The sequence below is a fragment of the Bufo bufo genome, chromosome 6 (assembly GCF_905171765.1).
Source record: "Bufo bufo chromosome 6, aBufBuf1.1, whole genome shotgun sequence".
NCBI lineage: Eukaryota > Metazoa > Chordata > Amphibia > Anura > Bufonidae > Bufo > Bufo bufo.
This window is the reverse complement of record NC_053394.1, coordinates 216,670,040-216,742,128: the sequence shown is the minus strand read 5'-3', so window position 1 is coordinate 216,742,128 and position 72,089 is coordinate 216,670,040.

The following is a 72,089-nucleotide window of genomic DNA, read 5'->3' as shown; positions in this document are numbered from 1 at the left end:
GAGCCCTGAATCTCTCAGCACTCTCTCCAGAAACTTCTAACTAACTTCCTAGGCTAGGCCCTAGCCTATTTATACTGAACTGGGGGCTCCCTCTGCTGGCTGGAATAAAGATTGCCTGCAACAGGTCTAACTGGCTTAAAGGGAAATACACCTTACAATCTAGCAGTGTCGGGTAACCTACCCGTATGCTGCACACCCCCAGACTTTAACGTGAGTAAGGCCTCGTACTCACACACACCTTCCTGAACCGGCATAACATGGTACATAACATAAGCATTCTATTATAAATATAATAAATAATTATTTCACACAGAAAACATAACATTGGTAACTTCATGAACAAATGACGTAAGGAAAAGGGGCGTCTTCTTGCTTCTTAGGCACGGCCGCTGACCTGGCACAGCGGACTTAGGGTGAACCAGGTTAGTCCATTTTCTTTGGTGGCAGTATAATAACGGAACTACCCAGGGGTTTCCTGTGGGTGTATCACAGGCAAGGGCTCACGTGGGGGAGTCCATTCTTGCGCACAAATGTCAAGCAAGGTATTACCAGTAGCAACTGCTCGGGAGGAGACACCACCAGTATAGTCAAAGTCTCCTAAACGGACTGGCGGATGTCCCCTGGTCATCCGGGTGGACCTTCTCAACACAGGGGTCTCCTCCTCCCTTAGCAACGAGGTAGAAGAGAGAGGAGCAACAGGAGGGTCTCCATCAGTGAGACCTTGGTCAGGAACAACAGGAACAACAGGAACAACAGGAACAACTAGATCCACTAGACGGGAAACTGGATCCGGGGCATCTTGAACCGGCTCTTCTGGAGGTGAAGATACAGTAGGTGCCAGAGCAGGCACCAGCAAGTTCAACCATGGTGTCAGAAGCCAATGCATGGGATCAGCATCATACCTTAGATTACTGACAGCCTGCATAGGATCCTCGGGCTGTATTGATGACTCTGACACAGGGGATTCAGATCTAGAACTCTCGGCACTGGGTTCTGGTGTCAGGCAGAGTTTTAACCGGTTTCTGTGTACAATTTGGGATCCCTTGCCTTCCCGGGTGATCTCATAAGTATGAGTCCCAACATTTGGGATTGCAGTGACAACATAGGGACTTTGCTCCCATTTACTGTCCAGTTTACTTGTACGACGGTTATTTTTTAACCATACCACAGCCCCTATTGTCAAGGGTTCTGCATGGGCTGCCTGATCATAGTCTCTCTGCTGTCGGTCTCTAACATTGTCCATCCGTTCCTGAACAATGGCTTTGGCTGCATTCAATCGCCTTTGGTGCTCAGCAACCCAGTCGGTATTAGGTAATGGGTTAATGCAATCAGGTACAAGTATGTACAAGGAGTGATCAGCAGGCAATGTCCCTTGGCGCCCAAACATCAAATAAAAAGGGGTATACCCAGTGGAACAATGGATGGTATGATTGTACGTGAACATGAGCTGTGGCAACAGATTAGGCCAATCTCCTCTGGTTTCAGGAGGTACGGCCCTCAGCATCTCTATCAAGGTCTGATTCATTTTTTCACATAATCCATTACCTTGAGGATGGTAGGCCGTTGTCCGGATCTTCTTACAGTTGTGTAAGCGGCACAGTTCATGGAACAGATGGGACTCAAAAGCAGGTCCTTGATCGGTGAGGATCTTTTCTGGACATCCGTAGGGCAGGAGGAAATGCTTCCAGAACAGTTCGGCTGTAGTCTTGGCTGTCTGGTCTCTCACAGGCACCGCTACAACAAACTTAGTGAAATGGTCAATAATAGTCATGGCATAAGCATACCCTGAGCGACTAGGCTCCAGTTTCACATGGTCGATGGCGACAAGTTCAAGAGGACGGGTACTTACAATGGGTCTCAGTGGTGCCCTCTGATCATGGTGCTCACTTCGTTTTAAGGCACAGGCTACACATTCCCGACACCACTTCTCAATGTCTTCTCTCATGCCCACCCAGTAAAACCGCTGGCGGATATTAGCCTCAGTCTTTTGGACCCCAAAGTGACCGGATTGATTGTGGTACATCTCCAACACCATACCTGCATCTCGTCGGGGTATGAGAATCTGGTGTACTCTTTCGTTGGACACTGGGTCTAGGCTTCTCCGTAGCAATAGGCCCTTTTGTATGAAGAGTTGATGGCGCTGTCTCCACAGTTTGATGAGCTCAGGATCTGCACTCTTACGCCGAATCCTCTCAGGGGCTCTGCCACTAGTAATGAAGTCCAACAACTCACCCAGCACTCTACTTTCAGACTGTAGTTTCACCCACCTTTCTTCTTTAGGTTCAGGCCTACTGGAGGGTGAAGGAACTGCAGCTCTGTCATTGGTAGCTCGAGCCTGATCCTGTTGAGCAAATTTGTTATAGAAGGCCGGCATCTCTACATCTTCCCAAGCATCTCGCACATCATCAGGAGCTGTCTCTGTGGGAAGCCTGGATAAAGCATCAGCATTATCATTAGTACGTCCAGCACAATATTTTACAGATAAATCATAGTTGGCGAGGCGAGAGGCCCATCTCTGCTCCAAGGCCCCTAATTTAGCTGTATTTAGATGTGCCAGAGGGTTATTGTCAGTGAATGCAATGAACGGGGTGGCGGCTAGATAATCTTTGAATTTTTCCGTCACTGCCCACACTAATGCCAGGAACTCCATTTTGAAGGAACTATAATTCTGGTCATTTTTCTCAGCTCCTTTCAGGGAGCGGCTTGCATATGCTATCACTCTCTCTTTTCCCTCTTGGATTTGGGCTAACACAGCTCCCAGGCCTCGCTTGCTAGCATCGGTATAAAGATGGAAAGGCTTGCTATAATCTGGATAACCTAACACAGGAGGCTCGGTCAGTTTCTTTTTTAGCAATTGGAACGCTATCTCTCTTTCCTCATTCCACTCAATGGGCACAGGAGTTCTAGGACTTTTCTTGGGTTGCCCCCTCAGGAGTTCCTGGATAGGATCAGCTATTTGAGCAAAATGGGGGATAAAACGTCTATAGTAGCCTGCAAAACCAAGGAAACCCCTCACTTCCTTGACGGTAGTAGGAACCGGCCAATTACGGACAGCCGCTAGCTTATCAGGGTCAGGTTGCACGCCCTCTCCGCTTACCACATGCCCCAGGTATTTTACCGCAGGTTTGAGCAAGTGACACTTGGATGGCTTTACCTTCAAGCCATATTTGATAAGGATTTCAAATACTTCTGCTAAATGTTTCAGATGGTCCTCATATGTTTTTGAGTACACAATGACGTCATCTAGATACAGCAGCACTGTTTCGAAGTTTTTGTGACCCAAACACCGCTCCATTAGTCTCTGGAAAGTTCCTGGGGCATTACATAACCCGAACGGCATACAATTGAATTCGAACAGGCCCATGGGAGTGGTGAAAGCAGTCTTTTCCCTATCTGCAGGGGCCATGGGTACTTGCCAGTAGCCACTGGTCAAGTCCAATGTGGAGAAATAGGCAGAGGAGCCCAGAGCAGTTAGTGACTCCTCAATGCGGGGCAGTGGGTATGCATCTTTGTGGGTTATTTGATTAATTTTTCTATAATCCACACAGAAACGGATACCACCATCCTTCTTCTTTACAAGGACCAGGGGTGCCGCCCACGGGCTACGACTGTCCCGGATTACATTAGAGTCTTTCATCTCTTGGATCATCTCTTTTACAGTCTGATATGAAGTAGGCGGTAAAGGTCTGTATCTCTCCTTGATAGGAGGATGAGAGCCAGTAGGTATGGTGTGTTGTATGGCACTAACCTCTCCATAATCAGTAGCATGCTTACTGAAGGCCTGGTGGTGCTCTTTGACAAGCTGTATAATCCCTTCTTGTTGTTGTTGGGGGGTAGTCTCGTCCCCGACATGGAGCTCTTCCCACCAGGGCACTTGTGGCTGGGTCACCGGCGAACATCCACTGACTGCAGCTGGCGGCTTTTCTGTCACTGGAAGACGAATGATGTCTTGGAAGGACACCTGGGACAGCTGAGCAACAGGGTAATGCTTAGTAAGCGCAACAGGATGATCACTCAGGTTAATCAGACGGACAGGTACTTTACCTTGGGAGACGTTCACCAGGCACTTGGCAGCTCTCACATAAGGATAGTTCTCCAACTGGATTGGTTCCACCAGGGCTGGATAATCTCGGCCTTGGACTCCCAGGACAGCACGACACCATAAAAGAGTTTGAGAATTAGGAGGCAAAGTCACAGGCTTAATATCACGGATCCTGGCAGTACAAATTTCTCCTTTCCCATTAGCAAACCTCTGCTGGGCACTTAACACAGTAATAGTCTTTTGAATCACCCTCTTGGATGCAGAGGAAGCAGTGGGCAAAGTCTTGTGTAATACGGCAAGTATTTCTGAATAACAGTTTTTGAAGACATTGGTGCCTAGAATGACAGGATGTCCTCCTCTGTCGCCGGCCTGTACTACTATCACCCCCTGTTGCGGTAAGGTTACTTCTCCCACCTGCAGGGTGGGTTCCCAGTATCCATGAATCTTTACTGGTTTGCCATTGCTGGCGATAATCTCTACCCAGGATTCAGGCGGCTGGATCAATTGGTCGGTGTCCCAGAACTTTTCAAATGCAGGCAGCTGAATGGTAGTGACCTGGGACCCAGTATCTAATAGTGCTTCAAAGGGGACCCCATTGATCTCTATATTGATTTTAGGATGGGATCCTACATACCGTGGCATCCAATTTGGATCTTTTGGACCTATTGTTCTACCTCCCAAGGGGTGGTCCTCAGCCTCAGGGGTTTCCCGTTTAACTGCCAGCACGTGGATTCTGTGTGTCTGTGACCTTTTTGCAGTATGTACACACGGGCCGCTTGCGATTTCTATTACGCCTCCCAGGATCCCTGGGGTGAGTCTCTTTGTATGGAGGTGGGAACGGCCTAGGAGGTGACAGGAACTCTTCTTCTGACATTATGGGTTTTTCCCATTCCTCTATTTTTCTGCACACTCTCTCTAGACTTTTAGTGAGGTGATTTACTTGCTCTGTCAGCATGGCGATAGTATCGGTAGCTGAAGCTTGAACAGCTTGACCGGCCTGAGCTTGGTTAGTGATAAGCGGTTTTGGCCTGCAGGCTGATGACTCAGGTGGGGTGCTCAACTCCGTAGATACTGCTGACCCCAGAATTTTTATAGCCAGTTCTTTAAAGTCCAGAAAGGCACTGTTAGGGTGCTGGGCGGACAGCATCTTTAATTGGGTCCTTATTTGCTCACTAGACACCCCGGTGATAAATTGTTCCCTTAGGGTCTGGTCCTGATTATCAGCCTCTTTGGGATCTATCTGGATTACAGCCCCTAAAGCCTCCTGAAGTGATAGGGCATAGTCACGGAGGGACTCACCGGGCTTCTGTTTCTTGCCAAAGAAGTGCATTTTTATCTCTGAGGCAGTCCTGGTTTCAAAAGTGGCCCTGAGGCGGGTGAATAGCTGCTCTAGAGTACTCCGCTCAGCAGCAGGCCAGGATAATACTTCTCTGCGGGCAGCTCCCTCCAGTTGTGCTAGCAGGATTTCCATTTGCTGGTCGGCATTTATGGGGTACAGTTTGAATAATGCCAGCAGCTTTTCTTTAAAGTCTCTTAGGGTATAGGTCTCTCCTTTATAGCGGGGAAACCATGGGGCCCCAAAATAGTAAGGCATGGTAAAGGGCATCATGCTGGGGGCTATAGGATGATTAGGAGCCGCAAGCTCTCCCGGGGCCGGCTGCTCGGGAACTCCCGGTTCTGACATGTTAGCTTATTACGATGTGGCCTCTGGCGACTAAAGGGGCCGGAACAATCCCCTTCCCTCCGGTTACAAGTCCTTACCGGTATCGCCGGGTTTGCGCAGTCCAAATCTCGAGAGACTCCGGACGTCCTGAGTACGCGGTGACGTAGAAGAAGCAGGGCCGCGGCGGTGCGATGATGAAGAGGGGCGGGATTCTCTGTGTCTTTGAAGGGATCCGCCCACGAAGGTCCTCAGCAGCGCGGGAAACTTTACTCCAGGCGGCCGGTGGCCATCTTGGTCACCATTCCCTGACAGCAAGCAGGGATGTTGACAAGTGAATAAATTGTAATCCACAACACGATTTTCTTTTCCTGGGGGTAGCGCAATACAGCCGAATCCTCCCAGGCACACTTGTAATGCACCGACTTGGGAATAAAGGGTACAGTCCTTGCAATACGGTGGTGGAATAGTTAAAGCACACAGTTCACACTTCTCTGCACTCCAGAAGCATGCGGATCCTGTTCGTGACGCCAAAAAGAGCGATGCAGTATCCCAGGGGGTCAATAGCCGCTTTGGGTATGCGGGGAGTCGTAGTGCAGGGCAACCCACTAACCTGGGATTCACTGTCGTCTTCAATCTGGGTAAATACTGGAACAGGCAGTTCATAAATGTCGTGACGCCAGTGCCAATTGAACGGTGACACACCGTGTAGTGATAGGTAGAATAATGGAGGAGTCCAGGTATTCATACAACAGGTCAACTTTACTGCATGGATTTTTAGTAGGCTGAACAGCCAGAGAATACAGTTCCAAAGTTATTCCACACTTTACCATACAGTTAACAGTAGTGGTTCAGGCTTTTACTTACAACAAGGTTAACTTCGAGGCAGGCCTCCTAGGTTCAGGGATTCCCTCTTATGCTACTTGCAGCAATATCCTCAAGGTCCGGACACCTAATTCCTGGTGATAACCCTTGAGCAAATAATTGGTAGAGGTCTTCTTCCCTCCTGATGGCAGGCTCTATCTCTTGAGTTCTTCAGGTATAACTAACCTGGGAAGCTGGGTGGGTATGACCCTCCACACCAGTAGTGCAATCTCTGCACTCTTGACTGAGCCCTGAATCTCTCAGCACTCTCTCCAGAAACTTCTAACTAACTTCCTAGGCTAGGCCCTAGCCTATTTATACTGAACTGGGGGCTCCCTCTGCTGGCTGGAATAAAGATTGCCTGCAACAGGCCTAACTGGTTTAAAGGGAAATACACCTTACAATCTAGCAGTGTCGGGTAACCTACCCGTATGCTGCACATACATATCATTTGGCCCCCACCCAGGCTACCTGCACACGTTGCAGATTATGTATGTTTTTTCCCCACAGATTCTCATGTTGAAAACCCGCAGCGTATTACAGTACCAGCAAAGCGTATAAGATGCTTCTGGGACTGTATGTTGGAGGGGCTGATGTTATTTACATGGGAATGTACGTTGGAGGGGCTGATGTTATTTACATAAGAATGTACGTTGGAGGGGCTGATTTTATTTACTTGGGACTGTATGTTGGAGGAGCTGACAGAAGGGAACTGAAAATATTATTTACATGGGACTGTATTGGAGGGGCTAATCTTAAAAGGGTTGTATCATCTCAGACAATGGGGGCATATCTCTAGGATATACCCCCATTGTCTGATAGGTGCAGGTCCCACCTCTGGGACCTGCACCTATCTTGTAAAAGGAGCCATGAAAGTCACGGAGGGCACACCGTGCATGCACAGCCGCCCTCCATTCATTTCCGTCAGCTCAATAGAAATTAATGGAGGGCGGCTGTGCATGCAAGGTGTGCCTTCCGCTGTGCATGCATGGTGTGCCCAGAGGTAGGACCTGCACCTATCAGACAATGGCGGCATATCCTAGAGATATGCCCCCATTGTCTGAGATGATACAACCCATTTAATTATATGGTACTGTATTTTTTTTTTTTTATAATGTCCATAGCCTTCTAAAAGGCTGCCATTATTATATTTCTATATATCTATATATCTGCTATGCAGTGTTGTGCAGTCTTCTGTTGCTGGCTGCCATGATGTGTTTCTCTTCACTTAAGGGGTTTCTGTCACCTGAAAAATGGGTATTAAGCTGGCTGACATTAGCGATGTGCTAATGTCAGCTGAACATAACTACCGTATATTAGTGCCATCTCACTGCCTGCCGCCGTTATTAAGAAAAACAAACTTTTATAATATGTTAATTAGCCTCTAGGAGCAGGGGGGGTGCAGGGTTCAGAAGGTAAAGACCACCTTTTGGCTTTTGCAGAGCAGATTTTGGTGGATAGGTTTACGGGCACCATGTTGCTATTGTACATCTTCTGGGTACCAGTACAGCCATTTTCTGAGAACCATTTGTTTATTTTTGTCACGATAGAGCTGTGTTAGGGCTTATTTTTTGTGGGATGAGTTGACATCATCATTGGTCCTATTTTGGGGTACATACGACTTTCTGATCACTTCTTATTTTGCTTTTTGGGAAACAGAATAAAGTGTTACGGACGCGGCAATGCTTAATAAACCTATTTTTCTTTTCCTTTTTTTTCCCTCTCTTTTTTACAATATTAAATGACTTGATTATAGGAAAGGGGTGCTTTTTTTACTTGAAACTTACATTTTTCACTTTTTTTTTACTTATTTTTGTTCAACTATAGGACTTCAACTTTTCAGAGTGTGATCCATGTTTCAATGCAGTAAAATACATGCTGTATTGTACTGCGTTGAGTCTGTCAGTATTATACTGACAGTGTGCCTATGAGGCCCAGCTCCCAGGCTGATACTCTGCAGAACCCATAAATGTGCAATCAGTGTTTCCAGTACACAATCTCATCCTCTTTGTCCTCAATAATTATGTTGCACCTTTCGGGAGCCAGGGAGAACTGTGGCCTACCACTACTACTATTACTACTACTACTAGTTGGATGGCAGGTACTGCTACATTATGATTTTTGGAATCGTTTTGCACTCTACTGTTTTCCAGACATCTTATTATGAGGCCTATGGAGTGCCTATAGAGTGCCATTTTATGCGGTTTGTCTGAAACAAAGCGCAAAATCTTCAGATTCATTTTGCGGACAAATTTTTCAGTTTGTTCATCCTTAATCTGTAGTTTTATAGACTTTTATTTACAAAAGAGTGTTGAGACTTTACCATATTTTGTCAAAGCTATGACATACAGAATCTCACTGGCCCACCAGAGTATCAGGGGATTTCCGGTTGGCCCAGGCACTGAAGGCATAGTGGGCCCCAAAGGTCCAAAAGAAAAATCCCATCTAGAGCTGCATTGGTAGCTAATCACTTGCTACTAAGATCTTTATCTATGATACAAAATCTGTTAGCCTTTATTAATGACTAGCATTTCATTTAATGTTTGTGTGTGTGGTTAAAAGATATCGACAGTATCCCCATAACAGTGACCTTTATAGCACCCCGCCCCTTTAACAGTGAACTCCACAGTCACCCACCCCTTAACACTGACCCCCCCCCACACAGTACCCCGCCATTTTAAAATAGGGACCTCCAGAGCAACCCATCCCCTTAACTTTGACCTTCACAGCAGCCATTCCCTTTAACAATTAGTTTCACAGCACCCCACTCCCTTGACAGTGACTTCCTCAGGGGCCCGCCCCTTTAAAAGTGACCTCCACAGTACCCTGCTGCCTTAACAGTGACCTCACAGTACCCTGCTGCCTTAACAGTGATCTGCACAGCATTTCCCCCTTTAATAGTGGCCCCTGCCCCTTAACAGTGACCTCCACAGTGCCCGACCTTTTAACAGTGACCACAGCAGCCTGCCCCCTTAAAAGTAACAACCACAGTAAACGCCTCTTTAACAGTGACCTCCACAATGCCTGCCCCTTTAACAGTGACCTTCACAGTACCCTGCCCCTTTAATGCTAGGGCTACACGACGACATGTGTCGCGTGGCATTTTGTCTACTGATAGGGTATGGTATCGCACTGCGACATGTGACATGCTGTGACTGCGACACGACAGTTGCAAAAAATCCATCTAAGATGGATTTTTCTGCGACTGTCACGTCGCAGTTGTAGCATGTCACATGTCGCAGTGCAATACCATATCCTATCAGTAGACAAAATGTCATGCGACATTGGTGCGACATCAATGTAGCGTGACACATGTAACAGTGTAGTTGTGCCCTATGTGTTGTGCGACTTATTGTCGCGTGACACATGTTGTCGTGTAGCCCTAGCCTAAAGCTGACCTATAGCAGTGAAGAAAAATGGCTGATTTGTTATGGAAACCTGGAGTAAAAATGTGTGTATGTGGAGACTAAGGGTCTGCAAGCTTCTATTGGCTGATAAGGGACATATGGCTGTGTGTATGGCAGTTGGGATATGACAAAAAAGACTTGCAGGCTTGTATTGGCTAATGCAGGTCATTTTTTGGGAATATCTCAGGAATGGTACGTCCTAGAGAGCTGAGACCCCACAAGATTTCTTTCCAGGTAGCAAGGGATGTGTATACCAAGTTTCGTTGAAATTGATGGTTGCGTTTTTGAGTGATCGCGGAACATACACACATATATACGTTCTTCTATATATATAGGTGAAACTCGAAAATTTTGAATATCATGCAAAGTTCATTTATTTCAGTAATGCAACTTAAAAGGTGAAATTAACAAATGAGATAGACTCATTACATGCAAAGCGAGATATTTCAAGGCTTTATTTGTTATAATTTGGATGATTATGGCTTACAGCTTATGAAACCCCAAAGTCACAATTTTGAGGTACCCTTTGCTCAGGGGCTATGGATTAATTAGCTAACTAGAGTGTGACACTTTGAGACTAGAATATTGAACCTTTTCACAAAATTCTAATTTTAAGCTGCATTAATGCAATTCCTTTTCATTTGCATTTCGGAAATAAATGGACTTTTGCACGATATTCAAATATATATATATACACATATAGGAATTGGTCCTCAAGAATAATTTCCTTTGGTGGACGCAAGGAACCCCAGTTCGACAGTGATGACATAATGACATATTAATGGCTTACAAAGGAGTGTTGAGACTCTACCATCTTTTGTCAGAGCTACAACATACAGGGTCTCACTAGCCCAGCAGTGTCTCTGAGGATTCTCCAGTTGGCCCAGTCGCTGAAGGCATAGTGGGACCCAAAGGTCCAAGAGTAGAGTTGAGCGAACACCTGGATGTTCGGGTTCGAGAAGTTCGGCCGAACTTCCCGGAAATGTTCGGGTTCGGGATCCGAACCCGAACCGAACTTCGTCCCGAACCCGAACCCCATTGAAGTCAATAGGGACCCGAACTTTTGGGCACTAAAAAGGCTGTAAAACAGCCCAGGAAAGAGCTAGAGGGCTGAAAAAGGCAGCAACATGTAGGTAAATCCCATGCAAACAAATGTGGATAGGGAAATGAATTAAGATAAAAATAAAAAAAATAAAAATGACCCAATATCAATTGGACAGAGGTCCTATAGCAGAGAATCTGGCTTCACGTCAGCAGAGAATCAGTCTCTTCATGCCATAGCAAAGAATCTGGCTTCATGTCAGCAGAGAATCAGTCTCTTCATGCCATAGCAGAGAATCTGGCTTCATGTCACCCACCACTGGAACAGGCCACTGTCACATATTTAGGCCCCGGCACCCAGACAGAGGAGAGAGGTCCCGTAACAGAGAATCTGGCCTTATGTCAGCACAGAATCTGTCTTCATGTCATAGCAGAGAATCAGGCTTCAAGTCACCCACCACTGGAACAGGCCACTGTCACACATTTAGGCCCAGGCACCCAGGCAGAGGAGAGAGGTCCCGTAACAGAGAATCTGGCCTTATGTCAGCACAGAATCTGTCTTCATGTCATAGCAGAGAATCAGGCTTCACGTCACCCACCACTGGAACAGGCCACTGTCACACATTTAGGCCCCGGCACCCAGGCAGAGGAGAGAGGTCCCGTAACAGAGAATCTGGCCTTATGTCAGCACAGAATCTGTCTTCATGTCATAGCAGAGAATCAGGCTTCACGTCACCCACCACTGGAACAGGCCACTGTCACACATTTAGGCCCCGGCACCCAGGCAGAGGAGAGAGGTCCCGTAACAGAGAATCTGGCCTTATGTCAGCACAGAATCTGTCTTCATGTCATAGCAGAGAATCAGGCTTCACGTCACCCACCACTGGAACAGGCCACTGTCACACATTTAGGCCCAGGCACCCAGGCAGAGGAGAGAGGTCCCGTAACAGAGAATCTGGCCTTATGTCAGCACAGAATCTGTCTTCATGTCATAGCAGAGAATCAGGCTTCACGTCACCCACCACTGGAACAGGCCACTGTCACACATTTAGGCCCAGGCACCCAGGCAGAGGAGAGAGGTCCCGTAACAGAGAATCTGGCCTTATGTCAGCACAGAATCTGTCTTGATGTCATAGCAGAGAATCAGGCTTCACGTCACCCACCACTGGAACAGGCCACTGTCACATATTTAGGCCCCGGCACCCAGGCAGAGGAGAGAGGTCCCGTAACAGAGAATCTGGCCTTATGTCAGCACAGAATCTGTCTTCATGTCATAGCAGAGAATCAGGCTTCACGTCACCCACCACTGGAACAGGCCACTGTCACACATTTAGGCCCCGGCACCCAGGCAGAGGAGAGAGGTCCCGTAACAGAGAATCTGGCCTTATGTCAGCACAGAATCTGTCTTCATGTCATAGCAGAGAATCAGGCTTCAAGTCACCCACCACTGGAACAGGCCACTGTCACACATTTAGGCCCAGGCACCCAGGCAGAGGAGAGAGGTCCCGTAACAGAGAATCTGGCCTTATGTCAGCACAGAATCTGTCTTCATGTCATAGCAGAGAATCAGGCTTCACGTCACCCACCACTGGAACAGGCCACTGTCACACATTTAGGCCCCGGCACCCAGGCAGAGGAGAGAGGTCCCGTAACAGAGAATCTGGCCTTATGTCAGCACAGATTCTGTCTTCATGTCATAGCAGAGAATCAGGCTTCACGTCACCCACCACTGGAACAGGCCACTGTCACACATTTAGGCCCCGGCACCCAGGCAGAGGAGAGAGGTCCCGTAACAGAGAATCTGGCCTTATGTCAGCACAGAATCTGTCTTCATGTCATAGCAGAGAATCAGGCTTCACGTCACCCACCACTGGAACAGGCCACTGTCACACATTTAGGCCCAGGCACCCAGGCAGAGGAGAGAGGTCCCGTAACAGAGAATCTGGCCTTATGTCAGCACAAAATCTGTCTTCATGTCATAGCAGAGAATCAGGCTTCACGTCACCCACCACTGGAACAGGCCACTGTCACATATTTAGGCCCAGGCACCCAGGCAGAGGAGAGAGGTCCCGTAACAGAGAATCTGGCCTTATGTCAGCACAGAATCTGTCTTCATGTCATAGCAGAGAATCAGGCTTCACGTCACCCACCACTGGAACAGGCCACTGTCACACATTTAGGCCCAGGCACCCAGGCAGAGGAGAGAGGTCCCGTAACAGAGAATCTGGCCTTATGTCAGCACAGAATCTGTCTTCATGTCATAGCAGAGAATCAGGCTTCACGTCACCCACCACTGGAACAGGCCACTGTCACACATTTAGGCCCCGGCACCCAGACAGAGGAGAGAGGTCCCGTAACAGAGAATCTGGCCTTATGTCAGCACAGAATCTGTCTTCATGTCATAGCAGAGAATCAGGCTTCACGTCACCCACCACTGGAACAGGCCACTGTCACACATTTAGGCCCCGGCACCCAGGCAGAGGAGAGAGAGGTTCCGTAACAGAGAATCTGGCCTTATGTCAGCACAGAATCTGTCTTCATGTCATAGCAGAGAATCAGGCTTCACGTCACCCACCACTGGAACAGGCCACTGTCACACATTTAGGCCCCGGCACCCAGGCAGAGGAGAGAGGTCCCGTAACAGAGAATCTGGCCTTATGTCAGCACAGAATCTGTCTTCATGTCATAGCAGAGAATCAGGCTTCACGTCACCCACCACTGGAACAGGCCACTGTCACATATTTAGGCCCCGGCACCCAGGCAGAGGAGAGAGGTCCCGTAACAGAGAATCTGGCCTTATGTCAGCACAGAATCTGTCTTCATGTCATAGCAGAGAATCAGGCTTCACGTCACCCACCACTGGAACAGGCCACTGTCACACATTTAGGCCCCGGCACCCAGACAGAGGAGAGGTTCATTCAACTTTGGGTTGCCCCGCAATATAATGGTAAAATGAAATTAAAAATAGTATTGAATGAGGAAGTGCCCTGGAGTAGAATAATATATTGTTAAGGGGAGGTAGTTAATATCTAATCTGCACAAGGGATAGACAGGTCCTGTGGGATCCATGCCTGGTTCATTTTTATGAACGTCAGCTTGTCCACATTGGCTGTAGACAGGCGGCTGCGTTTGTCTGTAATGACGCCCCCTGCCGTGCTGAATACACGTTTAGACAAAAGGCATAAAAGGCTAGCTCTGGCCACGTGGACAATTTGGAGACCCAGAAGTTGAATGGGGCCGAACCATCAGTCAGTACGTGGAGGGGTGTGCACAGGTACTGTTCCACCATGTTAGTGAAATGTTGCCTCCTGCTAACACGTTCCGTATCAGGTGGTGGTGCAGTTAGCTGTGGCGTGGTGACAAAACTTTTCCACATCTCTGCCATGCTAACCCTGCCCTCAGAGGAGCTGGCCGTGACACAGCTGCGTTGGCGACCTCTTGCTCCTCCTCTGCCTTCGCCTTGGGCTTCCACTGGTTCCCCTGTGACATTTGGGAATGCTCTCAGTAGCGCGTCTACCAACGTGCGCTTGTACTCGCGCATCTTCCTATCACGCTCCAGTGTAGGAAGTAAGGTGGGCACATTGTCTTTGTACCGGGGATCCAGCAGGGTGGCAACCCAGTAGTCCTCACACGTTAAAATGTGGGCAACTCTGCTGTCGTTGCGCAGGCACTGCAGCATGTAGTCGGTCATGTGTGCCAGGCTGCCCAGAGGTAAGGACAAGCTGTCCTCTGTGGGAGGCGTATCGTCATCGTCCTGTGTTTCCCCCCAGCCACGCACCAGTGATGGGCCCGAGCTGCTTTGGGTGCCACCCCGCTGTGAACATGCTTCATCCTCATCCTCCTCCACCTCCTCCTCATCCTCGTCCTCCTCGTCCTCCAGTAGTGGGCCCTGTCTGGCCACATTTGTACCTGGCCTCTGGTGTTGCAAAAAACCTCCCTCTGAGTCACTTCAAAGAGACTGGCCTGAAAGTGCTAAAAATGACCCCTCTTCCTCCTCTTCCTCCTGGGCCACCTCCTCTTCCATCATCGCCCTAAGTGTTTTCTCAAGGAGACATAGAAGTGGTATTGTAACGCTGATAACGGCGTCATCGCCACTGGCCATGTTGGTGGAGTACTCGAAACAACGCAACAGGGCACACAGGTCTCGCATGGAGGCCCAGTCATTGGTGGTGAAGTGTGTCTGATCCGCAGTGAGACTGACCCGTGCGTGCTGCAGCTGAAACTCCACTATGGCCTGCTGCTGCTCGCACAGTCTGTCCAGCATATGCAAGGTGGAGTTCCACTTGGTGGGTACGTCGCATATGAGTCGGTGAGCAGGAAGGCCGAAGTTACGCTGTAGCGCAGACAGGCGAGCAGCGGCAGGGTGTGAACGCCGGAAGCGCGAACAGACGGCCCGCACTTTATGCAGCAGCTCTGACATGTCGGGGTAGTTGCGAATGAACTTCTGCACCACCAAATTCAGCACATGCGCCAGGCAAGGGATGTGCGTCAAACCGGCTAGTCCCAGAGCTGCAACGAGATTTCGCCCATTATCAGACACCACCAGGCCGGGCTTGAGGCTCACCGGCAGCAACCACTCGTCGGTCTGTTGTTCTATACCCCGCCACAACTCCTGTGCGGTGTGGGGCCTGTCCCCCAAACATATGAGTTTCAGAATGGCCTGCTGACGTTTACCCCGGGCTGTGCTGAAGTTGGTGGTGAAGGTGTGTGGCTGACTGGATGAGCAGGTGGAAGAAGAGGAGGAGGAAGCTGAGTAGGAGGAGGAGGAGACAGGAGGCAAAGAATGTTACCCTGCGATCCTTGGCGGCGGAAGGACGTGCGCCAAACAGCTCTCAGCCTGGGGCCCAGCCGCCACTACATTTACCCAGTGTGCAGTTAGGGAGATATAGCGTCCCTGGCCGTGCTTACTGGTCCACGTATCTGTGGTTAGGTGGACCTTGCCACAGATGGCGTTGCGCAGTGCACACTTGATTTTATCGGACACTTGTTTGTGCAGGGAAGGCACGGCTCTCTTGGAGAAGTAGTGGCGGCTGGGAACAACATACTGTGGGACAGCAAGTGACATGAGCTGTTTGAAGCTGTGTGTGTCCACCAGCCTAAATGACAGCATTTCATAGGCCAGTAGTTTAGAAATGCTGGCATTCAGGGCCAGGGATCGAGGGTGGCTAGGTGGGAATTTACGCTTTCTCTCAAATGTTTGTGAGATGGAGAGCTGAACGCTGCCGTGTGACATGGTTGAGATGCTTGGTGACGCAGGTGGTGGTGTTGGTGGTACATCCCATGTTTGCTGGGCGGCAGGTGCCAACGTTCCTCCAGAGGCAGAGGAAGAGGCCGAGGCGGCGGCAGCAGCAGCAGCAGAAGAGGCCGAGGCGGCGGCAGCAGCAGAAGAGGCCGAGGCGGCAGCAGCAGAAGAGGTAGCAGTGGGAGCCTGAGTGACTTCCTTGTTTTTAAGGTGTTTACTCCACTGCAGTTCATGCTTTGCATGCAGGTGCCTGGTCATGCAGGTTGTGCTAAGGTTCAGAACGTTAATGCCTCGCTTCAGGCTCTGATGGCACAGCGTGCAAACCACTCGGGTCTTGTCGTCAGCACATTGTTTGAAGAAGTGCCATGCCAGGGAACTCCTTAAAGCTGCCTTTGGGGTGCTCGGTCCCAGATGGCGGAGGTCAGTAGCAGGTGGAGTCTCTTGGCGGCGGGTGTTCTGATTTTGCCCACTGCTCCCTCTTTTGCTACGCTGTTGGCTGGGTCTCACCACTGCCTCTTCCTCCGAACTCTGAAAGTCAGTGGCACGACCTTCATTCCATGTGGGGTCTAGGACCTCATCGTCCCCTGCATCGTCTTCCACCCAGTCTTGATCCCTGACCTCCTGTTCAGTCTGCACACTGCAGAAAGACGCAGCAGTTGGCACCTGTGTTTCGTCATCATCAGAGACGTGCTGAGGTGGTATTCCCATGTCCTCATCATCAGGAAACATAAGTGGTTGTGCGTTAGTGCATTCTATCTCTTCCACCCCTGGGGAAGGGCTAGGTGGATGCCCTTGGGAAACCCTGGCAGCAGAGTCTTAAAACAGCATAAGAGACTGCTGCATAACTTGAGGCTCAGACAGTTTCCCTGATATGCATGGGGGTGATGTGACAGACTGATGGGCTTGGTTTTCATGCGCCATCTGTGCGCTTTCTGCAGAAGACTGGGTGGGAGATATTGTGAACGTGCTGGATCCACTGTCGGCCACCCAATTGACTAATGCCTGTAAAATAGAATGAGAACCGGCACTCAAACAGTTTGGAATACACGTGGGATTCAAATAAAATTATTTATTAGACAATCAAAGTTGTGTCCTGTGTGCACCAGGATAAAATTCTAAAAATCACATAAAACGTATATATAGCATATATATAAGCCAGAGATAGGTATCTCTAATATATCAAGTTCTGACTGCTAGCCGCAGCAGGCTGCATCCGTGTCCCCTCCGTCAGGTAGGGCTATTGGATCGCAGTCGTCTGCGAGGCAAACAGAAACCGATATTTACTGTGCTGAAAATAAATCCAATAATAGTTATCTGGTACAAATGTATTCAACACTTTGAGGTGTTATATAGGCAAGAGATGGATATCTCTGATGTATCAAATTCTGACTGCTGACTAGAGATGGCCCGAACTATCCGACGGCGAACAGTTCCCGGCGAACATAGCTTGTTCGCGTTCGCCTCTGCCGGGCGAACACATGCGATGTTCGGTCCGCCCCCTATACATCATCATTGAGCAAACTTTGACCCTGTACCTCACAGTCAGCAGACACATTCCAGCCAATCAGCAGCATACCCTCCCTCCCAGACCCTCCCACCTCCTGCACAGCATCCATTTTAGATTCATTCTGAAGCTGCAGTCTTAGTGAGAGGAGGGAGACTGTAACTGCTGCTGATTTAATTGGGAAATCGATAGCTAGGCTAGTGAATTCAGTGTCCACTCCAGTCCTGAAAGACTCATCTGATCTCTGCTGTAAGGACAGCGTCCTGACAGCACCCCAAAAAGCCCTTTTTAGGGCTGCAACATTAGTCTGCTTTTTTTTTTTCCTTTATATACATATTGCAGTTGCCTGGCCTGCCTGTGTGTGAGGAGCTGCAGGCCCACAGACTGTAGTGTGCCCACTGCCAGTGCTCACCCCTGTCATTCCGTGTGGCACAGGACTTTGCTTAAAAAAAGGCACTTAATTTTTACACTTTAATCTAAGGTTAGTTGCCTGCCAGTGTGTGTCAGGCTGACTTCCACTGACTGTAGTGTGCCCACTGCCAGTGCCCACCACTCATACCGGCTGGCACAGGACTTTGCATAAAAAAGGCATTTAATTTTTACACTTTAGTGTAATTTCAGCTGCTTGCCTGCTGCTAGTGTGTGTCAGGCCGACTTCAACTGACTGTAGTGTGCCCACTGCCAGTGCCCACCCCTGTCATCCCGTGTGGCACAGGACTTTGCTTAAAAAAAAGGCACTTCATTTTTACACTTTAATCTAAGGTTAGTTGCCTGCCAGTGTGTGTCAGGCCGACTTCAACTGACTGTAGTGTGCCCACTGCCAGTGCCCACCCCTGTCATCCCGAGTGGCACAGGACTTTGCTTAAAAAATAGGCACTTAATTTTTACACTTTAATCTAAGGTTAGTTGCCTGCCAGTGTGTGTCAGGCTGACTTCCACTGACTGTAGTGTGCCCACTGCCAGTGCCCACCACTCATACCGGCTGGCACAGGACTTTGCTTAAAAAAGGCATTTAATTTTTACACTTTAATGTAATTTCAGCTGCTTGCCTGCTGCTAGTGTGTGTCAGGCCGACTTCAACTGACTGTAGTGTGCCCACTGCCAGTGCCCACCCCTGTCATACCGAGTGGCACAGGACTTTGCTTAAAAAATAGGCACTTAATTTTTACACTTTAATCTAAGGTTAGTTGCCTGCCAGTGTGTGTCAGGCTGACTTCCACTGACTGTAGTGTGCCCACTGCCAGTGCCCACCACTCATACCGGCTGGCACAGGACTTTGCTTAAAAAAGGCATTTAATTTTTACACTTTAATGTAATTTCAGCTGCTTGCCTGCTGCTAGTGTGTGTCAGGCCGACTTCAACTGACTGTAGTGTGCCCACTGCCAGTGCCCACCCCTGTCATACCGAGTGGCACAGGACTTTGCTTAAAAAATAGGCACTTAATTTTTACACTTTAATCTAAGGTTAGTTGCCTGCCAGTGTGTGTCAGGCTGACTTCCACTGACTGTAGTGTGCCCACTGCCAGTGCCCACCACTCATACCGGCTGGCACAGGACTTTGCATAAAAAAGGCATTTAATTTTTACACTTTAGTGTAATTTCAGCTGCTTGCCTGCTGCTAGTGTGTGTCAGGCCGACTTCAACTGACTGTAGTGTGCCCACTGCCAGTGCCCACCCCTGTCATACCGAGTGGCACAGGACTTTGCTTAAAAAATAGGCACTTAATTTTTACACTTTAATCTAAGGTTAGTTGCCTGCCAGTGTGTGTCAGGCTGACTTCCACTGACTGTAGTGTGCCCACTGCCAGTGCCCACCACTCATACCGGCTGGCACAGGACTTTGCTTAAAAAAGGCATTTAATTTTTACACTTTAATGTAATTTCAGCTGCTTGCCTGCTGCTAGTGTGTGTCAGGCCGACTTCAACTGACTGTAGTGTGCCCACTGCCAGTGCCCACCCCTGTCATACCGAGTGGCACAGGACTTTGCTTAAAAAATAGGCACTTAATTTTTACACTTTAATCTAAGGTTAGTTGCCTGCCAGTGTGTGTCAGGCTGACTTCCACTGACTGTAGTGTGCCCACTGCCAGTGCCCACCACTCATACCGGCTGGCACAGGACTTTGCATAAAAAAGGCATTTAATTTTTACACTTTAGTGTAATTTCAGCTGCTTGCCTGCTGCTAGTGTGTGTCAGGCCGACTTCAACTGACTGTAGTGTGCCCACTGCCAGTGCCAACCACTGATACCGGGTGGCACAGTAGCTTGCCGATAAATAAGGCATTTAATTTTTAGACAGTAGTCTAAATTCAGTTGCTTGCCTGCTGCCAGTGTGTGTCAGGCCCGCTTCCACTGACTGTAGTGTGCCCACTGCCAGTGCCAACCACTGATACCGGGTGGCACAGTAGCTTGCCGATAAATAAGGCATTTAATTTTTAGACAGTAGTCTAAATTCAGTTGCTTGCCTGCTGCCAGTGTGTGTCAGGCCCTCTTCCACTGACTGTAGTGTGCCCACTGCCAGTGCCAACCACTGATACCGGGTGGCACAGTAGCTTGCCGATAAATAAGGCATTTAATTTTTACACTTTAGTGTAATTTCAGTTGCTTGCCTGCTGCCAGTGTGTGTCAGGCCCGCTTCCACTGACTGTAGTGTGCCCACTGCCAGTGCCAACCACTGATACCGGGTGGCACAGTAGCTTGCCGATAAATAAGGCATTTAATTTTTAGACAGTAGTCTAAATTCAGTTGCTTGCCTGCTGCCAGTCAGTGTGTCAGGCCCTCTTCCACTGACTGTAGTGTGCCCACTGCCAGTGCCAACCACTCATACCGGGTGGCACAGTAGCTTGCCGATAAATAAGGCATTTAATTTGTACACTTTAGTGTAATTTCAGTTGCTTGCCTGCTGCCAGTGTGTGTCAGGCCCGCTTCTACTGACTGTAGTGTGCCCACTGCCAGTGCCAACCACTGATACCGGGTGGCACAGTAGCTTGCCGATAAATAAGGCATTTAATTTTTACACTTTAGTGTAATTTCAGTTGCTTGCCTGCTGCCAGTGTGTGTCAGGCCCGCTTCCACTGACTGTAGTGTGCCCACTGCCAGTGCCAACCACTGATACCGGGTGGCACAGTAGCTTGCCGATAAATAAGGCATTTAATTTTTAGACAGTAGTCTAAATTCAGTTGCTTGCCTGCTGCCAGTCAGTGTGTCAGGCCCTCTTCCACTGACTGTAGTGTGCCCACTGCCAGTGCCAACCACTCATACCGGGTGGCACAGTAGCTTGCCGATAAATAAGGCATTTAATTTTTACACTTTAGTGTAATTTCAGTTGCTTGCCTGCTGCCAGTGTGTGTCAGGCCCGCTTCTACTGACTGTAGTGTGCCCACTGCCAGTGCCAACCACTGATACCGGGTGGCACAGTAGCTTGCCGATAAATAAGGCATTTAATTTTTAGACAGTAGTCTAAATTCAGTTGCTTGCCTGCTGCCAGTGTGTGTCAGGCCCGCTTCCACTGACTGTAGTGTGCCCACTGCCAGTGCCAACCACTGATACCGGGTGGCACAGTAGCTTGTCGATAAATAAGGCATTTAATTTTTACACTTTAGTGTAATTTCAGTTGCTTGCCTGCTGCCAGTGTGTGTCAGGCCCGCTTCCACTGACTGTAGTGTGCCCACTGCCAGTGCCAACCACTCATACCGGGTGGCACAGTAGCTTGCCGATAAATAAGGCATTTAATTTTTAGACAGTAGTCTAAATTCAGTTGCTTGCCTGCTGCCAGTCAGTGTGTCAGGCCCTCTTCCACTGACTGTAGTGTGCCCACTGCCAGTGCCAACCACTCATACCGGGTGGCACAGTAGCTTGCCGATAAATAAGGCATTTAATTTTTACACTTTAGTGTAATTTCAGTTGCTTGCCTGCTGCCAGTGTGTGTCAGGCCCGCTTCTACTGACTGTAGTGTGCCCACTGCCAGTGCCAACCACTGATACCGGGTGGCACAGTAGCTTGCCGATAAATAAGGCATTTAATTTTTACACTTTAGTGTAATTTCAGTTGCTTGCCTGCTGCCAGTGTGTGTCAGGCCCGCTTCCACTGACTGTAGTGTGCCCACTGCCAGTGCCAACCACTGATACCGGGTGGCACAGTAGCTTGCCGATAAATAAGGCATTTAATTTTTAGACAGTAGTCTAAATTCAGTTGCTTGCCTGCTGCCAGTCAGTGTGTCAGGCCCTCTTCCACTGACTGTAGTGTGCCCACTGCCAGTGCCAACCACTCATACCGGGTGGCACAGTAGCTTGCCGATAAATAAGGCATTTAATTTTTACACTTTAGTGTAATTTCAGTTGCTTGCCTGCTGCCAGTGTGTGTCAGGCCCGCTTCTACTGACTGTAGTGTGCCCACTGCCAGTGCCAACCACTCATACCGGGTGGCACAGTAGCTTGCCGATAAATAAGGCATTTAATTTTTACACTTTAGTGTAATTTCAGTTGCTTGCCTGCTGCCAGTGTGTGTCAGGCCCGCTTCTACTGACTGTAGTGTGCCCACTGCCAGTGCCAACCACTGATACCGGGTGGCACAGTAGCTTGCCGATAAATAAGGCATTTAATTTTTAGACAGTAGTCTAAATTCAGTTGCTTGCCTGCTGCCAGTGTGTGTCAGGCCCGCTTCCACTGACTGTAGTGTGCCCACTGCCAGTGCCAACCACTGATACCGGGTGGCACAGTAGCTTGTCGATAAATAAGGCATTTAATTTTTACACTTTAGTGTAATTTCAGTTGCTTGCCTGCTGCCAGTGTGTGTCAGGCCCGCTTCCACTGACTGTAGTGTGCCCACTGCCAGTGCCAACCACTGATACCGGGTGGCACAGTAGCTTGCCGATAAATAAGGCATTTAATTTTTAGACAGTAGTCTAAATTCAGTTGCTTGCCTGCTGCCAGTGTGTGTCAGGCCCTCTTCCACTGACTGTAGTGTGCCCACTGCCAGTGCCAACCATTCATACCGGGTGGCACAGTAGCTTGCCGATAAATAAGGCATTTAATTTTTACACTTTAGTGTAATTTCAGTTGCTTGCCTGCTGCCAGTGTGTGTCAGGCCCTCTTCCACTGACTGTAGTGTGCCCACTGCCAGTGCCAACCACTGATACCGGGTGGCACAGTAGCTTGCCGATAAATAAGGCATTTAATTTTTAGACAGTAGTCTAAATTCAGTTGCTTGCCTGCTGCCAGTGTGTGTCAGGCCCACTTCCACAGACTGTAGTGTGCCCACTGCCAGTGCCAACCACTCATACCGGGTGGCACAGTACCTAGCACGCGTAGTACCACTTATCTAAAAAAAAAATGACAGGCAGAGGCAGGCCACCCCGCAGGGGCCGTCGTGGTCGTGGTGCTGTGATTTCCACTGTCCCTGGAATAATGCCCAGTTTTCAGAGGCCACGTACCCTGAACCCGAAAAATTCAGAGGACGTAGTTGACTGGCTTAGACAGGACACCCAATCTTCAACAGCTTCCGCTAAGAACCTTGACGCACCATCCTCCTCCAACTCAGCTTCGGTCACCTGCTCTCAAGTTACCACACACCCGCCCGTCGCCACTACCACCACAGCCACCACAGCCGCTTCACTTGATCCGTCAGAGGAGTTATTTACACATCAGTTGGATGCAATTAGTGATGCGCAACCATTATTGCCAGATGATGTAGATTACGGGGATATGTCTCAGTCAGGCAGGATTACACACATGGACGTACAGTGTGATGATGATGATGTTGTACCCGCTGCTGCTTCCTTTGCTGAGGTGTCAGATACAAGTGAAGCGGTTGATGATGACGATGTGTCCACGGATGCCACGTGGGTGCCTGCTCGAAGAGAAGAAGAGGGGGAAAGTTCTGAAGGGGAGACAGAGAGAATGAGGAGACGAGTTGGAAGCAGGGGGAGGTCGTCGCAAGGAGTTAGTGGCACAGTCAGACAGCATGTATCGGCACCTGGGGTCAGCCAGACAGCACGCCAGTCAACGCATGCTGTTGCCACCACTAGAATGCCGTCATTGCAAAGCTCAGCAGTGTGGCATTTTTTTTGTGTGTCTGCCTCTGATAAAAGCAATGCCATTTGCAACCTGTGCCAAAAGAAACTGAGTCGTGGGAAGTCCAACACCCACCTTGGTACAACTGCTTTGCGAAGGCACATGATCTCACATCACAAACGCCTATGGGATCAACACATGAGTACAAGCAGCACACAAACTCAAAGCCACCATGCTCCTCCTGGTCCTGCATCTTCAGCCACGTCAACCACTGCTGTCCTCCCTGCCCCCTCTCAACCACCCGCCACTCCATCTCTCACCTTCAGCAGTTCCTGCTCATCTGCCCACAGTCAGGTGTCTGTCAAGGACATGTTTGAGCATAAGAAGCCAATGTCACAAAGTCACCCCCTTGCCCGGCGACTGACAGCTGGCTTGACGGAACTCTTAGCCCGCCAGCTTTTACCATACCAGCTGGTAGAGTCTGAGGCCTTCAAAAAATTTGTCGCTATTGGGACACCACAGTGGAAGGTACCCGGACGAAATTTTTTTTCAAAAAAGGCAATCCCAAACCTCTACCATGTCATTGAAAAGGAAGTCATGGCATCTCTGGCATACAGTGTTGGGGCAAGGGTCCATCTGACCACTGATACCTGGTCTGCAAAGCACGGTCAGGGCAGGTATATCACGTATACTGCGCATTGGGTCAACCTGCTGACGGCTGACAAGCATGGAATGCGTGGCTCTGCAGCGGAGTTGGTGACACCACCACGACTTGCAGGCAGACCTACTGCCACCTCCTCTACTCCTACTCCATCCTCTTTAATTTCCTCCTCGGCTGAGTCCTCTTCTGCTGCGGCGTCTGGCTGCACATCAACTGATTCCCCCCAGCTCCCCAGGGGCTATTCCACATCCCGGATACGACAGTGTAACGCTATCTTGGGGTTGACTTGCCTGAAAGCAGAGAGCCACACAGGACCAGCACTCCTGTCCGCCCTGAACGCACAGGTGGATCAGTGGCTGACCCCGCACCAACTGGAGATCGGCAAAGTGGTGTGTGACAATGGAAGCAATCTGTTGGCGGCATTAAATTTGGGCAAGTTGTCACATGTGCCGTGCATGGCACATGTGTTGAATCTCATCGTACAACGTTTTGTGTCTAAGTACCCAGGCTTACAGGACGTCCTCAAGCAGGCCAGGAAGGTGTGTGGCCATTTCAGGCGTTCCTACACGGCCATGGCGCACTTTTCCGATATTCAGCGGCGAAACAACATGCCAGTGAGGCGCTTGATATGCGACAGCCCGACACGTTGGAATTCAACACTCCTAATGTTCGACCGCCTGCTCCAACAAGAAAAAGCCGTCAACGAGTATTTGTATGACCGGGGTGCTAGGACAGCCTCTGCGGAGCTGGGAATCTTTTTGCCACGTTACTGGACACTCATGCGCAATGCCTGTAGGCTTATGCGTCCTTTTGAGGAGGTGACAAACCTAGTCAGTCGCACCGAAGCCACCATCAGCGACCTCATCCCATTTGTTTTCTTCCTGGAGCGTGCCCTGCGAAGAGTTCTGGATCAGGCTGTAGATGAGCGTGAAGAGGAAGAGGAAGAGTTGTGGTCACCATCACCACCAGAAACAGCCTTGTCATCATCGCTTGCCGGACCTGCAGCAACGCTGGAAGAGGAGTATGAGGAAGAGGAGTCAGAGGAGGAATGTGGCGGCTTTGAGGAGGAGGAAGACCAACCACAGCAGGCACCCCAGGGTGCTCGTTGTTGTCACCTATCTGGGACCCATGGTGTTGTACGTGGCTGGGGGGAAGAACAGACCGTCAATGACATCAGTGAGGACGAGGAACGGGAAATGAGAAGCTCTGCATCCAACCTTGTTCAAATGGGGTCTTTCATGCTGTCATGTCTGTTGAGGGACCCACGTATAAAAAGGATAAAGGAGAACGATCTGTACTGGGTGACCACGCTACTAGACCCCCGGTATAAGCAGAAAGTGGCAGAAATGTTACAAAATTACCGAAAGTCGGAAAGGATGCAGCAGTTCAAAACCAAACTAAAAAATATGCTTTACACAGCTTATAAGGGAGATGTCACAGCACAACGGGAATCTAACAGGGGAAGAGGTGAGTGTAATCCTCCTCCTACCACGGCGGCAAGGACTGGACGATTTACAGATGTGTTGTTGATGGAGGACATGCGGAGCTTTTTCAGTCCTACTCATCGCCACAGCCCTTCGGGATCCAGCCTTAGAGAACGACTCGACCGACAGGTAGCAGACTACCTCGCCTTAACAGCAGATATCGACACTCTGAGGAGCAATGAACCCCTTCACTACTGGGTGTGCAGGCTTGACCTGTGGCCTGAGCTATCCCAGTTTGCGATAGAACTTCTGGCCTGCCCTGCTTCAAGTGTCCTGTCAGAAAGGAGCTTCAGTGCAGCAGGAGGCATTGTCACTGACAAGAGAAGTCGCCTCGGTCAAAAAAGTGTTGATTACCTCACCTTCATAAAGATGAATGAGGCATGGATCCCGAAGGGACTGACAGTGGGGGATACGTTTGACTAACAAAAGGCCTGATTACATGCCTTGGCCTCAAAATGGTCCCCACGCTGCTGTATTTAATGTCTGCATACCGGATGACTTTCGTGAATTCTCCACCACCAACTAGGGTTCAAGCCGTAATGTTTTAGTCACTTTTCTGCCTGGAAAACATAAATTTTTCCGGCCGCTGCTACAATAGCGTCTGCAACAGTGCCATTATTTTTCAGGCATGTGTACATGCCTAATTTTTCTGTCCTATGGTGCAGCACTGTGGCTGCAAAAACAAACCAAAAAAAAAAGGCACATACAAGTGTCAATTCCCCTTCGTGATCGTTACCTTGTTGTGGTGAAGGGGCTTGCGTATCACAATGAAGCAATCATCATCACCTCTATAAAAGTGTGTTGGCAATGTTGCCACACCCCAGATGATAAGGCCGTTGCTTCATTATGGTCAGACCAAAAGCGATCGGGTGGCCACGCTACTAGACCCCCGGTATAAGCAGAAAGTGGCAGAAATGTTACCAAATTACCAAAAGTCGGAAAGGATGCAGCAGTTCAAAACCAAACTAAAAAATATGCTTTACACAGCTTATAAGGGGGATGTCAATGGGGGATTCGACAATGGTTAATCAATTCGACCGGATAGGGTCCGTAACAGGGATTAAACTGATAGCAATAGTACTAGTTAAGACACCACTCATATAGGGTGTCACAGCACATTGCTCTGTGCACGCGCAGTGCCCCAATTTGGGAGTAAGAGGACCGACCAAGCTGCTTTTTCCATCTCCCGGTTCCTGAAATCAATTCAGTTTAGTGTATGAGAGTTTGGTCTGTCACTGTGAAGGCAGTCGAAGGTACCCGGCCTAAATTTTTTTTCATAAAAGGCAATTCCTGATATGGGACGTAACAGGGATTAAACTGATGAGAATAATACTACAGAAAATACCACTCATATCGGTGGAGGGAGCCAGCGTTTTTTTAACCATCTCCCCGTTCAAAAAATCTATTTAATAAATGGCCCCCAGATTGGGGATGTTAGAGGGATTAAACTGATGAGAATAGTACTACAGAAAATACCACTCATATCGGGTGTGACAGTAAATTGCACGGCGCAGATGCAGTCACCGTGGTTTAAAACAGAGTGGAGGGAGCCAGCGTTTTTTTAACCATCTCCCCGTTCGAAAAATCTATTCAATAAATGGCACCCAGATTGGGGACGTTAGAGGGATTAAACTGATGAGAATAGTACTACAGAAAATACCACTCATATCGGGTGTGACAGTAAATTGCACGGCGCAGACGCAGTCACCGTGGTTTAAAACAGAGTGGAGGGAGCCAGGTTTTTTTTAACCATCTCCCCGTTCGAAAAATCTATTCAATAAATGGCACCCAGATTGGGGACGTTAGAGGGATTAAACTGATGAGAATAGTACTACAGAAAATACCACTCATATCGGGTGTGACAGTAAATTGCACGGCGCAGACGCAGTCACCGTGGATTAAAACAGAGTGGAGGGAGCCAGCGTTTTTTTAACCATCTCCCCGTCCGAAAAATCTGTTTAATAAATGGCCCCCAGATTGGGGAGTCGGGGACGTTAGAGGGATTAAACTGATGAGAATAGTACTACAGAAAATACCACTCATATCGGGTGTGACAGTAAATTGCACGGCGCAGACGCAGTCACCGTGGATAAAAACAAAGGGGAGGGAGCCAGCGTTTTTTTAACCATCTCCCCGTTCGAAAAATCAATTCAATTGACCTTTCGGGGACCCTTGGTGTTGTACGTGGCTGGGTGGAGGAAGAAACCTTCAATGACATCACCGGGACGTGGCTAGCTTGGTATCCAACCTTGTGCAAATGGGGAGTTTGCGGTTGTGCAAATGAACTGTTTGCGGTGCATTAAAAGGGGAGTTTGGTCTGTCAATGTCTGTGATGCGGGCGTAACCCTTACACTACCTGATCGATACAACATCATACCTGATCGTATACACACACTGGATGTTTTAAAGCACGTTATTCCAAACAATTTAGGAATGTTAGTTGATTTATGCCCTTTATGGATTAAAACCCGACTCTGCGTCCACTACGTAATTTTCCATGGGAGTTTTGCCATAGATCCCCCTCCGGCATGCCACAGTCCAGGTGTTAGACCCCTTGAAACAACTTTCTCATCACTATTGTGGCCAGAAAGAGTCCCTGTGGGTTTTAAAATTCGCCTGTCTATTGAAGTCTATGGCGGTTCGCCCGGTTCGCCAGTTCGCGAACATTTGCGGAAGTTCGCGTTCGCTGTTCGCGAACTGAAAATTTTATGTTCGCGACATCACTACTGCTGACCGCAGCAGGCTGCATCCGTGTCCCTCCTATCAGGTAGGGCTATTGGATCACAGTCATCTGCAGGGCAAACAGAAACTGACAAATACTGTGTTGCAAATAAATCCAATAATACTTATCTGATACAAATGTATCAACACTTTATATTCTCATATGAAAGGCACACAGTCCTAAATGTATCAATTGAGATCTTGTGACGTCTTCTGGAATACAAATGATTAAATGGTCTAAGATGAAATGTTATTTGAGACCAAGAACAGATTGTCCATCATCTATGGTGGTATCGGAGTCTCAGTACATTAAATATACAGAGTTAGTTGTCCAGCACGTTTGGAATCTCAGTGCTGATACCGCTTTTCTTGTAGCGGTTCGGTATATTTCCACTTATATTTAATGTTACTCACTGCGTCCTCTATGGGCTCACTCAGGTCTGCGGAAGGACTTCTGCCGTGGCGTCCCACGCTTCAGCCTTTCTCCGCTACGCTTGTCCCGGGTCCGGTCTTTGCTAGGATCCCGTCTCAACTCTCGCGAGAGACCTGGATTGCCTGCTGCGCTTGCGTGAGTCTCCCAACACTCCGTTTATCTTTCGTGGGTAAGTGGATATCGTCTCCGTCCTTTAGTACATGGCCATGTACTGCTGTTATATTTTTCTTTCACAGGTAATACGCCCAGACGCGTTTCGAGATACCTTATCTCTTCCTCAGTGGGTATGACCTGTGAATGTTCGTCTCGTATCTTATATATTCTTTTCTCAATTAGCTGATTGAATACACCTGTTTCGGAGTTTCTGTGGGAGAGTGAGCCTCTTTGTTTTTCATTAACCTATTCTTTACCATATAGTGTTTCTATTTTATAGAACATCCTCTTTCAAAAGAAGGTTATAGTGCTTCCAGATATCTTAGAATAAATATATATGCACTTATAATAGCCACATATTCGATTATAAATAATTACACAAGTTTATTACATAATATTTAAAACATGAATATAAATATGGATATAAAAATAAAAATAAAAATAATAGTATGTCGATCCCGACATATACCATTAATATTAAAAATATATTGGCAGACATTTGACACCCTACAATCCAGGGGGATATCTTTCTATCAATCTTCTAGAATGAAAAGCAGTCTACATGTTCCATTATATATATACCAGGTCTCCAATTTTGAGGTATAACTATCCACAGTCATCTCATCAGAGATCTGTTGCATGTCAGTACTATGGGTTTATATCGTTCACTGTCCTCTTGAGGGCTGATTATCTCAACTTTAAACTGCTGTGACGGTCTTAACGATTTTCTTTCATATATATTTCTTTTACCGTAACTATTTTCTTAATTTCAATATGATTTGTATATGCAAACGTGCTGGATAACTAACTCTGTATATTTAACGTACTGAGACTCCGATACCGCCATAGATGATGGACAATCTGTTCTTGGTCTCAAATAACATTTCATCTTAGACCATTTAATAATTTGTATTCCAGAAGACGTCACAAGATCTCAATTGATACATTTAGGACTGTGTGCCTTTCATATGAGAATATAAAGTGTTGATACATTTGTATCAGATAAGTATTATTGGATTTATTTGCAACACAGTATTTGTCAGTTTCTGTTTGCCCTGCAGATGACTGTGATCCAATAGCCCTACCTGATAGGAGGGACACGGATGCAGCCTGCTGCGGTCAGCAGTCAGAATTTGATACATCAGAGATATCCATCTCTTGCCTATATAACACCTCAAAGTGTTGAATACATTTGTACCAGATAACTATTATTGGATTTATTTTCAGCACAGTAAATATCGGTTTCTGTTTGCCTCGCAGACGACTGCGATCCAATAGCCCTACCTGACGGAGGGGGACACAGATGCAGCCTGCTGCGGCTAGCAGTCAGAACTTGATATATTAGAGATACCTATCTCTGGCTTATATATATGCTATATATACGTTTTATGTGATTTTTAGAATTTTATCCTGGTGCACACAGGACACAACTTTGATTGTCTAATAAATAATTTTATTTGAATCCCACGTGTATTCCAAACTGTTTGAGTGCCGGTTCTATTCTATTTTACTATATCTACCAGAACCTAGGGGTGTTTTTTGAACCTGCGCACCTACGTGACAAATCAGAGTGAGCCACCTGCTTATTATTTCTTGTATATTGCTTTATACCCCCATCTAAGCAGTTAGAGCCCCTCTGATTTAGTCATGGACTTTTGGAATCACGTGGAATTAAAACGACAGACGGCTGAAGCCTATAATTTTGAGGGAAATACTAATAATGAACATTCCAACAAACCCACAGTAGTGGGCACATTTAAGGAATTAGAATATCTATTACAAAAACAGCTACGGCAATATTGGGAGGTACGATCACTGAGACAATTTATAGAACAAGGGAAAATCCCTAGAGGGCTGATGCTCAATAAAACTCCAGCACAAGACCTTTGCTGTGAATCTTTCAATAAAGAATGGGAGAGCCTATTATTTTCACACTCCATTTCATTGATACACCTAATAATAAAAAGAAGAATGGAAATATTGGAGAATTTAAACCTTGAAATAGCGAAATATAAACAGCTGCTTGAAAAATTCCCCAAAGACAGCTTATTTCAGGAATGGGAAGAAAAATTGTGTAAAGGCCTTGATAGGACAGAATTGGAAATAATGAATAAAAAAACAAAGAAATATAAGAACTACCCTAAACCTCACTTTGATTCTCAACAGACACAAGTGGAGGTATCAAATATAGAAAGAGAACCATATGCACAAGAGAGAGGAGTGGAGGGGCGGCTGAATAACAACCACAGTCAGGAAGGTTATAACATACCAACACATAATAGATATGAAACCTTACAAGACAAGTATTTTTTAGACAGGACTCCACCACATCACAAACCACGGATAAGACACAGATCACTTTCACCAAAACCAAATCAATACCCACAGACACCAATAAGGAACCATACACGTCAAACTCCACCAGGTCACTCATACAATCTGAGACAGCGGAATCCATCTCCAATATATCATCAACAATCATACAAACGACCATACAGGGGACACCATCACCAACACCAATACACAAAATCAGAGAAAGAAAGACAAGAAGAGGACAGAGGAGGAAGGTGGAGAGACAGAAGGAGAAATTAGCAATTGCACTGGATTCCATAGTAAATATAAGTTCCACAGCACTCATGAATACACAGATGAGACTTCTAGATAAAGGACTGAAATTCGCACCCACATCCAAACTCAATAAATTTGATACCTATATAGGTCTTCAAAAATTTATGAGGAAGCTATGTTTGAGGAAATATTTCCAAAAAAATCCTATAACAATGGAACCTCCAATACAAGATGGTAATGAGAGTAGGGATAGAATACAACATACCAACTTGAAGAACAAATCACGAAAATTTCCAAGAAATGAGATTGGTCATGATATGGCAACATTCCAAAGATCAGTCGAGAACGATCTGAGAAAAATTAAGGAGAGGAATAGCCAGAGAAATAACCTAACAGGGGGGGAAATTCGGGCCATCAAAGAATTGCAGAAACAGGAAAATATCACAATACGCCCCGCAGACAAGGGGGGGGCTATAGTGGTCATGAATACCACTCAGTATGTTGATGAATGCCTCAGACAATTGGGAGACATCACAACATACAAGAAATTAAAAGTGGATCCAAGACAAGAATTTAATAAAAGCCTTACAAAATATTGTGATGAAGGGGTAAGGGATAAGATATTATCGGATCAGGAACGTAATTTTATTTTGGGCACGCAGGGAAGACTTCCAGTCTTCTACTGCCTGCCCAAAATCCACAAAAACTTAGAACAACCACCTGGACGTCCCATAATATCTGGGATAGGGTCATTGACCTCAAACCTCTCCCAGTATATCGATACATTATTACAGCCTGTGGTGAGGAAGACGGGCTCATACATTCGAGATACTACAGATATAATTGGGACGTTGGAAGGTCTTGATGTAGAACCAGGCTGGATTATAGGGACATTGGATGTCCAGTCCCTCTATACCAGTATAAGACATGACCAAGGTATAGCAGCAGTTAAACTACAACTAGAAATGGATGGGACCCTATGTACCAAGCAGATTGAATTCCTGATGGAAGGAATCCAATTCATACTTCATCATAATCATTTTTATTTTGAAGGCGACCATTATTTACAGCTGTGTGGGATGGCCATGGGGACCAGGTTCGCCCCCAGTTATGCTAATTTGTTTTTGGCACAGTGGGAGCACGAAACCATCACCCCCAAACTGGGGACGGACCTGGCCCTATGGCGTCGCTACATAGATGATGTTTTATTTATATGGACAAAAGATGAGAGCCAACTGCAAGAATTCTTGGAGGCCCTGAATCATAATGATAAAAATTTGATTTTTCTGTCCAAAATCAAGGAAGTATCTATAGAGTTCCTGGACATCCAGATTGTACAGCGGGATGAGAAATATAAGTGTAGCACTTATTACAAACCAACAGCAAAGAATAGCTTTATTCCATTCATGAGCTGTCACTTACCTCAGTGGCTGTTGAATATTCCCTCTGGCCAGTTTCGCCGTATAAAGCGAAACTGTACCAAGGAAGCTGATTTTGAAACTGAGGCCCTGAAAATGAAAGAACAATTTGAATGTAAAGGGTACCCCGAAAAAGTCCTTACAGATATTCTAGTGAAAATTAGAGGAACAGAGAGAGAGACCTTTTTTCAGCCAAATACTCACAAAAACACAAATAAGGAGGGTGAATTAAGATTAATTTTACCCTATAATTCACAATCCAAACAAATACGTCATATTATCAATCAACATTGGCACTTTTTATTAAGGGACAAGGCACCTAATTTAAGTATAAAAATAGCACCTTCAATAAAGAATCAAAAGAAAAAAGAAGCACCCACACTTCAAAAATGGCTGAATATGGACGGTTTCTATAGATGTGGGAGGTGTTCGGGGTGTAAAAACTCTCAACATTCCCAAAAAGACGAATAGGGTCCAATCTACTCAAAATCAATTTACTTTGGATATTAAGGGTTGCCTGACATGTGACTCCTCCAGTGTCATCTACCTTTTCCAGTGCCCCTGCCAAAAACAGTACATTGGCAGAACCAAGAGACCCCTGAGAGTGAGAATTACGGAACATCTAAATAATATCAGAAAAGGATATGAAAACCACTCTCTATCCAAACACTTTAAAGTGTCACATAACAGTGACCCCAGGGGTTTCTCTTTTGTGGCCCTGGAGAAGGTGGATGTACACTGGAGGGGAGGAAATCACATTATGAAGATGTCGCGGGCTGAGTCCAGAAGAATTTACGATTTTGGCAGTCTTCTCCCTGCAGGGCTAAATTCAGATTTGGAAATTTTTGGTTTTATTTAAACTGTTAGGTTGAAATTTCCCTTCAGGAGGATAGATAATAATAAAAAATAAATAATAATAAAACAGGTTGGAAAGTTAATAAAGATCTGGATAATGAGAAAAAGAAAAATAGAAAAATAGAAATAGAATATAGAAGTAAAAATATCCAATATATTGAAAGAAGATAACTAATGGATTTATTTATTTTTTGAAAAAAAAATTTTAAAATAATTTTTGAAATAATTTTTCTCAAAAAAACGCATCCCAAAAAAACCGCAACTAAAAAAAACGCAAGAAAAAAACCGCAATTAAAACACGATATGTATAAAAATTGCGGAGTAGTTGCATATACAAATCATATTGAAATTAAGAAAATAGTTACGGTAAAAGAAATTTATAAGAAAGAAAATCGTTAAGACCGTCACAGCAGTTTAAAGTTGAGATAATCAGCCCTCAAGAGGACAGTGAACGATATAAACCCATAGTACTGACATCCAACAGATCTCTGATGAGATGACTGTGGATAGTTATACCTCAAAATTGGAGACCTGGTATATATATAATGGAACATGTAGACTGCTTTTCATTCTAGAAGATTGATAGAAAGATATCCCCCTGGATTGTAGGGTGTCAAATGTCTGCCAATATATTTTTAATATTAATGGTATATGTCGGGATCGACATACTATTATTTTTATTTTTATTTTTATATCCATATTTATATTCATGTTTTAAATATTATGTAATAAACTTGTGTAATTATTTATAATCGAATATGTGGCTATTATAAGTGCATATATATTTATTCTAAGATATCTGGAAGCACTATAACCTTCTTTTGAAAGAGGATGTTCTATAAAATAGAAACACTATATGGTAAAGAATAGGTTAATGAAAAACAAAGAGGCTCACTCTCCCACAGAAACTCCGAAACAGGTGTATTCAATCAGCTAATTGAGAAAAGAATATATAAGATACGAGACGAACATTCACAGGTCATACCCACTGAGGAAGAGATAAGGTATCTCGAAACGCGTCTGGGCGTATTACCTGTGATATACAAACTAAGAAGACAGGTTGGCATTAGCAGGAGGTGCTTCAAACCCACATGCAGTTGTGCATATATATAGGGGAGCAGATCCTGCATTTGTGGCCCGTTGCTAATGGCAATCCCCAGCAAAATGCATACAATGGAGGATGCCCGCAGCGAACCACAAGTACCACAATAGACATCCTACACAAGGTAACAAGTGCGGATGTAATAATTAATATAACAATATAACAAAACAATAACGAACACAGGTGCACTCTGCAGTAATACTAAATCCTCAAACTGATTTTAAAATTGAGAGATTAGTCAACATGTCCCACGGTGTAGAACATGTCTTAAGCCCGGACACCGCGACAAGGTTTCTCAAGTAGCCCGGGACCCTACACTCTCCAACCTGAGCCATATGGGCAATACCAGGAGCCAGTGGGCAAATTACAGGAGCATTGGGCCGACTCACAAAACAACTCACCAGTTACCTCCAGCATGTGGCCATGCCTGCAATGGGAGGAGGGAGGAGTCTGTGAGTCCCACTCAAGACTTGCTGATATGTCCCAGGCCTCACAGGTGCACCTTAATGTGACCTGTAGATGGAAAGTAACTGGTGAGTTGTAACTGGTGAGTTGTTTTGTGAGTCGGCCCAATGCTCCTGTAATTTGCCCACTGGCTCCTGGTATTGCCCATATGGCTCAGGTTGGAGAGTGTAGGGTCCCGGGCTACTTGAGAAACCTTGTCGCGGTGTCCGGGCTTAAGACATGTTCTACACCGTGGGACATGTTGACTAATCTCTCAATTTTAAAATCAGTTTGAGGATTTAGTATTACTGCAGAGTGCACCTGTGTTCGTTATTGTTTTGTTATATTGTTATATTAATTATTACATCCGCACTTGTTACCTTGTGTAGGATGTCTATTGTGGTACTTGTGGTTCGCTGCGGGCATCCTCCATTGTATGCATTTTGCTGGGGATTGCCATTAGCAACGGGCCACAAATGCAGGATCTGCTCCCCTATATATATGCACAACTGCATGTGGGTTTGAAGCACTTCCTGCTAATGCCAACCTGTCTTCTTAGTTTGTATATATAGATTTCTGGAGGTGTATAAACTCCTATTTAAATGTGCCTGTTTTCCATCTACAGGTCACATTAAGGTGCACCTGTGAGGCCTGGGACATATCAGCAAGTCTTGAGTGGGACTCACAGACTCCTCCCTCCTCCCATTGCAGGCATGGCCACATGCTGGAGGTAACTGGTGAGTTGTTTTGTGAGTCGGCCCAATGCTCCTGTAATTTGCCCACTGGCTCCTGGTATTGCCCATATGGCTCAGGTTGGAGAGTGTAGGGTCCCGGGCTACTTGAGAAACCTTGTCGCGGTGTCCGGGCTTAAGACATGTTCTACACCGTGGGACATGTTGACTAATCTCTCAATTTTAAAATCAGTTTGAGGATTTAGTATTACTGCAGAGTGCACCTGTGTTCGTTATTGTTTTGTTATATTGTTATATTAATTATTACATCCGCACTTGTTACCTTGTGTAGGATGTCTATTGTGGTACTTGTGGTTCGCTGCGGGCATCCTCCATTGTATGCATTTTGCTGGGGATTGCCATTAGCAACGGGCCACAAATGCAGGATCTGCTCCCCTATATATATGCACAACTGCATGTGGGTTTGAAGCACCTCCTGCTAATGCCAACCTGTCTTCTTAGTTTGTATATATAGATTTCTGGAGGTGTATAAACTCCTATTTAAATGTGCCTGTTTTCCATCTACAGGTCACATTAAGGTGCACCTGTGAGGCCTGGGACATATCAGCAAGTCTTGAGTGGGACTCACAGACTCCTCCCTCCTCCCATTGCAGGCATGGCCACATGCTGGAGGTAACTGGTGAGTTGTTTTGTGAGTCGGCCCAATGCTCCTGTAATTTGCCCACTGGCTCCTGGTATTGCCCATATGGCTCAGGTTGGAGAGTGTAGGGTCCCGGGCTACTTGAGAAACCTTGTCGCGGTGTCCGGGCTTAAGACATGTTCTACACCGTGGGACATGTTGACTAATCTCTCAATTTTAAAATCAGTTTGAGGATTTAGTATTACTGCAGAGTGCACCTGTGTTCGTTATTGTTTTGTTATATTGTTATATTAATTATTACATCCGCACTTGTTACCTTGTGTAGGATGTCTATTGTGGTACTTGTGGTTCGCTGCGGGCATCCTCCATTGTATGCATTTTGCTGGGGATTGCCATTAGCAACGGGCCACAAATGCAGGATCTGCTCCCCTATATATATGCACAACTGCATGTGGGTTTGAAGCACCTCCTGCTAATGCCAACCTGTCTTCTTAGTTTGTATATATAGATTTCTGGAGGTGTATAAACTCCTATTTAAATGTGCCTGTTTTCCATCTACAGGTCACATTAAGGTGCACCTGTGAGGCCTGGGACATATCAGCAAGTCTTGAGTGGGACTCACAGACTCCTCCCTCCTCCCATTGCAGGCATGGCCACATGCTGGAGGTAACTGGTGAGTTGTTTTGTGAGTCGGCCCAATGCTCCTGTAATTTGCCCACTGGCTCCTGGTATTGCCCATATGGCTCAGGTTGGAGAGTGTAGGGTCCCGGGCTACTTGAGAAACCTTGTCGCGGTGTCCGGGCTTAAGACATGTTCTACACCGTGGGACATGTTGACTAATCTCTCAATTTTAAAATCAGTTTGAGGATTTAGTATTACTGCAGAGTGCACCTGTGTTCGTTATTGTTTTGTTATATTGTTATATTAATTATTACATCCGCACTTGTTACCTTGTGTAGGATGTCTATTGTGGTACTTGTGGTTCGCTGCGGGCATCCTCCATTGTATGCATTTTGCTGGGGATTGCCATTAGCAACGGGCCACAAATGCAGGATTTGCTCCCCTATATATATGCACAACTGCATGTGGGTTTGAAGCACCTCCTGCTAATGCCAACCTGTCTTCTTAGTTTGTATATATAGATTTCTGGAGGTGTATAAACTCCTATTTAAATGTGCCTGTTTTCCATCTACAGGTCACATTAAGGTGCACCTGTGAGGCCTGGGACATATCAGCAAGTCTTGAGTGGGACTCACAGACTCCTCCCTCCTCCCATTGCAGGCATGGCCACATGCTGGAGGTAACTGGTGAGTTGTTTTGTGAGTCGGCCCAATGCTCCTGTAATTTGCCCACTGGCTCCTGGTATTGCCCATATGGCTCAGGTTGGAGAGTGTAGGGTCCCGGGCTACTTGAGAAACCTTGTCGCGGTGTCCGGGCTTAAGACATGTTCTACACCGTGGGACATGTTGACTAATCTCTCAATTTTAAAATCAGTTTGAGGATTTAGTATTACTGCAGAGTGCACCTGTGTTCGTTATTGTTTTGTTATATTGCGTATTACCTGTGAAAGAAAAATATAACAGCAGTACATGGCCATGTACTAAAGGACGGAGACGATATCCACTTACCCACGAAAGATAAACGGAGTGTTGGGAGACTCACGCAAGCGCAGCAGGCAATCCAGGTCTCTCACGAGAGTTGAGACGGGATCCTAGCAAAGACCGGACCCGGGACAAGCGTAGCGGAGAAAGGCTGAAGCGTGGGACGCCACGGCAGAAGTCCTTCCGCAGACCTGAGTGAGCCCATAGAGGACGCAGTGAGTAACATTAAATATAAGTGGAAATATACCGAACCGCTACAAGAAAAGCGGTATCAGCACTGAGATTCCAAACGTGCTGGATAACTAACTCTGTATATTTAACGTACTGAGACTCCGATACCGCCATAGATGATGGACAATCTGTTCTTGGTCTCAAATAACATTTCATCTTAGACCATTTAATAATTTGTATTCCAGAAGACGTCACAAGATCTCAATTGATACATTTAGGACTGTGTGCCTTTCATATGAGAATATAAAGTGTTGATACATTTGTATCAGATAAGTATTATTGGATTTATTTGCAACACAGTATTTGTCAGTTTCTGTTTGCCCTGCAGATGACTGTGATCCAATAGCCCTACCTGATAGGAGGGACACGGATGCAGCCTGCTGCGGTCAGCAGTCAGAATTTGATACATCAGAGATATCCATCTCTTGCCTATATAACACCTCAAAGTGTTGAATACATTTGTACCAGATAACTATTATTGGATTTATTTTCAGCACAGTAAATATCGGTTTCTGTTTGCCTCGCAGACGACTGCGATCCAATAGCCCTACCTGACGGAGGGGACACGGATGCAGCCTGCTGCGGCTAGCAGTCAGAACTTGATATATTAGAGATACCTATCTCTGGCTTATATATATGCTATATATACGTTTTATGTGATTTTTAGAATTTTATCCTGGTGCACACAGGACACAACTTTGATTGTCTAATAAATAATTTTATTTGAATCCCACGTGTATTCCAAACTGTTTGAGTGCCGGTTCTATTCTATTTTACTATATCTACCAGAACCTAGGGGTGTTTTTTGAACCTGCGCACCTACGTGACAAATCAGAGTGAGCCACCTGCTTATTATTTCTTGTATATGACTAATGCCTGTACCTGCTCAGGCCTTACCATCCTTAGAACGGCATTGGGCCCCACAAAATATCGCTGTAAATTCTGCTGGCTACTGGGACCTGAGGTAGTTGGTTCCCTAGGACGTGTGGCTGTGGCAGAACGGCCACGTCCTCTCCCAGCACCAGAGGGTCCACTAACACCACCACGACCATGTCCACGTCCGCGTCCCTTATTAGATGTTTTCCTCATTGTTCCCGTTCACCACAATTTTGAGAATGGCAAATTTGGGAATAGTTTTTCAACCCAGAACAAAAAGTGTGCTTTTACGGTCACTACAAATAACTTGACCAGCTAAAACAGTACAGATTTGGTTGAATAGAAATGTGAGGCCTGTTTTTTTTTTTGCGCTGTGTGACAGGTATAGGTTTAATCACAGAATCAGACTTCTATCTGCACGGTAGCGTGTGTCTTAGGTTTTTCTGAATGACACTATCAGCACCTTCAATGTAAGATATCCTTTTTGGGATAGATTTTAAGTAGGCCTCATATAGCAGAAACTAGTTATTTTGAGAATGGCAAATTTGGGAATAGTTTTTCAACCCAGAACAAAAAATGTGCTTTTACGGTCACTACAAATAACTTGACCAGCTAAAACAGTACAGATTTGGTTGAATAGAAATGTCAGGTCTATTTTTTAGGCGCTGGGTGACAGGCTCAACTTGCCCCTGATGTAGTATATGGCCAAAAAATAACCACACTATTGATGGTTAAATGCACTTGGGTGACACAGGCTCAGCCTGCACCAGATGTAGTATATGGGCAAAAAATAACCAGACTGTTGATGGTTAAATGCACTTCGGTGACACAGGCTCAGCCTGCAGCTGATGTAGTATATGGCCAAAAAATAACCAGACTGTTGATTGTTAAATGCACTTCGGTGACACAGGCTCAGCCTGCAGCTGATGTAGGATATAGCACAAAATAACCACACTATTGATGGTTAAATGCACTTGGTGGTAGCTTGTGCTGGCGCACCACAAGTCACAAAATGGCCGCCGATCACCCCAGAAAAAAGTGATCTAAAAACGCTCTGGGCAGCCTCAAAAAAGTGAGCAAGTCGATATTAGCACTTCAATGATCCACAGCTGCAGATCGATCACAGAATGAAGTCTTTTGGAGGAGTTAATCTGTCTAATCTCGCCCTAACGTCGCAGCTGCAACCTCTCCCTATGCTTGAATCAGCAGAGTGACGTGCAGCGCTACGTGACCCAAGCTTATATAGAGGCTGGGTCACATGCTGCACTGGCCAATCACAGCCATGCCAATAGTAGGCAAGGCTGTGATTGCCTCTTGGGGCAAGTAGTATGACGCTTGTTGATTGGCTGCTTTGCAGCCTTTCAAAAAGCGCCAAGAAAGCGCCGAACACCGAACCCGAACCCGGACTTTTACGAAAATGTTCGGGTCCGTGTCACGGACACCCCAAAATTCGGTACGAACCCGAACTATACAGTTCGGGTTCGCTCATCCCTATCCAAGAGAAAAAAAATAAACTATCTGGAGCTGCCTTTGTAGCTAATCACTTGCCACTAGGGTTTATATCTATGATTCAAAACCTATTAATCTTTATTAGTAATATAGGAATTGGTCCCCAAGAATAATTTCCACTGGAGGGTGCAAGGAACCTCAGTTTGATACTGACGACATATGCTTAGCCGATTTAAAAGGGATGTCTCGCCTTCGACATTGCTGGCATATTGCTAGGATGTGCCACCAATATCAGACAGGCGTGAGTCCCAGAGGCCTAGAACTGTCTCTAGAATCGAGAGCCCAAAGTTCGAGAGGGCGCAGCGTGCATGCACTGCCACTCTCTATTCAGTTCCGTGGGAGCACTGAAAATAGCTGAGCTGCATGCTTGGCTATTTTTGGAAGTTCCATAGAAATGAGCGGAGAGCGCACCACACAAGTGCGGTCATCGCTCCATTCACTTCTAAGTTGCTGCCAGAAATAGCTGAGCAAGTGCTTGCTTGTTTTTGACACTACCATAGAAATGAATGGAGGCCAGCTGCACATGCACAATTTGCATTTAACATGCATTTTTTTTTTTTTTTTAGGATGTCCTCTTCTCGCAGCTCCAGGCCACAGCTACTGTATGTGGGTGACTTCTGCACCTTGTATGATAAGCTGTTCCTAGGGCTGTGGGAGAGGGAGATAATACAAAATACAGCTTGTCATGATGCAGTACTCTCGTGTTATATATATAAAGAGAATACTTTGTTCATCTAGCAGGGCTCCACATGGCACCTGGAGACCTTTCTTAGGCTACGTTCACAGTAGTGTTGTGAATCCAGTAGCCTGATCCGACGGGCTGTTCCAACATAAACGCCTGCTGTCAGACGAACAAAAATGGCTGCATGCAGTGGTATCTGTCTGTCCGAAAAGTGGCTGGTTCCCCGCCGGATTCCAATATAGTCAATGGTACAGCAATGCCGGATACGGTAAGCTCCAGTAGCCTGATTCTCACCCAATCAGGCTACTGGAATTGAAACATAACTCTGAACTGGGATTTAGAAAATGAAAGGCCCATGAACTCAATATTAAGCTCATGTAGAAATATAGTAGAACTCAAGTTGAATTTTGATATCCTCATAAAAAAAAAAGATATTCATGGATTCATTGTTACTGATGTCCATAGGAAAGACAAAGCAACAAACTCATTTCTGCGTTCTTTAGCCGTCCATTATCCCCCAGTTAAGAAGGCAATTCCAGTGGGTCCGTTTCTGTGTAAGTGATGGATCTGCTCCAATGATAGGATTCTTGAAAAACGTGCAATTCATCTTTCATTGTATTTTGCAACAGAGGTAATAGCCAAAAAGAAAAAAAGGCTATTTTTCAGCTCATGAGGCAGCATCACCTGCTCACATGGAAAAATTAGATTAGCAAGAAGTATGAGAAAGACATCATTCTAGGAGCCAAGCCACATCTATAGGTAGGACTGTATCATTTCTCATCATCAACATAATCAGCTACTGCTTCTCTTGCTCAGATGACTCCTCCTCCCTGTTCTCTCTTCCATCATCTGTCATGCAAACCGGAATGTGTGGGCAGGAAACATTATGGGGCACATTTATTAAGACCGACGTTTTAGACGCTGGTCTTAACCTCTTGGGGACACATGACGTACCGGTACGTCATGTGTAGTTCCGATCACCACCTCGCAGTGAGCAGGCACTCTGGGACAATGCGCGGGGAGGTCAATTCCGACCTGTGGTTTGCTGCATTTCTGGGTTATTTGGTTCTCTGGGGACCCGTTAACCCGGAACAGGATGGTGATCGGTGGTGTGATAATACACCAACAATCACCATCCTGCGATCCTAAGAGGTGATGGTGACATCACCTCTCAGGATCGGCTCTGATTGGCTGCAGGGGCGGGCGGTTCAAATTATTGTATCGCTCCTCTCCTCCTCCTTTCTGTGTCCGGGAGCCGAGGAGAGAGGAGCGCTGCATCGATCTCCTGACCCAGCACCCCCAGCACCCCCTTCTGACCCTCCACAGTGCCATCTGGCACTAAAAGGTATTTAGGAAAAGGCTATGGAAAAGTTAGGTTAGGCAGGGATATTCAGGGAAAGTTGTTTGTTGCATCACCCTAGCACAGCTGTGTGACCCTAGACCCCCCCAGGGGTGCTGCAGCTTGCCCCCTTGCCCCCCCCACAACTTTTTTTGGGGCGCAAGCAGTTTTTTTTTTTATCTGCGTACGCAGACTGTGGCCGGCACTCTTAGCGTCCGGCCACTGTTAGCGCATCGCACACCCCACCGCTGATCAGCTTCGGACGGCTGATCAGCGAGTTTGATTTTTTAAAAATATTATTTTACATTTTTTGACCTTTTTTTTTTCTGTTAGGTTTAGGGTAAGTACGTGAACACCCGTGCCCCCACACACACACACACCAAATAAAGATTTCCACGCACGCACACACACACACACACTCCCCTATGGCCCGCCGGATGTTATCGGCCGAGGAGGCATACGCCCAGCTTGCCTCCGAGTCCGAGAGTCCCAGTGAGGATGAGGATGACCCCACTTTCCTTTTGTAATCCGCGTCCTCCTCATCATCTAGTGATGATGAGCCCCCAAGGTGGCGGAGACGTCGCCAGGCGGAGCTAGGGGACCGCCATGCTAGGGACCCTGTGGCCCACACTAGCTCTGGGGCTCGTACTAGTTTTCCGGCCCACCAGTTAAGTCCACCGGAGCCCCCTACCGGTGAACTTGCATGGTGTACCCCAGAGAATTTTGAGCCTGCGATTCCTGATTTTGTTGGCCAACCAGGAATTCAGATTCCCACAGTGGGCTTCACTGAATATGACTAGTTTAGTCTTTTTTTCAGTGACCACCTGATGGGGAAGCAAACAAACCTGTACGCCCAACAGTTCATTGCTCAACACCCGGGCTCCTTTTTGGCTAGGGCCGGTGGCTGGACTCTGGTCAGTGCAACCGAGATGAGGACGTTTTGGGGCCTCGTGCTGCACATGGGCCTAGTCAAAAAAAAACAGTGTCAGGCATTACTGGAGTGGGCACATCCTCTATCAGACCCCACTTTACAGTACGGCCATGACACGCTCCCGGTTTGAGGCCATCCGGAAATGCCAGATTATGCAGATAATGCAGCATGTCCCCCCCCCAAGGTAATCCTGCCTATGACCGCCTGTACAAAATCATCGATCACTTTGGGGCCAAATTTTTGGAGACCTATGTACCTGGAAGAGAGGTCGCGGTTGATGAGTCTCTCATTGCTTTCAAGGGGAGACTCATTTTCAGCCAGTATGTTCCCTCTAAGCAGGCGAGGTATTGCGTGAAGCTGTACAAACTTTGTGAGAGTACCTCAGGGTACACTTACAAGTTTCGTGTGTACGAGGGGCGAGATTCCCGTATTGAATCCCCAGAATGTCCCCCCACTCTGGGTGTTAGCGGGAAACTTGTGTGGGACCTTATGCACCCACTGCTAGATAAGGCTGGTTTTCACACGGGCATTGCGGATTGGAGCCAGGGCCGGATTAACGTAGGGGCTGATGGAGCTGCAGCTCCAGGCCCCTACCATAAAATAGGCTCATCTGCCAGCCAAAAGGCCGTCGGGAGCTAAAAGTCCTCTGTTGTCAGCTCAGTCACACAGCACACAGACAATGCAGAGCCGCTCACCTCACGCTGGCAGCAGGGAGGAGCCTGAGGGAGGGACTCGGGAGGAGCGTAATATGATCCTAGAGTGGAAGCTGCTTCTGCCAGCCCCTCCCCGCCCACCAACCAATCAGAGCTGAGGCAAGGCAAGCACTAGCAGCTCTGAGTCGTATGTACAGGGAGTCTAAGGAAAGAAATGAATGGAATGAGTCTCAGGTTAAAAGAAGCTAAAGATCCGATTAGTTAGAGACTCATTCGATTCTTTGAGTTAAAAGAGCCGTGAGTCAGAGTCTAGAACAGGTTACACTGAGGCTGATGCTTTTGTTGCAGCAGTGATAAGATTAAGGGACAGGAGCAGAGAGATGAGAGAAGTGACAGATGACACAGAGTTTAGATTACAGGTTGAATTAACCCTTTAGGATCAAATTGGCTTCTCAGGAGATATATATGTTAAAGGCATCTCATTCAGTAGCTATATAACTAAGGCTACTTTCACACCTGCGTTCGGGTGTCCGCTCGTGAGCTCCGTTTGAAGGGGCTCACAAGCGGCCCCGAACGCATCCGTCCAGCCCTAATGCATTCTGAGTGGACGCGGATCCGCTCAGAATGCATCAGTCTGCCAGCGTTCAGCCTCCGCTCCGCTCAGCAAGCGGACACCCGAACGCTGCTTGCAGCGTTCGGGTGTCCGCCTGGCCGTGCGGAGGCAAGCGGATCCGTCCAGACTTACAATGTAAGTCAATGGGGACGGATCCGTTTGAAGATGACACAATATGGCTCAATCTTCAAACTGATCCGTCCCCCATTGACTTTCAATGTAAAGTCTGGACGGATCCGTTCAGGCTACTTTCACACAATTTTTTCTAAGTTATAATGCAGACGGATCCGTTCTGAACGGATCCAAACGTCTGCATTATAGGAGCGGATCCGTCTGAGCAGACACCAGACTGACCCGCTCTGAACGGCAGTGTGAAAGTAGCCTAAGGGTGGGTTCACATCTCCTTTATGGATTCCGTTAAGTGGGGACTATTTTATTATCAGCCAGTGACTGTGTTACTGTAATACTGTAACAATTCAGCACATAGTTTTCCCTGTGCGTGCATTCACATTTCACTTCACTTGGTTCGTTGTACTACTGTCAGTGTCAGACGGTTGTCACTGTGGGTAACAATGCACAACAGACAACAATGCACACCACAGTGACAGCTCCTGACCCCTGTCCTGAGTCCTCCTGTCCAGCGTCAGCCTCAGCTTGCCTTCACTATCACTATAATCAATCCCTCTTCCTGATCCTGACTCACTCATTAGAGAGCTGAAGAGCCGACTGAGTCAGCAGCAGCAAGTGAATCGGATGGATAGCATCTGCGCATGCGCACCGGCACCTAGAGTCTTCGGTTCACTTGCTAGTCAGCTCAGCAGTCAGTGACTCAGCAAGTGAACCGAAGATCCGATTCATGAACCGATTCATCTGAAAGATCCGAACTTCCCATCACTACTGAGGTCATATCCAGCGGGCTGCGGCATTACAGGAACAGCACCAGCTGCTCTGACGTCCTGCCGCCGGATATACGTCACAGGATATCCGGCGGCAGGACGTCAGAGCAGCTGGTGCGGTTCCTGTAATGCCGGCCCGCCAGATATGACCTCAGTGCGCCCGCGGTTATACCTCCTGCACGCTGCGCTGTGTACAACCTGCTCAGCAGTTTCGACCAGCACACGGCCCACAGCGCTCAGCTACACCAGCCCGCGAGACAGCAGGAGCTTCTGGAGCAGGGCAAGTATCAGATAAACTCATCCAGTTGGAAGGGAGGGCAATCATTGCTGTTATGATTTATGGACACAGCTCTCAGCATGCTTAGCCAGCCTTCTATCTGGCTTTGCATCTTGAGAGTCACAGTCCACAGGCTGTTTCTGAGCCAGATAGAAGGCTGGCTAAGCATGCTGAGAGCTGTGTCCATAAATCATAACACAGCTCTATGAAAATTACTGTTTCTAGCTGCTGTTGTCCACAGTCCACAGCAGCTAGAAAACAGTAATCTTCATAGTCATGTTAAATGATCACTATAGTGTCAGGAAAACAAAGCGGTTTTCCTGACACTATAGTGCCCTGAGGGTGCCCCCACCCTCAGCGTCCCCCTCCCGTGGTCCCCCTCCATGTTGCCAAGATAGACGCCAAATGAAGGGGTAGTTGCAGGAACAAAATACTTTAATTAAGTGTAATTAAGACACTGAGTGCAGTTCCATAAAAAGGCCCAACAAAATCCTCAGCACCAGGCCCATGATGCTCTTAATCCGGCCCTGATTGGAGCCCTATGCGTTCAGAGTGCGTTCAGTGAAACTCGCACTATTTTGCAAGCAAGTTCAGTCAGTTTTGTCTGCGGTTGCGTTTAGTTGTTCAGTTTTTTCCGCGCGGGTGCAATGTGTTTTGATGCGTTTTTCACTGAATGTTTACAAACAACATCTCTTAGCAACCATCAGTGAAAAACGCATCGCACCCGCACTTGCTTGCGGATGCAATGCGTTTTTCACGCAGCCCCATTCACTTCTATGGGGACAGGGCTGCGTGAAAAACGCAGAATATAGAACATGCTGCGATTTTCACGCAATGCAGAACTGATGCGCGAAAAACAACGCTCATGTACACAGACCCATTGAAATGAATGGGTCAGGATTCAGTGCAGGTGCTATGCGTTCACGTCACGCATTGCACCCGTCGGAAAACTCGCTTGTGTGAAAGGGACCTAAGGGTTACCACCTGTACGTGGATAACTTTTATACTAGTATCCCCTTGTTCCAGTTCCTCGCCGCCAGATCCACGTCCGCTTGTGGGACCGTGAGGAAAAATCAACGCGGCCTCCCTAACCTCCCCCTCCAGGTACCTATCCCCAGGGGTGAGACGCATGCCCTTACCAGTGGAAACCTGTTGCTGGTCAGATATAAGGACAAGAGGGATGTCCTTGTACTGTCCACAATTCACGGTAACGGCATCACCCCTGTCCCTGTGCGAGGTACCGCTGCAACGGTCCTCAAGCCCGATTGTATCGTCGACTACAATCGGTATATGGGAGGAGTTGATCTCTCTGATCAAGTCCTCAAGCCATATAATGCCATGCGCAAAACCCGGGCATAGTACAAAAAAGTTGTGGTCTACTTGGTACAGGTTGTACTGGGAAATTCCTGCAGTTCTATGAGGCAGTCCTCAAGGCCTTGAGCTTTTCTGACCGGGAAAAAGCAGGCCGGAGTACCTCGGGAACTGCAGGCGCCCAGATCGTCTCTGGCCAACACTTTCCAGGTGTGGTTCCCCATACTGGAAAGAAGGGACGGACCCAAAAAAGGTGCAGAGTGTGTCACAGGAGGGGGATACGGAAGGACACCACCACTCAGTGTGACACGTGCCCCGATCATCCGGGCCTCTGCATTATTGGTTGCTTCAGGGAGTACCACACTTCTATGGAGTACTAAATTTATAATCCCCTTCCCCAATTTTAATTCCATTTAGCCACTGACAATCGGAAAAAAAACTATGGTTCCCAAACTTGAGACACTAAAACAAAAAAATTTTTTTTTTAAAAATTGTATTTTGTAAAACTAAAATAAATAAAAAAAAGTAGACATATTAGGTATCACCGCGTCCGTAAGAATATGCTCTATAAAAATACCCCATGACCTAACCCCTCAGATGAAAAGTCATATGCCCCCCAAAATAGTGCCAATAAAACCGTCCTCTTATCCCGCAAAAAATGAGCCCATACCTAAGATAATAGGCTAAAAAATAAAAAACTGACTCTTAGACCAGTGTTTCCCAACCAGTGTGCCTCCAGCTGTTGCAAAACTACAACTCCCAGCATGCCCGCACAGCCAAAGGCTGTCCGGGCATGCTGGGAGTTGTAGTTTTGCAACAGCTGGAGGCACACTGGTTGGGAAACATTGTCTTAGACTATGGAGATACTAAAATGATTTTTTTTTTGTTTACAAAAGGATAATATAGTGTAAAACCTAAATTAATTAAAAAAAAGTAGACATATTAGGTATCGCCGCGTCCGTAAGAATCTGCTCTATAAAAATACCTCATGACTTAACCCCTCAGATGAACACGATCAAAAAAATAAAATAAAAACTGTGCCAAAACATTTATTACCCTGATTCTGCAGTTTACAGAAACACCCCTTATGTGGTCGTAAACTGCTGTATGACCGAATGGCAAGGCACAGAAGGAAAGGAACGCCGTATGGTTTCTGGAAGGCAGATTTTGATGGCCTTTTTTTTTTGGCACCATGTCCCATTTGAAGAACCCCTAATGCACCCCTACTCCATAAAAGTGACCCCATCTAAGAAACTATACCCCTCAAGGTATTCAAAACTGATTTTACAAACTTTATTAACTCTTTAGGTGTTCCTCAACAGTTTATGGCAAATGGAGATGAAATTTCAGAATTTCTATTTTTGGTAACCTTGCATCACAAAAATGTAATATAGAGCCACCAAAAACCATATGTACCCTAAAAATAGTCCCAACAAAACTGCCACCTTATCCTGTAGTTTTCCTGGGCTTCAAATGGGACATGGTGTAAATAAACCAGTCCAGCAAAATCTGCCTTCCAAAAACCACACGGCGCACCTTTCCCTCTACGCACTACCGTGTGCCCGAACAGTAGTTTACGGCCACATATGGGGTGTTTTTGCAAACTACAGAATCAGAGCAATAAATATTGAGTTTTGTTTGGCTGTTAACCCTTGCTTTGTTACTGGAAAAAATGGATTAAAATGAAAAATTAGCCCAAAAATTTTAATTCTTACATTTCATCTCCATTTGCCAATAACTATTGTGGAACACCTAAAGGGTTAACGACATTTGTAAAATCAGTTTTGAATACCTTGATGGGTGTAGTTTCTTAGATGGGGTCATTTTTATGGAGTTTCTACTCTAGTGGTGCATCAAGGGGGCTTCAAATGGGACATGGTGTAAAAAAAAACAGTCCAGCAAAATCTGCCTTCCAAAAACCGTATGGCATTCCTTTCCTTCTGCGCCCTGCCGTGTGCCCGTACAGCGGTTTACGACCACATATGGGGAGTTTCTGTAAACTACAGAATCAGGGCCATAAATATTGAGCTTGGTTTGGCTGTTAACTCTTGCTTTGTAACCGGAAAAAAATTATTAAAATGGAAAATCTGCCAAAAAAGTGAAATTTTTAAATTGTATCTCTATTTTTCATTTAATCTTGTGGAACACCTAAACGGTTAACAAAGTTTGTAAAACCAGTTTTGAATACCTTGAGGGGTGTAGTTTCTTAGATGGGGTCACTTTCATGGAGTTTCTACTCTAGGGGTGCATCAGGGGATTCAAATGGGACATGGTGTAAATAAACCAGTCCAGCAAAATCTGCCTTCCAAAAAACCACACGGCGCACCTTTGCCTTTACGCACTACCGTGTGCCCGTACATTAGTTTTCGGCCATATATGGGGTGTTTCTGAAAACTACAGAATCTGGGCAATAAATATAGCGTTTTGTTTGGCTGTTAACCCTTCTTTGTTACTTAAATTGCATCTCCATTTGCCAATAACTCTTGTGGAACACCTAAAGGGTTAACAACGTTTGTAAAATCAGTTTTGAATACCTTAAGGGGTGTAGTTTCTAGAATGGGGTCATTTTTGGGTGGTTTCTATTATGTAAGCCTCACAAAGTGACTTCAGACCTGAACTGGTCCTTAAAAAGTGGGTTTTTGAAAATTTCTGAAAAATTTCAAGATTTGCTTCTAAACTAATAAGCCTTGTAACATCCCCAAAAAATAAAATGTCATTCCCAAAATGATCCAAACATGAAGTATGCATATGGGGATTGTAAAGTAATAACTATTTTTGGAGGTATTAATATCTATTATAAAAGTAGAGAAATTTAAATTTGGAAATTTGCTAATTTTTCCCAATTTTTGGTCAATTTGTTCTTTTTTTATAAATAAAAAAGATTTTATTTTTTACTCCATTTTACCAGTGTCATGAAGTACAATTTGTGACAAAAAAAACAATCTCAGAATGGCCTGAATAAGTCAAAGCGTTTTAAAGTTATCACCACATAAAGTGACACTGGTCAGATTTGCAAAAAATGGCCTGGTCCTTAAGGTGAAAATGAGCCCGGTCCTTAAGGGGTTAATGAGCCCTTGCACTGGTGGTGGTTATATAGAGGCACAGGCTTCCTTGCTATCTTACATTTAGACAATTTTCTTCTCCTAAACCAGGCGTAGAAAACGATAAATGAGACAAGCCTGCTGGCCCGTCCCTTTCCCCGCCCACACCATGCCCAATATTTTTTGGGATCTGGCGAGAGAGGGGAAGAAGTCACAGATTTTACCACAACATGGCATGCGACAGAATCACAAAAGTGGTGTATATCTGTTCGTGATTGATCCCCTATGTGCCCAGCAATTCGCTTGTGTGCAGAGTGAACTCTAATCTGGCCAGGTTGCTGGCGGTACAGTTTCTGTTGTGCAGCTTAGTAGATTGCACTGCCTTAAGGAAACTGATCCCTTGATGGAAGATTCATAGCGACCATTATTTCTCAAAAAAGACACCCCTGCCATGTTCTCTCACATGTAGAGTAGAAGGTTCTGCTTAGGCGCAAATTCACTGGTGGAGGTGTTCGTGATGTTCAAATAAAAATCCTTCTTTATTTGAGGATAGCACATGAATACATAAAAACAACACATTTCGAGGATAAACAGTTCCCCTTCATCAGGTTAGACAGATAATAATATGAGCAATGAGGAGATGAGTATTCATAGCGTGTAGGCATGAGAAAAACCGCCCCTGTGGGCTGCCCTCAATGGGAGGGCATGTCATGTAATTTCCATGGCAGAATTCCTAAACAGTCAAGTTCATAAAAAAACAACTGCAGAGTACATTCAAACTATTGATTCCTCAAAAATGAGCGTTTTATTTGAAAACTAGTGTTTTATTATATGAAATTAAATAAAAATGAAATAAATCTGTAGGTGACATGTTTGATCAAGTGACCGCAGCCTTGGCGGTAATGTGATATGAATATTAATGTGGGGGGCGGGATATGCAGTCGTTTCAGACTGCAGAAGTAGGTCACATGTTTGATCACGTGACCGCAGCTAGAGTAGGTCACATGTTTGATCGCGTGACCCGTTGCTATGAAGCTGAGGACGCAGCTGTTTGCAGCACACCTCAAGATGGATACAGTCTAGCAGAGCGGCTTGTTGGTGTTTAGTATATAAAAAACGAAGTGAGAATGAGCACAACTAAAAAAGGATTGGGCGCAAAAATAGAAACTTTGCTCATAAAAGGACTAGTTATAAATGAGAATTATGCTAAAATGACTGAACAAAAAAAATTATTAGGAAGCAGAAAAAATGCTGAATAAATTATAGCTACTGAATAGCAGTAGTGTAAAGAATATAATAAATGTAAAGGATAAGCTTCAGTAATAGGGTCTGGCGTGGTGACCAAACCAGTGATAGAAGGAATACATGTATGTATATAGGGCTGCATATAAGGTGCATACTAGGTGTATGGGGACTGTTATATTATCCAATTTGTAATCACCCCCTTGGTTTGTAACTGATTACAAATTGGATAAAAAATAAATGATGATATTTTCATTCTGTCGCTTTATAGTTATATTATTGTGAAAATAAATAAATAATTAGTTGAATGAAACTAGCAAAGTGTCATGATTTGTTTTAGACCAAACAGACATACAGTACAGACCAAAAGTTTGGACACACCTTCTCATTCAAAGAGTTTTCTTTATTTTCATGACTATGAAAATTGTAGATTCACACTGAAGGCATCAAAACTATGAATTAACACATGTGGAATTATATACATAACAAACAAGTGTGAAACAACTGAAAATATGTCATATTCTAGGTTCTTCAGGTTCTTCCTTTAGCTTTGATTACTGCTTTGTACACTCTTGGCATTCTCTTGATGAGCTTCAAGAGGTAGTCCCCTGAAATTTTTTCACTTCACAGGTGTGCCCTGTCAGGTTTAATAAGTGGGATTTCTTGCCTTATAAATGGGGTTGGGACCATCAGTTGCGTTGAGGAGAAGTCAGGTGGATACACAGCTGATAGTCCTACTGAATAGACTGTTAGAATTTGTATTATGGCAAGAAAAAAGCAGCTAAGTAAAGAAAACGAGTGGCCATCATTACTTTAAGAAATGAAGGTCAGTCAGTCAGCCGAAAAATTGGGAAAACTTTGAAAGTAAGAGCTATTTGACCATGAAGGAGAGTGATGGGGTGCTGCGCCAGATGACCTGGCCTCCACAGTCACCGGACCTGAACCCAATCGAGATGGTTTGGGGTGAGCTGGACCGCAGAGTGAAGGCAAAAGGGCCAACAAGTGCTAAGCATCTCTGGGAACTCCTTCAAGACTGTTGGAAGACCATTTCAGGGGACTACCTCTTGAAGCTCATCAAGAGAATGCCAAGAGTGTGCAAAGCAGTAATCAAAGCAAAAGGTGGCTACTTTGAAGAACCTAGAATATGACATATTTTCAGTTGTTTCACACTTGTTTGTTATGTATATAATTCCACATGTGTTAATTCATAGTTTTGATGCCTTCATAGTCATGAAAATAAAGAAAACTCTTTGAATGAGAAGGTGTGTCCAAACTTTTGGTCTGTACTGTACATGCAGGGGGGCGGATAGGCACCATGCTACCCTTACCTGGCATGGCTGCCTGCCGGTAAGAGCAGCCATGGTGCTGCGATTCCACCCCGATCTTCCCCCAGAGCCCCGCAGACCTCATGAAGTACATGTACGTCATGGGTCTTTAAAGGGCTTCTGTCACCCCACTAAAGTGTTTTTTATTTTTGGTTCCTTATAATCCCTATACTGCGATTTATGCATACATACTGTAATTAATCATTTTGGTTCAGCAGATTCTGTTAAAAACGTACTTTTAAAATATGCAAATTACCTTGCTACCAGCAAGTAGGGCGGCTACTTGCTGGTAGCAGCCGCACCCTCCTATCCTAAAGACGCCCCCTCCGCATGTTGATTGACAGGGCCAGCGGACGGGATCTTTCTCTGCTGGCCCTGTTTGCATTCAAAATCTGGCGCCTGCGCCGTACCTGTCTTCAGACGGCGCAGGCGCACTGAGAGGAGGATGCTCGCTCGGCCGCTCCTTCCTCAATGCGCCTGCGTCAGGTGTAGATGTGACGTCATCGGCGCAGGCGCATTGAGGATGGAGCGGCCGAAGGAGCGTCCGCCTCTCAGTGCGCCTGCGCCGAATGGATACCGTTACGGCGCAGGCGCGAGATCTTGATGGCAGACAGGACCAGCCAGAGGACGATCCCGTCCGCTGGCCCTGTCAATCAACATGCGGAGGGGGCGTCTTTAGGATAGGAGGATGCAGCTGCTACCAGCAAGTAGCCGCCCTACTTGCTGGTAGCAAGGTAATTTGCATATTTTAAAAGTACATTTTTAACAGAATCTGCTGAGCCAAAATGATTAATTACAGTATGTATGCATAAATCGCAGTATAGGGATTATAAGGAACCAAAAAAAAAAAAAATGTTTAGTGGGGTGACAGAAGCCCTTTAACCACCTCCGGACCGCCTAACGCAGGATCGCGTTCCGGAGGTGGCAGCCCTGCGCAGAGTCACGCATATATGCGTCATCTCGCGATGGCCGAGATTTCCTGTGAACGCGCGCACACAGGCGCGCGCGCTCACAGGAACGGAAGGTAAGAGAGTTGATCTCCAGCCTGCCAGCGGCGATCGTTCGCTGGCAGGCTGGAGATGTGTTTTTTTTTAACCCCTAACAGGTATATTAGACGCTGTTTTGATAACAGCGTCTAATATACCTGCTACCTGGTCCTCTGGTGGTCCCCTTTGTTTGGATCGACCACCAGAGGACACAGGTAGCTCAGTAAAGTAGCACCAAGCACCACTACACTACACTACACCCCCCCCCGTCACTTATTAACCCCTTATTAGCCCCTGATCACCCCTGATCACCCCATATAGACTCCCTGATCACCCCCCTGTCATTGATTACCCCCCTGTCATTGATCAACCCCCTGTAAAGCTCTATTCAGATGTCCGCATGATTTTTACGGATCCACTGATAGATGGATCGGATCCGCAAAACGCATCCGGACGTCTGAATGAAGCCTTACAGGGGCGTGATCAATGACTGTGGTGATCACCCCATATAGACTCCCTGATCACCCCCCTGTCATTGATTACCCCCCTGTCATTGATTACCCCCCTGTAAAGCTCCATTCAGATGTCCGCATGATTTTTACGGATGCACTGATAGATGGATCGGATCCGCAAAACGCATCCGGACGTCTGAATGAAGCCTTACAGGGGCGTGATCAATGACTGTGGTGATCACCCCATATAGACTCCCTGATCACCCCCCTGTCATTGATTACCCCCCTGTAAAGCTCCATTCAGATGTCCGCATGATTTTTACGGATGCACTGATAGATGGATCGGATCCGCAAAACGCATCCGGATGTCTGAATGAAGCCTTACAGGGGCATGATCAATGACTGTGGTGATCACCCCATATAGACTCCCTGATCACCCCCCTGTAAAGCTCCATTCAGATGTCCGCATGATTTTTACGGATGCACTGATAGATGGATCCGATCCGCAAAACGCATCCGGACGTCTGAATGAAGCCTTACAGGGGCATGATCAATGACTGTGGTGATCACCCCATATAGACTCCCTGATCACCCCCCTGTAAAGGTCCATTCAGATGTCCGCATGATTTTTACGGATGCACTGATAGATGGATCCGATCCGCAAAACGCATCCGGACGTCTGAATGAAGCCTTACAGGGGCATGATCAATGACTGTGGTGATCACCCCCCTGTCATTGATTACCCCCCTGTAAAGCTCCATTCAGATGTCCGCATGATTTTTACGGATGCACTGATAGATGGATCGGATCCGCAAAACGCATCCGGACGTCTGAATGAAGCCTTACAGGGGCATGATCAATGACTGTGGTGATCACCCCATATAGACTCCCTGATCACCCCCCTGTAAAGCTCCATTCAGATGTCCGCATGATTTTTACGGATGCACTGATAGATGGATCCGATCCGCAAAACGCATCCGGACGTCTGAATGAAGCCTTACAGGGGCATGATCAATGACTGTGGTGATCACCCCCCTGTCATTGATTACCCCCCTGTAAAGCTCCATTCAGATGTCCGCATGATTTTTACGGATGCACTGATAGATGGATCGGATCCGCAAAACGCATCCGGATGTCTGAATGAAGCCTTACAGGGGCAAGATCAATGACTGTGGTGATCACCCCATATAGACTCCCTGATCACCCCCCTGTCATTGATTACACCCCTGTCATTGATCAACCCCCTGTAAAGCTCCATTCAGATGTCCGCATGATTTTTACGGATGCACTGATAGATGGATCCGATCCGCAAAACGCATCCGGACGTCTGAATGAAGCCTTACAGGGGCGTGATCAATGACTGTGGTTATCACCCCATATAGACTCCCTGATCACCCACCTGTCATTGATTACACCCCTGTCATTGATCAACCCCCTGTAAAGCTCCATTCAGATGTCCGCATGATTTTTACGGATGCACTGATAGATGGATCCGATCCGCAAAACGCATCCGGACGTCTGAATGAAGCCTTACAGGGGCATGATCAATGACTGTGGTGATCACCCCATATAGACTCCCTGATCACCACCCCTGTCATTGATCGCCACCCCTGTCATTGATCACTCCCCCTGTCATTGATCACCCCCCTGTCATTGATCACCCTCTGTAAGGCTCCATTCAGACATTTTTTTGGCCCAAGTTAGCGGAATTTATTTTTTTTTTTCTTACAAAGTCTCATATTCCACAAACTTGTGTCAAAAAATAAAATCTCACATGAACTCACCATACCCCTCACGGAAACCAAATGCGTAAAATTTTTTAGACATTTATATTCCAGACTTCTTCTCACGCTTTAGGGCCCCTAGAATGCCAGGGCAGTATAAATACCCCACATGTGACCCCATTTCGGAAAGAAGACACCCCCAGGTATTCCGTGAGGGCCATATTGAGTCCATGAAAGATTGAAATTTTTGTCCCAAGTTAGCGGAACGGGAGACTTTGTGAGAAAAAAATTAAAAATATCAATTTCCGCTAACTTGTGCCAAAAAAAAAAAATTTCTATGAACTCGCCATGCTCCTCATTGAATACCTTGGGGTGTCTTCTTTCCAAAATGGGGTCACATGTGGGGTATTTATACTGCCCTGGCATTCTAGGGGCCCCAAAGCGTGAGAAGAAGTCTGGTATCCAAATGTCTAAAAATGCCCTCCTAAAAGGAATTTGGGCACCTTTGCGCATCTAGGCTGCAAAAAAGTGTCACACATCTGGTATCGCCGTACTCAGGAGAAGTTGGGGAATGTGTTTTGGGGTGTCATTTTACATATACCCATGCTGGGTGAGAGAAATATCTTGGTCAAATGCCAACTTTGTATAAAAAAATGGGAAAAGTTGTCTTTTGCCAAGATATTTCTCTCACCCAGCAAAGGTATATGTAAAATGACACCCCAAAACACATTCCCCAACTTCTCCTGAATACGGCGATACCAGATGTGTGACACTTTTTTGCAGCCTAGGTGGGCAAAGGGGCCCATATTCCAAAGAGCACCTTTCGGATTTCACAGGTCATTTTTTACAGAATTTGATTTCAAACTCCTTACCACACATTTGGGCCCCTAGAATGCCAGGGCAGAATAACTACCCCACAAGTGACCCCATTTTGGAAAGAAGAGACCCCAAGGTATTCGCTGATGGGCATAGTGAGTTCATGGAAGTTTTTATTTTTTGTCACAAGTTAGTGGAATATGAGACTTTGTATGAAAAAAATAAATAAAAAATAAATCATAATTTTCCACTAACTTGTGACAAAAAACAAAAAATAAAAAAATTCTAGGAACTTGCCATGCCCCTCACGGAATACCTTGGGGTGTCTTATTTACAAAATGGGGTCACTTGTGGGGTAGTTATACTGCCCTGGCATTCTAGGGGCCCAAATGTGTGGTCGGGAGTTTGAAATCAAATTCTGTAAAAAATGACCTGTGAAATCCGAAAGGTGCTCTTTGGAATATGGGCCCCTTTGCCCACCTAGGCTGCAAAAAAGTGTCACACATCTGGTATTGCCGTACTCAGGAGAAGGTGGGGAATGTGTTTTGGGATGTCATTTTACATATACCCATGCTGGGTGAGAGAAATATCTTGGCAAAAGACAACTTTTCCCATTTTTTTATACAAAGTTCGCATTTGACCAAGATATTTCTCTCACCCAGCATGGGTATATGTAAAATGACACCCCAAAACACATTCCCCACCTTCTCCTGAGTACGGCAATACCAGATGTGTGACACTTTTTTGCAGCCTAGGTGGGCAAAGGGGCCCATATTCCAAAGAGCACCTTTCGGATTTCACTCGTCATTTTTTACAGAATTTGATTTCAAACTCCTTACCACACATTTGGGCCCCTAGAATGCCAGGGCAGTATAACTACCCCACAAGTGACCCCATTTTGGAAAGAAGAGACCCCAAGGTATTCACTGATGGGCATGGCGAGTTCATGGAAGTTTTTATTTTTTGTCACAAGTTAGTGGAATATGAGACTTTGTATGAAAAAAAAAAAAAAAAAAAAAAATCATCATTTTCCACTAACTTGTGACAAAAAATAAAAAATTCTAGGAACTCGCCATGCCCCTCACGAAATACCTTGGGGTGTCTTCTTTCCAAAATGGGGTCACTTGTGGGGTAGTTATACTGCCCTGGCATTCTAGGGGCCCAAATGTGTGGTAAGGAGTTTGAAATCAAATTCTGTAATAAATGACGAGTGAAATCCGAAAGGTGCTCTTTGGAATATGGGCCCCTTTGCCCACCTAGGCTGCAAAAAAGTGTCACACATCTGGTATCTCCTTATTCAGTAGAAGTTGGGGAATGTGTTTTGGGGTGTCTTTTTACATATACCCATGCTGGGTGAGATAAATATCTTGGTCAAATGCCAACTTTGTATAAAAAAATGGGAAAAGTTGTCTTTTGCCAAGATATTTCTCTCACCCAGCATGGGTATATGTAAAATGACACCCCAAAACACATTCCCCAACTTCTACTGAGTACGGAGATACCAGATGTGTGACACTTTTTTGCAGCCTAGGTGGGCAAAGGGGCCCATATTCCAAAGAGCACCTTTCGGATTTCACTCGTCATTTTTTACAGAATTTGATTTCAAACTCCTTACCACACATTTGGGCCCCTAGAATGCCAGGGCAGTATAACTACCCCACAAGTGACCCCATTTTGGAAAGAAGAGACCCCAAGGTATTCGCTGATGGGCATAGTGAGTTCATGGAAGTTTTTTTATTTTTTGTCACAAGTTAGTGGAATATGAGACTTTGTATGTAAAAAAAAAAAAAAAAAAAATCATAATTTTCCACTAACTTGTGACAAAAAATAAAAAATTCTAGGAACTCGCCATGCCCCTCACGGAATACCTTGGGGTGTCTTCTTTCCAAAATAGGGTCACTTGTGGGGTAGTTATACTGCCCTGGCATTTTCCAGGGGCCCTAATGTGTGGTAAGTAGGTAAATGACCTGTGAAATCCGAAAGGTGCTCTTTGGAATATGGGCCCCTTTGCCCACCTAGGCTGCAAAAAAGTGTCACACATCTGGTATCGCCGTACTCGGGAGAAGTTGGGGAATGTGTTTTGGGGTGTCATTTTACATATACCCATGCTGGGTGAGAGAAATATCTTGGCAAAAGACAACTTTTCCCATTTTTTTATACAAAGTTGGCATTTGACCAAGATATTTATCTCACCCAGCATGGGTATATGTAAAATGACACCCCAAAACACATTCACCAACTTCTACTGAATACGGAGATACCACATGTGTGACACTTTTTTGCAGCCTAGGTGGGCAAAGGGGCCCAAATTCCTTTTAGGAGGGCATTTTTTAGACATTTGGATACCAGACTTCTTCTCACGCTTTGGGGCCCCTAAAATGCCAGGGCAGTATAAATACCCCACATGTGACCCCATTTTGGAAAGAAGACACCCCAAGGTATTCAATGAGGGGCATGGCGAGTTCATAGAAAAAAAAAAATTTTGGCACAAGTTAGCGGAAATTGATTTTTTTATTTTTTTTTCTCACAAAGTCTCCCTTTCCGCTAACTTGGGACAAAAATTTCAATCTTTCATGGACTCAATATGCCCCTCAGCGAATACCTTGGGGTGTCTTCTTTCCAAAATGGTGTTATTTGTGGGGTGTTTGTACTGCCCTGGCATTTGAGGGTCTCCGCAATCATTACATGTATGCCCAGCATTAGGAGTTTCTGCTATTCTCCTTATATTGAGCATACAGGTAATGAGATTTTTTTTTTCCGTTCAGCCGCTGGGCTGAAAGAAAAAAATGAACGGCACAGATTTCTTCATTCGCATCAATCAATGTGGATGAAAAAATCTCTGCCAAAAAAAGAAAAAGGAGGGGAAAGGCGTCTGCCAGGACATAGGAGCTCCGCCCAACATCCATGCCCACTTAGCTCGTATGCCCTGGCAAACCCGATTTCTCCATTCACATCAATCGATGTGGATGAATAAATCATTGCCGGGATTTTTTTTTTTATATATACAAAGTGTTTGCCAAAGTATATGAACACCGCCACCTCCTCAGCTCATATGCCTCGGCAAACGTATCTTTTACTGCAGAGGAGAAATCTCGTCTTGCAGCGCCGCATACACCGACTTGCGTGTAATCTGACAGCAGCGCAATGCTTCTGTCCGAATGCACATCAGTGCTGCAGCTAGTCGATCGGTTGGTCCACCTGAAAGGTAAAAAAAACAAAAAAAAAAGAAAAAACCAGGCCGCAAAGCAATAACTTTATTAACTTTAGAACAGAACATATTAACTTTTTTTAACTTTTGTAACTTTTTTACTTACCGGTAATTTTTTTTTTGTTTAGTTTTTTTTACCTTTATAGAACAAACCTCTCCTTCCCCATGGGACAATGTGCAAAGCGCAAATCGCCCAAAGATGTGGCGAAGTACGTTATGCACTTTATCCCAGGTGAAAGGAGAGGTTTGCAGCAGCTGTGAGTAAAAGGGCCCTAATAGCCCTGTGTGCCTGTCCTGTGAGATGCAATCCCTATGCTAGGTGTACCTGTGTGTGGTACTTCCGGAAACACTCACCTAAGCATAGGGCAGGGTGGTCAGGGCAGTCAGGACAGAAATAGCGGGTGTCACGCCTTATTCCACTCCTGCTACAGACACGACATTTTTTTCGGGGTGGCGGTTGGGTTGAGGTACCAGCAACGACACTGGGGAAATGTCGCTCGTGTAGACGGCTAACTACACTGGTGGATGGGGCCACGGAACCTCCTGGGTAAAGGAGGTTCGCGATGATCTCTTCCTGGAATTTGAGGAAGGATCCTGTTCTCCCAGCCTTACTGTAGAGAACAAAACTATTGTACAGCGCCAATTGAATTAAATATACAGACACCTTCTTATACCAGCGTCTGGTTCTGCGGGAAACTAAATAGGGAGCCAACATCTGGTCATTGAAGTCCACCCCTCCCATGAGCGCATTATAGTCGTGGACTGAGAGGGGCTTTTCAATGACACGGGTTGCCCTTTCAATTTGGATTGTCGTGTCTGCGTGAATGGAGGAGAGCATGTAAACGTCACGCTTGTCTCTCCATTTCACCGCGAGCAGTTCTTCGTTACACAAGGCAGCCCTCTCCCCCCTTGCAAGACGGGTGGTTACAAGCCGTTGGGGGAAGCCCACGCGACTAGTTCGCGCGGTGCCACAGGCGCAAATCCGTTCTAGAAACAAATGCCTAAAGGGGGCCACACTTGTGTAAAAATTGTCCACATAAAGATGGTACCCCTTGCCGAATAAGGGTGACACCAAGTCCCAGACTGTCTTCCCACTGCTCCCCAGGTAGTCAGGGCAACCGACCGGCTCCAGGGTCTGATCTTTTCCCTCATAGATCCGAAATTTGTGGGTATAGCCTGTGGCCCTTTCACAGAGCTTATACAATTTGACCCCATACCGGGCACGCTTGCTTGGGATGTATTGTTTGAAGCCAAGGCGCCCGGTAAAATGTATTAGGGACTCGTCTACGCAGATGTTTTGCTCAGGGGTATACAAATCTGCAAATTTCTGGTTGAAATGGTCTATGAGGGGCCGAATTTTGTGGAGCCGGTCAAAAGCTGGGTGGCCTCTGGGACGGGAGGTGGTGTTGTCGCTAAAATGCAGAAAACGCAGGATGGTCTCAAATCGTGTCCTGGACATAGCAGCAGAGAACATGGGCATGTGATGAATTGGGTTCGTGGACCAATATGACCGCAATTCATGCTTTTTTGTCAGGCCCATGTTGAGGAGAAGGCCCAGAAAAATTTTAAGTTCGGAAACTTGGACTGGTTTCCACCGGAAAGGCTGGGCATAATAGCTTTCCGGGTTTGCGGTTATAAATTGTGTGGCATATTGGTTGGTCTCTGCCACGACTAAGTCCAAGAGCTCCGCAGTCAAGAACAGCTCAAAAAATCCCAGGGCCGAAGCGATTTGAGCCGTCTCAACCCGAACTCCAGACTGGGCGGTGAAAGGGGGAACTACAGGTGCGGCTGAAGTTGGTGACTGCCAATCAGGGTTTGCCAGCACCTCAGGGACTCTAGGGGGTCTACGGGCCTGTCTGCGCGGTGGCTGCGACGGGGTAACTACTGCACGTGCCACCGTACCAGCTTCAACTGCCCTTCTGGTGCTCGCTACTTCACCAGGTTGTACGGCAGTGCTGGTACTAGGTCCAGGAAGGGCTGCGCTGCTGGTGTATGCCTCACCACGTGATCCGGCAGCGACAGCCCCACTCTGCTGCTCTTGAAGCGGATCCTGCGTAACCTGTGGTCTAGCGACACGGGGCCGGGTACGCCTGGTGCTGCCAGGGACCTCAACCTCCTCGTCCGAACTTTGGGTCAGAGAGCCACTGCTTTCTACAGGTTCATATTCTGACCCGCTAGATTCGTCAGATGAGGGTTCCCACTCCTCATCCGACTGGGTCAGAATCCTGTAGGCCTCTTCAGAAGAATACCCCCTGTTTGACATTTTGGACTACTAAATTTAGGGGTATTCCCTGAGACTACCCAAGAAAAAAAGCAAACCTGTCTTACAAAGGGGAGGCTAGCGAAGTACCGGAGGCCGCTGCGGTTGATAAAAAATATCAAAACAGATTTTTTTATCGCCGCAGTGCTTGTAAAGTGAATGTGCAGTGATCAAAAAATAATAATTTTTTGTCACTGCGGTGGGGCGGGCGTGGGTGAACGCACGTGTGGGCGACCGATCAGGCCTGATCGGGCAAACACTGCGTTTTGGGTGGAGGGCGAACTAAAGTGACACTAATACTATTATAGATCTGACCGTGATCAGTTTTGATCACTTACAGATACTATAAAAGTACAAATGCTGATTAGCGATACGCTAATCAGCGAATAAAAGTGACTGCGGTGCGGTGGGGTGGGCGCTAACTGACGCTAACTACCTAACCAAGGGGCCTAAACTATCCCTAAAACCTAACAGCCAATACCAGTGAAAAAAAAAAAGTGACAGTTTACACTGATCACTTTTTTTCCTTTCACTAGTGATTGACAGGGGCGATCAAAGGGGTGATCAAAGGGTTAATTGGGGTGCAGGGGGGTGATCTGGGGCTAAGGTGTGCTGTTTGGTGTACTCACTGTGAAGTCTGCTCCTCTGCTGGATCCAACCGACGAAAAGGACCAGCACAGGAGCAGAGAAGCCATATAACAGATCATATTTACTAATATGATCTGTTATCTGGTTTGTGATTCGATTTCTTAAAAATCAGCAACCTGCCAGCGACGATCATTGGCTGGCAGGTTGCTGATGCAACTCTCCTCGAACTTTTGCCGGCCCGCGATGCGCATGCGCGGGCCGGCTGTGACCGAAATCTCGCGTCTCGCGAGAAGACGCGCCGGCGCGTCCACTCGGAATGAAACAACCACCTCCAGGACGCGTCTGTGCGTACAGCGGTCCGGAGGTGGTTAAGCACTGGGGGCTGAAGTGGTTAAAGGGAACCTGTCACCAGTTTTATGGTGTCCTAACTAAGGGCAACATAAATAAGTGATTGATTCTCTTAGCACAATGCTGGGTCACTTTCTTTAATTGACCCAGTCAATCTGCCAACATCTTGTATTGAAAAGCTCCAGCTGATAATGATGAGTCATGAATATTCATGAGCTCCTGACTCTCCCCGCCCACCTGCTGCTGAATGACAGTTTGTTTCCTTATGAACCAGCAGCAGGTGGGCAGGGGAGTGGCTATAGCTCTGAATTAAATATACGCTGGACTCAATGACATCACGCCGGACTCAAATCAGCTCATTAGCATGCGGCATGCGGCACTTTGTGTGTATAATATGAGATAACCATCTGTCACACCAGTAAGTGAATACATCTAAGGTACTTTTTAGTAGTTAATGATTGTATATAATTAGTTAGATTATAATCAAATATCCACATGACAGGTTCCCTTTAAGTCCCGTCCAGATATGACGTACATGTACAAGCATCTGTTGCAGTATCAGTGTCCTAAATATCTGGATAAGAGTAGTGCTCTAATTCTTTATATATATATATATATATATATATACAGTCAGGTCCATAAATATTGGGACATCGATACAATTATAACATTTTTGACTGTATACACCACCACAATGGATTTGAAAAGAAACAAACACGTTGTGCTTTAACTGCAGACTGTCAGCTTTAATTTGAGGGTATTTACATCCAAATCAGGTGAACGGTGTAGGAATTACAACAGTTTGCATATGTGCCTCCCACTTGTTAAGGAACCAAAAGTAATGGGATAATTGGCTTCTCAGCTGTTCCATGGCCAGGTGTGTGTTATTCCCTTATTATCCCAATTACAATGAACAGATAGAAGGTCCAGAGTTCATTTCAAGTGTGGAATCTGTTGCTGTCAACTCTCAAGATGACATCCAAAGAGCTGTCACTATCAGTGAAGCAAGCCATCATTAGGCTGAAAAAACAAAACAAACCCATCAGAGACATAGCAAAAACATTAGGCGTGGCCAAAACAACTGTTTGGAACATTCTTTAAAAGAAGGAACGCACCGGTGAGCTCAGCAACACCAAAAGACCTGGAAGACCACGGAAAACAACTCTGGTGGATGACCGAATAATTCTTTCCCTGGTAGAGAAAACACCCTTTACAACAGTTGGCCAGATCAAGAACACTCTCCAGGAGGTAGGTGTATGTGTGTCAAAGTCAACAATCAAGAGAAGACTTCACCAGAGTTAATACAGAGGGTTCACCACAAGATGTAAACCATTGGTGAACCTCAAAAACAGGAAGGCCAGATTAGAGTTTGCCAAACAACATCTAAAAAAGCCTTCACAGTTCTGGAACAACATCCTATGGACAGATGAGACCAAGATCTACTTGTACCAGAGTGATGGGAAGAGAAGAGAATGGAGAAGGAAAGGAACTGCTCATGATCCTAAGCATACCACCTCATCAGTGAAGCATGGTGGTGGTAGTGTCATGGCGTGGGCATGTATGGCTGCCAATGGAACTGGTTCTCTTGTATTTATTGATGATGTGACTGCTGACAAAAGCAGCAGGATGAATTCTGAATTGTTTCTGGCAATATTATCTGCTCATATTCAGCCAAATGCTTCAGAACTCATTGGACGGCACTTCACAGTGCAGATGGACAATGACCCAAAGCATACTGCAAAAGCAACCAAAGAGTTTTTTAAGGGAAAGAAGTGGAATTTTATGCAATGGCCAAGTCAATCACCTGACCTGAATCCGATTGAGCATGCATTTGACTTGCTGAAGACAAAACTGAAGGGAAAATGCCCCAAGAACAAGCAGGAACTGAAGACAGTTGCAGTAGAGGCCTGGCAGAGCATCACCAGGGATGAAACCCAGGTTCTGGTGATGTCTATGCGTTCCAGACTTCAGGCTGTAATTAACTGCAAAGTATTTGGAACAAAGTAGTAAAAAGTGAAAGTTTGATTTTATGATTATTATTCTGTCCCATTACTTTTGGTTCCTTAACAAGTGGGAGGCACATATGCAAACTGTTATAATTCCTACACTGTTCACCTGATTTGGATGTAAATGACCTCAAATTAAAGCTGACAGTCTGCAGTTAAAGCACATCTTGTTCGTTTCATTTCAAATCCATTGTGGTGGTGTATAGAGCCAAAAAAGTTAGAATTGTGTCGATGTCCCAATATTTATGGACCTGACTGTATATATATATATATATATATACATACACTACCCATATACAGATAGCTCCTATATATACAATAAGAGGTATTGACATAGATACACAAACACTCACATACTAACACACACAGATAAACACATACTGTATATACATACACACACATACACAAACACATACAGACATATATACACACATACACACACAGATAAACACACATATACACAGACATACAAACACAAACATACACACACACAGATAAACACATACATACACGCAAACACACATACATATACGTATAAATCCATATACTTATGTAGCAGGGTTAACACACAAACTCTTAAATCAAATTTCTTAAATCATCGTGTTATCTTGAAACAAAAGCCATTGAAAAGCAATTGAAGGTGTTTGCTTAACACATTTAGTTTAGATAACACGTCTCATAAAGCATGTGTGTTAACTCTACTACATCCATATACACTCACCTAAAGAATTATTAGCAACACCATACTAATATGGTGTTGGACCCCCTTTTGCCTTCAGAACTGCCTTAATTCTACGTGCCATTGATTCAACAAGGTGCTGATAGCATTATTTAGAAATGTTGGCCCATATTGATAGGATAGCATCTTGCAGTTGATGGAGATTTGAGGGATGCACATCCAGGGCACGAAGCTCCCGTTCCACCACATCCCAAAGATGCTCTATTGGGTTGAGATCTGGTGACTGTGGGGGCCATTTTAGTACAGTGAACTCATTGTCATGTTCAAGAAACCAATTTTAAATGATTCGAGCTTTGTGACATGGTGCATTATACTGCTGGAAGTAGCCATCAGAGGATGGGTACATGGTGGTCATGAAGGGATGGACATGGTCAGAAACAATGCTCAGGTAGTCCGTGGCATTTAAACGATGCCCAATTGGCACTAAGGGGCCTAAAGTGTGCCCAGAAATCATCCCCCACACCATTACACCACCACCAGCAGCCTGCACAGTGGTAACAAGGCATTATGGATACATGTTCTTATTCTGTTTACGCCAAATTCGGACTCTACCATTTTAATGTCTCAACAGAAATCGAGACTCTTCAGACCAGGCAACATTTTTCCAGTCTTCAACAGTCCAATTTTGGTGAGCTCGTGCAAATTGTAGCCTCTTTTTCCTATTTGTAGTGGAGATGAGTGGTACCCGGTGGGGTCTTCTGCTGTTGTAGCCCATCCGCCTCAAGGTTGTGCGTGTTGTGGCTTCACAAATGTTTTGCTGCATACCTCGGTTGTAACGAGTGGTTATTTCAGTCAACGTTGCTCTTCTATCAGCTTGAATCAATCGGCCCATCTCCTCTGACCTCTAGCATCCACAAGGCATTTTTGCCCACAGGACTGCTGCATACTGGATGTTTTTCCCTTTTCACACCATTCTTTGTAAACCCTAGAAATGGTTGTGCGTGAAAATCCCAGTAACTGAGCAGATTGTGAAATACTCAGACCGGCCCGTCTGGCACCAACAACCATGCCACGCTCAAAATGGCTTAAATCACCTTTCTTTCCCATTCTGACATTCAGTTTGGAGTTCAGGAGATTGTCTTGATCAGGACCACCCCACTAAATGCATTGAAGCAACTGCCATGTGATTGGTTGACTAGATAATTGCATTAATGAGAAATAGAACAGGTGTTCCTAATAATTCTTTAGGTGAGTGTATACACACACATACACTTATTTACTTACAAGCTGCAGGTTCTCTATTCTCCTCTGATGTCTCTTGGCGGCAAAAGGACCTTTGGAATGCAGTAATGGTAGGCTAAAAGACCTTCAATCATGTGACATGCCATCATCAAAGGTCCTTTAGCCTACCATTACTGCATTCCAAAGGTCCTTCATACTGGTATGTACACCTTTTCTATTACATTTCAGGCCAGGCCAGGCCCCCTTCAGATACAATCACACTAGGGGCCCGGACTAGCCTGAATTGTACTACAAAAGACACTGCTCTTGGGCCTCTTCTCAACTCGGACCCTGAAGCAGCTGCTTCCCCATATTTGTATTCCTGGACTCTGCTACCTGTTTGATCCCTGTCTGTGTGCCTTGACTCTCCTGTTGCCGACCTGGATTGCCTGACCTTTACCTGTGCCACCTGCCCTGACCTATTGCCTGTCTGACTTGGCCTCTGCCTCATCCTTCGGTCCTGCACTGTTGCTCCTGGTTACTACTCAGCCTGCTGACAACGCCTGTACCTCTGGTACCTTTCTCAGGTACCTCCTGGTCTGCCTGGACCAGCTGACTCGTGTGCCTATCCTCCTCAAGAGGAAGTGACCTGGTGTTCCCCTCGGGAAAGTCTATCCCCACCATCAGGGGTACGGTGAAGATCAAGGGTTCACTTACACAACACCCTTAGAGGAGGTAGGACACGTGGCACATTGGGTTCACACCCGCTGGTTCGTGACACTACCACATTCTGTCCTCCTGCTCCAGTTACCTCAGGATGGCAAAACAGTTGAATTCAGGAGTCAGGAGGGAAGCATCATTAGGCTCACCAGCTCAGCTAACTCTGACACACCCAAATTTCCTGTGAACTGTCTTCTAGGTCTCTGTTATTGGAGATGAGTCTTGCCTAACAACAGGCAGCACACTGCAAATTAGGGGGAAGTGAGACCCATAGTGGTGCTGACAACTTTTTTGCAGATACAGGCAGATTTTTTAAATCAAATAAATTGTGTGAAAGTACAGTGACTCTTTAAAGAGGACCTTTCAACGCTCCTGACACGCCTGTTTTAATAGCTTCATGCATTCCCCATGTAATAACAATTCTGGAACATCTATTCTTATGACTCTATTTTGTGCCATTCCTGTATTATTTCTACTAGAAGTTATGAATGAATTGCTATTACCCTTTAGTAAGGGTACAAAGGGGAGGTAACAGGTTGGGGATGTGTATCTGCACAGACTGAAAATGACAGCACTGATTGGGACACCCCCCCCAACTGGTTACCTCCCTTCTGTACCCTTACTGAAGGCTAATAGCAATTCATTCATAACTTCTGGTAGAAATAATAAAGGAATGGCACAACATAGAGCCATAAGACTAGATGCTCCAAAATTGTTATTACATGGGGAATGTATGTAGCTATTAGTGTTGAATCTATTTTTATTGAATAGAAAAAGAACACAACAATCATACATAGCAACCAAGACATTGTATGAAAAATATATCTCCAATTCCATTTCCAAGACCATGTAAAACATAAAATAAAGTGCACAGATGGATTCAGAGACCACCATATTTCTCTGGGACGCAACCATGAAGACCAGAGAGGACAAATGCCATCAAATAAATGCTAAAGGAGAGATTCAGCAATATTAGGTACATACAGTGCGATATGAAGAACCTTGACTACTAAAAGGGAAGGCAAAAGGAACTTAGGACACAATCCTGAGATACTCAGTGATGGCGTTTTGAACAAAGGGCTACTAATATGTAACTCTTAAGTGAAACAGATTAAATCGTTAACCTAGGAGAGACAGGGGGACAGACAAGAACAAAACACGACGAAACAAAAGACAGGGGAGGGAGGGGGGGGGTGGAAAGTAGGGGGGGGCGGGGGGAAGGGGAAAGGACAAGACATCATATCACGTATCCCAGGTACAGTCACCTGAGACCAACCAGGTTTGAAAACGAGAGGAGCTCCTAAATTGATTCCAAGGTTCCCAGGTTAGTGCAAATGTTTGGACTTGGTTACAGGCCTCAGCTTCCATTTCTTCCATCCTGAATAAGGCATCCAGGGCACGTATCCACGTAATTCTCTGCAAACTGTCTGAGGATCTCCACTGGCGTGGTATGATCTGTCTCATAGAAAGGACAAATGTTTTAAGTACTCCCTTTTTGACATGTTTGATCCTACCCGGGAATATAGAGAGCAGGGCAATCAAAGGGGAAGGAGATATAGTAGACCGGTAAAGTGCATTATACAGAGCAAAAACATCTTGCCACAAAGGGGCGACCCCAGGGCAGTCCCACCAGATGTGTAGCATGGAACCAACCTCTGAATGGCAACGCCAACAGGTGTTGGGGACCGATGGATAAAAGAATGTATGTAGCTATTAAAACAGAAATGTCAGGAGTGGTGAAATGTCCTCTTTAATGATCTCATATTTTTTCTTAATTTAGCACACGTTTAGCCCTAACGTTTTTATTTTCTCACACATAATAATTATAAATATGTTCAGTTTTTGTTGACTTAGGTTTTTTTTATGAATCTGAAGCTTTTCAGATTCGCTTCAGATGAATCCAGTATAAACGGAGTCCAAAACCATTTTACTGCACATGTTGCAGGAAAACCATGAGGGAATAAGAATGCTCACATGATTCTGGGAGGAAGTGGGGGGCCTTTCCCTGATTGGCTCAGAGGCTGAAAAACAGCCTCATAAGCCAATCAGGGGTGGCAGCAGGCAGGGAGATGCTAGTTCAGAATGAGGAGCGACATTCTGTGTTGAGCTGTTGATGATGGTGGAAACTATTTTACACAGTATACAGAGGCACAAGCAAGCATCTAATCTAGTGTAACAGGGACAGTCTAGGGAAAGAATAGAAATAAATAATTCAAGGACTTTAATAAGGGAACTTTTTTAAGGGAGTGAGGGGCTGGGGCACTCTGCTTAATACAGCTGCTGCTGCAGCAGCATCTCATTCTAGCAGTTCTGCAATACTAAACCACCTGCAAGAAAAAAACATATTTTTTTTCTTTTGAACAGAGAAGCATCTATGTTTATTTTTAAACCTCAGGTTTCTACATAGATTTATTGCCAGCTTATTGCCATCAGAGCACCCCAATAGCTGTGCAATTGCACTTTTTTTCAAACACTTCTTTTTTAACTCTTTGCATTATAGCAAAAGCATTTTCAGCCAATAATTAGAATTGAGCGGACACCTGGAAGTTCGGGTTCAACGGGTTCGGCCGAACTTTGCAAAAAAATAAATGTGGATAGAGAAATGACTTCAAATAACATAAAATACGTAAAAATAAAAAATAATAATCTTGGAGGAGGAGGTCCATATGGAGTAGGAGGTGGAGGACTCGGTGGATGGGGCGGTGTAGGTGGAAGCGACGGTGGAGGAGGAGGAGGTAGCCAACACTGGTTTTTGTTTTTGTGTTTGTTTTTTATTTTATTTTATTTATTTATTTTTGTTCAAATATGGGTAAACCCCAAAACAATGGGAAATATAAAAAAAATAAAACAAAGAGTGCGCTAGAGTACAACAATGGCTGGGTGAGGCCGGTATAGATGTTTATTCTGCACAATATATGGACAAGTCCTGTGGGATCCCTGCCTGGTTCATTTTAATGAACGCAAGCTTGTCCACATTGGCTGTGGACAGGCGGCTGCGCTTGTCTGTGATAACCCCCTCCTGCCGTGCTCAACAAGCGTTCAGATAATACACTGGCTGCAGGGCAGGCCAGCACCTCCAAGGCGTAAAGAGCAAGCTTGGGGGATGTGCCCAATTTGGAGACCCAGAAGATGAAGGGGGCAGACCCAACAGTCAGTACGTGTAGGCGTGTGCACAATACTGCTCCACCATGTCGCACGTCCCCGTGACGTCCACGTGACGTCTACGATCCAATTGGATATTTTCTCTATCAACTTTCGGTGTTATTTTATACGCCTACCATGGTGATCACGGGTAACGGGGAATCAGTGTTCCATGCCGGAGAGGGAGCCTGAGAAAGGGATACCACATCCAAGGGAGGTCAATGGCTGAAATCTGATTGGGTGGAAATGTGGGACAAGTTATTAAAGCGGAAGAATCGACGGAAAGGAGGGGGCGTGCGGCAATTACTCACTCATGATTTGGGGAGGTAGTGATGATAAATAACAATACAGGACTCTTAAGATGCCCTGTGTCATTTGAATGAGCAATAAAAAATTACAGGGAATGTCACTGCGGTATTTTGGATGAGGAAACATTATACAGAAGAGGCCCTGCTGCCACTTTGTTGACTCTAGA